This window comes from Xenia sp. Carnegie-2017, unplaced genomic scaffold, assembly GCF_021976095.1.
Source record: "Xenia sp. Carnegie-2017 unplaced genomic scaffold, XeniaSp_v1 HiC_scaffold_22, whole genome shotgun sequence".
Classification (NCBI taxonomy): Eukaryota; Metazoa; Cnidaria; class Anthozoa; order Malacalcyonacea; family Xeniidae; genus Xenia; species Xenia sp. Carnegie-2017.
In genome coordinates this window covers 17,038,190-17,109,260 of record NW_025813485.1, presented here as the reverse complement: position 1 = coordinate 17,109,260, position 71,071 = coordinate 17,038,190, and the positions used below count along the sequence as shown (strand labels likewise).

At 34.5% G+C, this 71,071-nt stretch overlaps 8 protein-coding genes, 3 long non-coding RNA genes and 1 pseudogene across 11 annotated transcripts in view; 10 read left to right on the top strand and 2 right to left on the bottom strand.

The window, feature by feature from the left end:
• Positions 1–11,595: 11,595 nt before the first annotated feature.
• Positions 11,596–13,282, top strand: LOC124447358 (neural cell adhesion molecule 1-like). The gene is made up of 4 exons (XM_046998271.1): positions 11,596–11,621; positions 12,004–12,330; positions 12,416–12,721; positions 12,958–13,282. Exons 2-4 carry the CDS (start codon positions 12,078–12,080, stop codon positions 13,272–13,274), a joined length of 876 nt encoding a protein of 291 aa, XP_046854227.1. The 5' UTR covers positions 11,596–11,621; positions 12,004–12,077; the 3' UTR covers positions 13,275–13,282.
• Positions 13,283–20,815: 7,533 nt separating this feature from the next.
• On the top strand, positions 20,816–21,637 carry LOC124445236. The gene is made up of 2 exons (XM_046995941.1): positions 20,816–20,852; positions 21,264–21,637. Exons 1-2 carry the CDS (start codon positions 20,816–20,818, stop codon positions 21,635–21,637), a joined length of 411 nt encoding a protein of 136 aa, XP_046851897.1.
• Positions 21,638–23,019: 1,382 nt separating this feature from the next.
• LOC124445235 (hemicentin-2-like) lies at positions 23,020–24,042 on the top strand. The gene is made up of 2 exons (XM_046995940.1): positions 23,020–23,444; positions 23,828–24,042. Exons 1-2 carry the CDS (start codon positions 23,087–23,089, stop codon positions 24,040–24,042), a joined length of 573 nt encoding a protein of 190 aa, XP_046851896.1. The 5' UTR covers positions 23,020–23,086.
• A 272-nt stretch (positions 24,043–24,314) lies between these two features.
• On the top strand, positions 24,315–26,488 carry LOC124447365. Its single transcript, XR_006948703.1, has 3 exons — positions 24,315–24,325; positions 25,858–26,008; positions 26,222–26,488. It is a non-coding gene; the product is annotated as an uncharacterized LOC124447365 (long non-coding RNA).
• A 2,363-nt stretch (positions 26,489–28,851) lies between these two features.
• On the top strand, positions 28,852–29,558 carry LOC124447366. The gene is made up of 2 exons (XR_006948704.1): positions 28,852–29,046; positions 29,454–29,558. It is a non-coding gene; the product is annotated as an uncharacterized LOC124447366 (long non-coding RNA).
• Positions 29,559–30,001: 443 nt separating this feature from the next.
• LOC124447355 lies at positions 30,002–39,173 on the top strand (annotated as a pseudogene).
• A 1,434-nt stretch (positions 39,174–40,607) lies between these two features.
• Positions 40,608–41,357, top strand: LOC124447374. The gene is made up of 3 exons (XR_006948712.1): positions 40,608–40,639; positions 41,204–41,259; positions 41,328–41,357. It is a non-coding gene; the product is annotated as an uncharacterized LOC124447374 (long non-coding RNA).
• A 3,153-nt stretch (positions 41,358–44,510) lies between these two features.
• LOC124445234 lies at positions 44,511–48,202 on the top strand. The gene is made up of 4 exons (XM_046995939.1): positions 44,511–45,061; positions 45,137–45,370; positions 47,169–47,617; positions 47,767–48,202. Exons 1-4 carry the CDS (start codon positions 45,053–45,055, stop codon positions 48,200–48,202), a joined length of 1,128 nt encoding a protein of 375 aa, XP_046851895.1. The 5' UTR covers positions 44,511–45,052.
• Positions 48,203–54,749: 6,547 nt separating this feature from the next.
• LOC124447356 (alkylated DNA repair protein alkB homolog 8-like) lies at positions 54,750–58,727 on the top strand. Its single transcript, XM_046998269.1, has 5 exons — positions 54,750–55,945; positions 56,404–56,658; positions 56,843–57,138; positions 57,575–58,238; positions 58,334–58,727. Exons 2-5 carry the CDS (start codon positions 56,490–56,492, stop codon positions 58,390–58,392), a joined length of 1,188 nt encoding a protein of 395 aa, XP_046854225.1. The 5' UTR covers positions 54,750–55,945; positions 56,404–56,489; the 3' UTR covers positions 58,393–58,727.
• Positions 58,728–59,528: 801 nt separating this feature from the next.
• LOC124446057 (kelch-like protein 8) lies at positions 59,529–62,136 on the top strand. Its single transcript, XM_046996850.1, has 3 exons — positions 59,529–60,738; positions 60,809–61,008; positions 61,136–62,136. Exons 1-3 carry the CDS (start codon positions 59,555–59,557, stop codon positions 61,495–61,497), a joined length of 1,746 nt encoding a protein of 581 aa, XP_046852806.1. The 5' UTR covers positions 59,529–59,554; the 3' UTR covers positions 61,498–62,136.
• Positions 61,809–65,940, bottom strand: LOC124446056. The gene is made up of 2 exons (XM_046996849.1): positions 65,835–65,940; positions 61,809–65,334 (listed from the first exon to the last, which is right to left on the bottom strand). The coding sequence occupies exon 2, from the start codon at positions 65,045–65,047 to the stop codon at positions 62,963–62,965; it is 2,085 nt and encodes a 694-aa protein (XP_046852805.1). The 5' UTR covers positions 65,048–65,334; positions 65,835–65,940; the 3' UTR covers positions 61,809–62,962.
• Positions 65,941–65,955: 15 nt separating this feature from the next.
• The window catches only part of LOC124446058, a 7,300-nt gene continuing 2,184 nt past the window's right edge, over positions 65,956–71,071 (bottom strand). The window contains exon 5 of the mRNA XM_046996851.1: positions 65,956–66,373. Within this exon, the coding sequence (XP_046852807.1) occupies positions 66,090–66,373 (284 nt within the window). The 3' untranslated portion in view covers positions 65,956–66,089. The remainder of the gene's footprint in view (positions 66,374–71,071) is intronic.

Sequence of the window (71,071 nt, the reverse complement as noted above, 5' to 3'; positions counted from 1 at the left end):
TTTGAAAAATCAATGTATTATAAACATATTTTTGTTTTTATGTTTTCCTTATTTTTCTACTAAATGGAATAATCCCCAACGTAAAACTTGTACATACCTTGTTTGCAGAACTAGATTTGATAATATACTTATATGTCGTATGTTATTTCGTAAAAATCCGTATTTCTTGCACGTCTTTCAACGCTCCATTCTGTGACGATAGAAATGAAGACACTACTTGTTGTTGATTTTCTTTATCAATTTTATGAAGCAGCATTTTAAAAATATTTATTCATGATTTTTGTAATTTTGAACATCGGGAGTATTTGCGTTGATTTTAACCTTGGTTATCTATACATAACCACATGAAGGAAACACTTTGACAAAATACTAAAACAACAAAGATAAACTGAAACCATGTATAATTGAACAACAATGTATATATGGTAATTTTCAGCATTGCTACTTACAATTCAGTATTAAAAAATCAATGTATTGTATAGTTAATATATTGATAAGTTTTTGCTGTCACTACTTGGTGTTTCACGCCATAGGGCGATCTTCAGGAAACTGACAGATAATTTATTATTTACTGTATATGCAATTGGTTATTAGGTACTAGATTACATAACGGCATGCACTACAATAAAGCATGTCTGGATTACCATTCTTTAAACTTATATATATGTACTTTAGAAAGATAAAAGTTTATCCGGATAAGTTATTTTATTAATGGTGGATTTAGGTGATTGAATGACGTGAAATATGTTGTTGTGGGTTTGGGTGTATTGTGAATAGGATTGTGATAATATATATTATTACCGTGAGTTGCTGTGGTTTGAGTGTCGTTAGTAGATTTTTTGTCGTTTTTCTTTAGCTGTGAATATATACGATAGGTATGTCAATATGTTTGTTCATTGTGTCGTTGTCTTTACTGTACCAAGCGTCTTTAAATTTGCGTGCGTGTTTTGTCTGTGCGCGTCCGAGTACTTTAATTTCTGTCCAATCCTATGCGTCGTTATTTGCAAACGTGTGTTCTGTCGTTAATGAGTTTGGATCTCGTCGTTTTATGGCGTTTTTGTGTTCTGTGAGTCTTGTTTCGATTTTCTTCGATTTTTGTCCTATATGTATTGTTTTGAGCAATCTTTAAATGGCATCATGTAGATTGCGTCCGTTGTATCATGAATTGTTGTTGTTTTGTCTTTATGTTTGGCAAAATATGATTTGTCTTTGTGTTGGTTTGTTTGCGACGTTTATATTGAATGGTCGAAGAAGTCATGCAGTCTTTTTTGATGTTCCGTTTATGTATGCATGGATGTGATTGTTTTTACTGTTTCATCGGGTTATTCGTTACTTTTGTTGGTTTGGGTTTTGTTTTGTGTTTTGTTTATAATTTTGTTTATAAATTTTCTATTGTAATTGTTTTTATAAATGTGGAGTATAAGTAATTGCGTTCTGTTTTCTTAGCCTTTTCGGTGTTACAATAAGTGTTGATTCTGATGAAAAGGTGTTCGTATGCAGCATATTTTGTGTTGTGTTGGGTGATTGATGTTGAAATCAAATATTTGGTCTGTGTGGGTCGTTTTGCGGCACAATATGTGTGTTTAGTGTGCTGTTCTAGTCAGTAGGATACAGAGAAAAGTAAGTTGTTTTCATGTCTTCATCTTTAGTAAAGGTTATGTTTATTATTGTATTGTTTAAGGTTTGTAGGATTTGTTCAGTTTTGTCTTTCTTGACAATGGCAAAGATGTCGTCGACACATCTTTTCCTCAGTCTGATGTCTGTGTTGTTGGTGACTGATTGTGATTCGAGTTGTTGCATTATAATTTCTGCGGTGAAGGTGGATAGTGGTGACACAATTTGTGTGCCTGAAATTTGTCTATGGTATGAGTTCTGTAAGGAGAATTCAGTGAAGAGGCAAAGACTGAGTAAGTCTAAGATGTCATTTTTGTCAAGTTGTGTCGTGGCTTGCCAAGATTTGTCGTTTGTAAATAGTTCGTTTTTAATACTTTGGCTGTGTCTACTAGTATGGATGTGAAGAGTAATGTCACGTCGTAAGATATCATAACTGTGTCTGTGTCTGGTTGTAGTTTAACGGTGTCAATGTTGACGAGGAAGGTGGTGGCGTTTTGATGGTGTGAGGCGAACTTTTGACTAGAGAATAAAGAATGTTACATAGATATTTTGATAGTTCATATTTAGGTGATCCTGGAAGAGGTACGATTTGTTGTATATAATTTAGCTATTTCTTTGTTTTCTATTAATAATATAGGAATAATCCGTAAAAATTTGTAGATATACCTTGTTTGCATGGCTAGAGTTGATAATGCACTGATATTTCATATGCCTATAAAGTAAAAATCCATATTTCTAGCACGTCTTTCAACGCTGCATTCTGGTACGATAGAAATAAAGACAGTGCATGTTGTTGATTTTCTTTAACAATTTTATGGAGCAGTAGTTTGAAACTATTTACATATGATTTTTCAATCATTGAACATCATAAATATTAGCGTTGATTTGTTTCGTTGTTATTTATATATAACACGCTTACGAAATATTTTAACAAATTGCTAGTTCAGAATATACCCCCAAATATCGCATTTAAATTGCCTATAGTAAAATTTGTATTTAGGTTAAAAAAGTATATAAAGTAGACTTCTATATAATCTTTTCTTCAAAATACTTGTAAAAGTTACCAAGACAGTCCACATAACATTTAAAAAAAGCAATTTTAACATTCATAATCTACAATTCGACATATTTTTAATAGTAAAGTTACCGTGGGTTTTACAAATATATTAAGTATATAGAACGATCTTCACTCTTGCTGGAAGAAATTTTTGTCATTAAGTTGTTTAGTGAAATTCTTGATAAATTTAGTGAACATTAAAGATTTTTGTGTGTCGACGACTTCTGAGACTGGAAATGTTTTTACACAATTTCGAGTTTTTTTGCTGAACTTTCAGCAAACGTAGCCAAATTACAAACAAGAATTGCTGATTGATTAAAAACGTGAAATAATTTGTGTATTTATAAGTTTGATGCTTTTATCATTTAAACCAGGGGTCTCCAAACTACGGCCCGCGGCCCAGATGCGGCCCGATGGGCCTCTCAATCCGGCCCGCAGAGACACTTAAGAAAGCCAATTTCACCACTCACATTGAGAAAACTGAACAGACTAATTGTGATTTTGTTATGATATTACACTTTGTTGAAATTTAACCTTTAAATTTTGAATAAATATTTTCTTAACTAATGAAGCTTGTGTTATGTACTTCGTTTTATTAAAATATTCGCTCTTTGACCAGCGGTATACGATTCGTCGGCCCTCAACATGCTGGATGAAAGTCATGTGGCCCTCTGGCTGTAAAGTTTGGAGACCCTGATTTAAACCTTACGTGAAACATAATGTTAAATGGACTGCGTAAAATTTTGTGTAAATTTACGCAATTAATTGCGTAAATCATCTCATTTAACTAAAATTTTGAGTTCTGTCAACTTAAAACTACGGTAAAATCTTAACTTACTTTTTTGAATTGAAAATATACAAATTTCTTTGAGTAAACAATTTGCTCATTTTTGTGTAAATTGTTATACACAAAATCATGTAGAGCAGAGCGTTAAAGTGAAGAGTTGCGCAATTTAGACAAGTTTTACAATGTTTTGTAATAAGTGTAATCAAATTAATTTTTAAGTTGACTCATAAAATATATGTTATTTACCGGAAGGGATGTCTGCACGGAAAATATATTTTCACGAGTTCTTAAAATCCAGTAATCCACATATAATCGATGCATGTTATCTTTACTTTGACTAGCGCCGCATATGCTGCATGACGCTGTCAGCTAGTTAGTATTACGACTATTAATATATGCTTGGTCTTGTAGTATACATGTCTTATTGATCAATGTAATTTTCTACACAATAAACGACTATCTCTTTATACCTATTTATAAGTGTGTTTTAATAGAAATTTTACTCTAAAACCTGTGTTGCTGTAAATGCATTGTCTGTTTCTATATTTTTTGCCTACAATTTTGTGTTATACATTTTCCCAAAAGTGTGTAATTCATCCTTTCACTCAAAATATTAAATTTACCAATAGTTTTATGTCGTCTATACACTAGCGTTTGTGTCACTGTGAATACACATTTTACTGAAATTTTTGTGTACAATTTACACAACATTTTTTGCAGTTAAAACCCATTATCTGTGTGTGTTTTTATTCCATACAAATGCATTTCAGACTTTTCCTATATTCTATAACAACTAATATGGCTGTTTAACTTTCGATTTCTTTTCGTTCAGTCAAAAGATGTGATTTTCAAAGGGACTGGGAACTACTGAATGTCCATGGCACAACGTAGAAGGTGACGATGACTTTGACTGGAAACTTCGTACATCATACTCATCATTTTATGACCCACCACGCTATGATGCTACAGGCTTCAGTATTGGTAAGATGGCAACGTTTATAGTGAATAAGTGTTGTATGTACAACTGCTTGAATAAAAAAGAAAATGATGAAGAGTATCTAGGATTTTGTCTTTAAATGACAACTCGGATTTTAAATGTCAAACAGTAAGTTACTTCTTAATAAAATCTAACGTCATAAATATATTGCTGGATCTAAAATAGATACTTACTTAAAATTAAAATCAGATGTAGTTTCATTCAGCTAAAAGACACAAAAATAGATGATAATTTTATAGCTATTATGGTTTTTTAAAAAATTTTGTTTATTGAATTTGTTAAACCACGATAATTTTATATTTCTTTATATATAAAGTCCGCATATATCTTACAATTCTTCATGTGTTGTAGGACGATATTTTTATTCTTTATATATATAGTCTACATATATCTTACATTTCTTCATTGTTGTAGGACGATATCTTCGTTTGGGATCAGTTATTTCAGGCAAAGCTTGGTTGGTTGGAAACTATCGCAACGACTCTCTCGTGTGTTTTTCATTTTCGTATTATATGCAGTCATTATATACATTAAATATCTACCAAGAATATTTTCACAATGGATACAATCTTTACTGTGGTCATTAAGTGGTGATCAAGGAACTAAGTGGAAAAAGGCCAAGTCACAGTTAATTTTACAATGGGTCTATCTAGGTAGGCAACTTACACATATTTATACAACTTAAAATTAAACTTTGGCAATTTGTCCAAGCCGCTTACTTTTCTTCATAGTTAATCGTTGAAGCTGTTTTGGTGTATCACACAACTTTGTAGCTATCGACAATCTTGCTTTTGCTCCAGGAAGCTGTGACACAATACCAAAGGTGGCCATTCCTAGCAATGCTTTTGGTAAGTATTTGTTTTCTTGGAATGTGAAGTGTTTTGCTTGATCAATTTTTGCTTTTATGTTTTTGAAAATTTTCTAAACTTTTCATTTGGTTCATAGTTAACTTACATAATGGAACAAAAACATTGAATACAATAAATAAATCAACTGTAGAATTTTAATTGTCAGTCAACGTTTTATTTTCATTAATCGTCTTTATAGATTGTTCAATTGGTTCATTCTTTTCCTTTTAAAAGTAAGAAATGTGAAAATGTCCCATCTATACATATCAACCATATCCAAAACAAACTCGTTGTCTTTCCTGTAATGAGGTAAAGGTACCATCAATGTTGGTGCAGTGAGTGAACGAGAATGTATAAAGGTAAAATTTCGTTTTAGAAAATTCCGTGATAATGCATTTGCTCGTTTTTATCACCACCTTCCATTTTTCTTTTGGAATAATCCTAACGTAAAAACTTGTACAACTTGTTTGCAGAACTCAAATGATAATATACTTATATGTCGTATGTTATTTCGTAAAATGCCTTTTTTGCACGTCTTTCAACGCTCCATTCTGTGACGATAGAAATGAAGACACTACTTGTTGTTGACTTTATCAATTTTATGAAGCAGCATTTTAAAAATATTTATTCATGATTTTGTAATTTTGAACATCGGGAGTATTTGCGTTGATTTTAACCTTGGTTATCTATACATAACCACATGAAGGAAACACTTTGACAAAATACTAAAACAACAAGATAAACTGAAACCATAATTGAACAACAATGTATATATGGTAATTTTCAGCATTGCTACTTGATTCAGTATTAAAAATCAATGTATTGTATACCTTAGTCGTAGAAGGGTGGCCTGTTTGTTGTTAGCTTCACCTCGCTGCACTGCCCCGAGAACTTCAGATCAAAGAGGTTCTGCTCGTTCACGATGATGCGGAGCTGGCTTAAGTTGGCGTGATTATAGCCAATTGTTACTGGACGGCGACGGCATATGGATTAAGTCCTGGTGCGTCTTCGAGCCTCGAGTCGGAAGAAGAGAATCATCTTCCTGGGAATTGGGGCATTGTGTAGGAGCGCGAGTGCCAACGTCATCGTTCAACGACTTCTGAACTACCCTGGGGCACCAGGTGTGGAAATACAGCTCTTAGCGATCGAGACCTGGTCTCTGTAGTCTTTTTTCGATAAGTGGGTAGATAAAGTTGAGCTCCAGCAGTTTTATACGTATTCTGCTGATAGCGTCTGCGTTATCCGCACCGCCCCCTTTGTTAGAAATGATCATGTAGCGACTAAGATCGCCTTGTAGATCGTCGCATCTTCACTGTGTGCCCGGAGGCAGCCAACTATCCCACTGGAGAAGAGGGGAGGAATGGACGAAACTTATACGGAAAGTTCCCGCTGAGGACACGGACAATATTTTCGCACCGTACTCGAGAGGAGAGCTCGTTGAAGAGAGCTGGACACCAGGCGCCTTTGAGGGTATTATCGGCATTGTCATGGCCGGCTCCGCCTGCTGTGTTTGTTGCAAAGGCATAGCCAACGCGACGGTCTACTCCATTGGAGGTCTGCAAGGGAAGAGCTTTCAAAGCCTTCTGGGATCCAGCCTGTAAGCCGAATAAGTCACTATCTGCGTATTGCAACCCCGATCGAGCTCTCCATAAGACTCAGGATGCTGAACCGGCTGCATATTAGCCCCGACGCCACTCTGCGTGACCTCTTGCTGGTTGAGCTCCACACGGATGTTTTTACCAAACTAAAGGCTGGGCTCGTGGGAGTGATCCAATTGGGATAATTGCCCATGTTTGGGTGGTTGGCGATTGCCTTTACCTCGTACCGCATCTTGACGAAGAAATCCGGATTCCGAAAGCGCCATAAAGTTGTTTGCCGAGCTGATGTCTATCCCAGTCTAGAGACTTGGATTGTCCAGATAGGAATGACCCTAGCTCTCCCTCAAGCAGGGACACCTATTTTCGGTCCTCTCCTCTCGATGGCATCCAGGACTACCTTCACAGGTGACAGCAGACCGCGGAAGGCTCGTGATTTGGGATGTGTCAAGAGTCGTCGCCATGGTTCACCTTTCGGTAAATGCGTCAGTGGCTTGTTCTCCAATTGGATGGAAGGAGGTTGTCATCGTTTAAACATGGAAGCAGCAACAAGCGTAGTCCTATCCACGGTGAATAACTCGCCGGCGGTCAGCCGCGCCCTTCGAGCCAACTTTATGATGCGGGTTAGGACCTGAACACTGCGGGAAAGGCGATTTCGTCGAGTGCCCAGTTTGAGCTCCATTATCTGAATGTCGGGCATGAAAGCAACAAGCTGTACGTTGTTATTGGTGACAGCGAGACCGTGCTCAGCATCCTAACGGGGACATACACAGAGGTCGGGCACCTCATCGAAGTTATAAAGCAGGCTCTGGCCAACGCCGAATGATTTGGTATAGTCTTCAGCTACGCGAGCTCAGAGCCGAGTTCAGGTCAGGGTGCCGGCTGGTAAAACCTTGAAGATGAAAAAGATAACCCATCCCTCATCCTCGGTTTAGCGAGATGCGGCAGGTAAATCGTGGGATGCCGCAGGTGGCTCCTTCGGAATCGTGAAAACCCTTCCTATGCAGTAGACATGAGCGCGGGTCGGCAGTCCTGATCTACCCCGCTGTGGAGTATGAGGACAACTCTGCCGAGTCCTCAAGACCTTCTCGTGCAGAAACTCGACGGCATTAACAATTATGTGTTTGCTAAACCCGACTTGCGGCGTCTACGCCCCTACCAACAAGTTAATGAGGTGTCCTTTTGGTTGAAATTCAACACTAAAGAGTACATTTCAAAGGGTATCCGATCTTTCTGGATCTGAGAACCGTTTATATGGATTAATTCTAATCAGAGATTTAATGTGCCAAAAAGATGATATGAACAACGTATCAAGCTAATGATGGGTCTTGCGAGCTTTGGGTTGCCTGCCATGGTGTTGCTGCAGCAGCTCGCCACGATCTCAGGGTCAAGGTCTGCGAATAAGAGGTTTTCCACATCTGGAGTTCGGCGATATTGCCGATGTGTCTCGCTGTAGGGATGGAGAGAGCAATGTCTCGGGAAGTGTTTGTCGACATGGAAAAAGAACTACCGTGATGCGGTGCGGGACAAAAGGCGGCATTGCTCATTGCGGTGGCTGCCCACTACTGTAGAAGCGCTCCAACACCTCGAGAATGTTTACAGGCGCATCATCGAGAACTGATTAATGCCAAGCAGCACCCTTGTGACTTTTAGACTTCGCTGTGCTTCTTGTTACTATGCTAGCATATAATTATGATAGCATATAATTATGCTGGCATAATTATGGTATAAGGAAGATGGATTACCGCTCTTGAAGCGTTGACATCGAACGCCTCCTGAAGGCTGAGCGAGCCCGAGGACGGTTCGTTGGTCTGTACTATGACAGCCTACCACACATCTCACGATGGGCAATTTGCATCAGCAACACGGACAACATCTACCTCCATGATCCGGTCGAAGGGGCACCACTGGCTAATGTTTGTTGTACTGGAACGCATGTGCTTGTCTTCGATAGCTTTGATGTAGGCCGCTGAAAATATCTGCTCAGCTGCGCAGATATATTTTCAGGAGGCCTTCCCGAGCGGGTCATGGTTACGAATACGTTTGCAGTGCAAAGTCGAGCAACGGCTGTCTGCGGGCGCCATGCTGTCCTGGCTGTTTATAGAAGAGGGTTCTGTAGAGGACTTTAAAAGATTGAAGGGGATGTTCGGCGAAGACACTCTAGCTAATGATCAGAAGGTGTCGATCTAGTGCCTCTGACAACTGGTGGTGGTCCTGACGATTTTGAAGCTAATGAAGCCTACGACACGTAGTGCCAAAGCCGTCGTCCCGACAAGGCATGGTCGCGTTTCACGGACGGAAACGTTGAGGAACGTCTCGCAGAGGTCTACTACAGTCCTGCAGGTACTGGCGCGGCCGTGCTGCTATCCCAAAGCTGGCTAAAGAGGCTGGCGTCAGCGATGATGTGGCTCATGAATGGCTAACAAAACAGGCCATCTGGCAGATCTACCTGCCCGCACCAGCGTAAAGTGCTATCCCCGACCTAAGTTTGACATCAGCACCCCCGAATGAGGTCCACCAGGCCGATCTTTGTATCTGCTCACGATCGAGTCGAAAGACGCACATTCAAATACGTATTGACGGTCGTCGACGTAGCAAGTCGGTATAAGGAGGCCCAGGCAATCACAGACAAGACAGCGACCCAGGTTGGGAAGGCGTTAGACATTTATGCCTCGTGGGCCCTTCGACGAACTCGAAATTCTAAGCATATGCACCTTTCCAAGGCAAACACATTTTGTCATAACTCAACAAATAAAAGTAAAGTAAATTTAACATCACTTCTTTGACACAGACTTTGTTTTAGAGATAGAGTTAAATGTACTATTTTGTGTTCTTTAAAGTTTATGTTAGATATACTTGCTTTTATGGTAAAAATATCTTGATTTGACATGTTTTTGTAAACGTTTTTATAAAATAAATAATGGTTTTCTTTGAATTATTCTTCTATTTAAACAAATTTGTGTGTCTAAATTATTTTGATCCAAATTTCAGTATTGCTATCTTTTTTCCTTGGTAAAAATATAATTTACGATTTATCCAGAAGATGTGACCAGTAGAGTTACTGAAGGCTCAAACTTTGAATTTCGTTGTGAGTAAAGGATCAACAAAAATTAAATGGTTCAGACGACGAAGACTAAATGGTACAGAATTTGAGGATACGTTCCTGAAAATCTTATTACTGTTAGAACAACTCCTCAAAAGTGTTGAAGTGTATCGCATTCCAAGAGTGTCTATAAACGATGCGGTGTTTACAGATGTGGAGTTGATGGAAAAAATAACAGGATAATTTCATCCAAAATACGCATTTTAGAAGTCATAGGTAGGCTCATTTTGTATCAAGAAAATCATGCAAATTTACAATGCCAAAAATTGAGTCTTTAATGTTCATTGGATGATTAAATTACGTTGGAATTTTGTATTTATTGTAAGATATGATTGCATAATCATGAAGTTATACAACCAGCTCTCCTTTGTATTGAGCATAATTATAGTTATTTGCGCTTCGATTAGTTTATCTGACAGCAAAATTATCGCCCATCATGACTATGTTTAGGACGAGAATTATCTTGCCAAGAGGCACTTGGACAAAATGACAAAGCTAAAAGCAATTGGAACACATAATTGTGTTAAATTATGGCATATGTTGTTAAAGCTAATAATAAAGTTTTGCAAAAGGTCAAAGCGTACGGAAACGCTAGGCATCCAAATCTCGGATAATTTTACGTTTCTCCTTTTGTAACTTTACTTCAGTGTTGCCATACTTTATTCCTTCAGTGTTGCCATATGAAATTTTAAAATATTCAGGTTCGCTTACGTCAAAATTCACAAAATGGCAAAGTTCATATTACATTTACATTTAATTTTTAATATCGGAAGTTAACGGGAAACCTTGGAATAACTCGGGATCTCACAATACTACGAACTTTGTCCACGATCTGGCAAACTGTATTCTTTCATCAATTATTCAAGTTGCATTAGTACTCAATTTATGCATAGTGAAAAATTCAAAATATTCTGCAATGTGAAAGTTAAACGTTTGTTTGCGCAAAGCCGAATTTTATAAAAGTTTGTAAGTTAGAACAACATCTCATTTTTGAATAGCAATGACTATTTATCTGTGCCATTGTGCGCAAGCAATTCTAAATTGCTTCTCGTAAACAAAATTTTCACACCAAATATGATTATTATATTTTTGATATTTTTACTGTCAGATGAACCAGATGAAGTCCAACTACCTATTTCCATCAAACGTTTTTTCAAGTCAACGTGCGTTAATATCTACTTATTTAAAAGATTTTAAAGTTTATGTTAAATTGTTGTCTTGCGTATTATTTTCATGTAGAATGTTGATGCTTGATCCTTAAATAACTAAAATTTGTTTGTTTTATTTAGAAAGAAGAGCTGCCAAATTTAAATCTGTGAAGAATTTTTTCATTTTAATGAAACTAAGAAAGCTGAGATAACGCTTTTGTTGAGGAATTTCCATTTCCAAATATCACTTGTTATAAGGATGGCAAAGAAATTATATGTTGTATTGGAAAGAAAATGAAAGTTTTCGAAATTTTAACTTTCGACCTGCGAACAGGATCAGTATGGATTAAACGGTGTCCCTCAGTTGGTTATTGAATCAATCTCTTTGTGAAAGATGATGGAAACTACACATGCTGCCACTACTAACAATCCACCTGGGAGGACGTTGTTTCATTTTACGTCAATGTTGGAGGTATACCTAGATTTTTCATTTATGTACTCAACAATGGCCCAAACATTTTGTTGCTTGGTTGCTTGGCAACGGCTAAGGCTTTTTCGTAAAATTACATGATTTGGAGCTCCCAAATGTACGAACTTTAACTTTCTTAAATTTGAAACAAATGATGTTAACAAGTTGCAACTTTCTTGACCCAAAATATTTTATTTAATTTCGGGAATAAAGCATTTTTATTGCAAAGTTGCTAGTAGATTTGCTTTTTAAATTTCTCACTTTGATCGTAAGGGAGTTTGATGTTGAAATTGTACTTTACATTTGTTCGTACAACTCGCCATTGTTAATGACACTGTGTCATCCAGACTGAAATTATTCATTTGATATTCTGATGGTTTTACAGTGCCACCACCCATCAGCACAGGAAATAGTAAATATTTCACAGCACGACACAACACTGAAGGCAAGATTAAATGCATGATAAGATGGTCTAATCCAAGACCCAATATAACTTGGTATCAACAAATCGTTATCAACAGTAGTGAACCTGTTTCGAATAACTGGACCCTTTCACTGTATAAGTCGTCGTTTAAAAAAGGAAAAAACAAAGGACAATATAAAAGTATTTTGAAGATACCGTGGTCTGAGGATGAAGGCTCAATGTTGTTCAGATGTGTTGCTCAAAACATTCATGGAAATGACAGTAGAATGTTTATGTTTATCCGATATGGTAAGATTTTTTTTTTATTTGTATGGTAAATATTGTTTATTAATATTAAATTGATTGTGAAATGTTTCGTTTTTTTTTGCTGTAGGAGATAACTTTGATCTTTTTAAAGTTTTTCCTTCTGGGGAAGTAATTTTAAATGAAAACGAGGACTTTATGGCAATTTGCAGAGTAGATGTTTTGATTCGTGATAATATTGCGTTTTACAAAGAAAATCCTCGTCGTGAAGTGATAAATAATGAAAGAACAGACGTCACCATAAGTAGAAATCCTCAATATCGTAACGTTACAATGAAAATAAGAAATATCAACATCAATGATTCTGGAACTTACAGATGTAGTGAAAAAAATGCTCTCAGTAATGAATATGTTGCTGTAACGTTGAATGTACGAGGTTAGTTGCTTTGAAATTTTTTATCATCAAAAGCATAAAGAAAAGTTTGTAAAAAATTTCCCACATTCTTGCTGTGTAACACAAGGAACAAACTTTTATCTTTCACAAACTATCTAAACTATTTTCAAACATTGAGTTGAAATTGAAGTTTTAAAACTTGCATTTTATTTGTAAACTATTTAGCTAATTATATGAAATTTTGTAAAGTCTTTTTTTCTGGTTATTTTATTGTATAGAATTTCATCCTCCTATCATTTATGGCATGAAAGATTCCACAATGGATCTGTTTAAAGATGACAACATCGAGTTGATTTGTAATGTGTCAGGTAATCCTCAGCCCAAGGTTATATGGTCAAGAAACGGTGAAGAAATTAATGGTGAAACAATAACAAATTGCAACAGTCAAGTTCCTAACTATTACTTCAAGAATGATGGAACAACTCTTATTATTTGTGGCGTTGATATTTCACAATCGGGAAATTACACATGCTTTGCAGAAAATCAGTTAGGAAACGTCACAGCAACTGTTTATCTTAATGTTACTGGTAATTAGACTTTGCATTTATTGAAGATAAAATTTTATAGTTGATTAAGGTTCACGTGAAAATGTTGTAAGAATTGTTCTGGAATTTCTGTTTTGTTAAACTATATATCATTCAACTTTTAACTTTTATCGGTGGCAAACATTATTATTTATTACAGCTTTATAAATTTGTATGTGCTCACTTACTAGAAAAACAATAACTTTCTAAAGAAATAAATAATGATAGTGATCTAAAATGTAGCCACATTACATGGACTACAACTTTCTGCCAAAAAAAAGAACTTTTTTCGTTGTGCAGCAAGTGGTAATCTTATAACTTGGGTACAATGGATTTTTATTGACAGTTTAGAAAAAAGAAGGGGTTAGTTATTATTCTTATAAGGCATGGAGCCCTTTTTCGTTCTAAAGACTGTAAAGAAATATGAATTTGTTGTTGTCACTTGAACATCGACCTCAAGGTTAGCACACGTTTTCATTTCGCTTATAAAAAGTATTGAAAATCATCGTTTTTTAAGAGCTTTATATATTGTCGCGAAAAAAAATTGGACGAAATAAATTTTATAGTTTCGGTAATTTCAACCCAGATATGCCGAAAAGGCGAAAGTTATAACAGAAATTAATCTTTGTATAAATGAAATTCCCAGCGTGATCAACTTTCAAATAAGAGAAAAAATTTAATACTAGTATGTCCATTTGAACGACAAACAAATTTTGAAATCTTCAAAACACTAAAGCAATCAATACTGCCTGTATACGTACTTGCATTTTATAATTTCTTTTGATACTGTCGTGGTAATTGAAAATGTTACCTCCAGCTTGTTTAAAGTTGATTATAAATTTGAGATCAGTTGCACCACAACTTTTCATTCACGATTGTCTTTGCATGTGACCAGTGAGTGACCATGAATTTATGAATGGCTAATTGACTAGTTTTATGGTCCTAACTTCTATTTCCTTCTCCTCAGAAATTCTCATTTACGAACGATAAACATTTATTTTAAATGATTTTTCATGGAGAAGTTCAGTATGATAAGAGGCGTAGGAGGCAAAGTTGGGGAGACGCTTTTCTTGCAAAAGTGGGCACTGAGTTGTAAAAAGAGCACTTTTTATGTTAAATTTTAAAGTTGGGGGTAGAACGCTCCACCTGTGCCCTCCCCTTCTTATGCGACTGAATATAAGTAGGATCGAGCTTATATGCTTCTGCAAAATAACGATGTTTGCGGAATGTAATGACCTCGAAAAATTATTAAATTAGACAAGAAAACTTTATGTTTTATGCTATGACCTGATATAATAATTGACAAAGTTTATGATTCTATCGTCTTTTCTTGTCTTTACTACATAAATTAAAACTAACAATGTAATGTCCAGATACGTGGATGTTTTTGTATTTTAATTTAAGTGTAAGGTGTGAATGGTTAGAAAGAACTATTTTACAGATTCAAGATTTATAAAATCAGTCAAAACTCATGTCTCGCTTTTTTTAACTTTGATTAAAGTTCACAGCACACTTCCCCCAACTTTTCTAAATAGATCGTGAAGGTCATTGCCATTAGCAACCTATTCCTTGAAGGGATGATGCGACGTAAGTGTCAGAGAGTGAACTCATGAAGATTGTCAGGAATCAAAATTTCTTGTATATGAATATAACCATTCGAAAAAATCCTGATAGATGTTTAGAGAGTAATAAAAGATATGCTACCTAAAAATATTTGTTCTTTGCCGTGTTGGACATACTTGCATCTTACAAAAGTTGTTGACAAAGCGAAAATTCAAGTGCAAATTTATACGAACCTAGACCGGATGCAAAACCACTGAATGCAAACCATTCAGACCGGATGTAACATATGTAGTATTTTTATATTTCTCAAGCGAAGTATAAAAAGGCTTTAAGCTGACTAGTTAATTTTCTTCATGCTGTCCCTTATTAAAAGACACGGCGGGACTTTATAAAAAAATCAATAACAAACATCAATTTTTGATATTTTCCCACTATATAATAGATGATACTGTATGCATAAACGAGCATGATCTACAGCAAAAATTCAATGATGAAGATGATTCATCATCAAAAATCTTTACTCCCAAATTTTATATCGATTTCCAAGAACAATTTCCTAATCCACTTTTGTGTGCAAAACCAATAAATTCTAAAAAAGAGGCTACGCTCGTAAGAGAGATACAAGGAGATGTATGGATTGACGTATATAATTCTGCGTTTGCGGTTTGTATTTAAAGTTTTCATCCATCAACAAGTGTGGACCGTAAGTTCTTACGGTAGCAATTACCATAGATCAGTATTTCAATGTTATGATGCCACTGAGATAAATAATTAAAATTTTCATTTAGTATATTATATTTCTTGATTATATCACTATCTTTGAAGATTAAAACGATTATGTTGTCAGGATTAAAATATCTTCAAAATTTTATGAGCTTTGTTCAGATGAACAAGAACTCAAGAAGATCAGGCTAGGAAGGGCCAAAACTTGAACGTTAATTTGGGAGGTGAATATTTATATGTATTGGGGAATATGAAATTCGGGCTGTGCTGAATATATGAATATTCACCCCAATTAACGTTCTAGTTTCACTCTGGGCTAGGGTACTGCATTGAGAAACAGCTGTAAATATTAATATCCCGTCTGCTTGGAAGTGCCTAGCATCACAACATGCATAATATGTGTATTTATGAATGCCAGAGCTGTCTTATGCCATGATATTTTGTTACGTCTTGTTAATTCATCATTATATGCAGTCCACCTGTCATCATATGCAGCTCATTCCTCCTTATATGAAAGTATTTTTGTTATATGCGTTCCATTTGTCATTATATGTAATGCACTTTTCATTATACCTTAACTTATTTTCTGGTTATTTCGTTATGGTTATTTCGTTATGTAGTAATTTCGTTATGTGGTAATTTGTTATGTGGTAATTTCGTTATGTGGTAATTTCGTTATGTTATTTCTATGTGGTAATTTCGTTATGTGGTTATTTCGTTATGTGGTAATTGTTATGTGGTAATTCTGTTATGTGGTAATTTCGTTATGTGGTAATTGTTATGTGGTAATTTCGTTATGTGGTAATTTCGTTATGTGGTAATTTCGTTATGTGGTAATTTCGTTATGTGGTTATTTCGTTATGTGGTAACTTCTGTTATGTGGTTATTTCTGTTATGTGGTAATTTCGTTATGTGGTAATTTCGTTATGTGGTATTTGTTATGTGGTAATTCCGGTATGTGGTAATTTCGTTATGTGGTAATTCTGTTATGTGGTTATTTCGTTATGTGGTTATTTCGTTATGTGGTACGTCATGTGGTAATTTCGTTATGTATATCTCATCATGTGGTCACTTTTTTTCTTCGTTATGTGATATTTAACATGAAGTACCATATTAAATGAAGATATGGTCTTAGCACTTTGCTGGACAATTTAAGCAATCATCTCAGGAACCTGAAAAATTCAGGTGACTAACGGGATTCGAAACCCATGGCCTCATTAAACATTCATACGAAGTACCTTCGATTAACTGAAACACAGGCTCAAATTAACATTTGTAATTTGTATTAAACGATTTGTTCAACACGTTGAATAGTCAAATAGTCAATAGTATAATAGTATTTGCGTTAATAGCCCTGCTCTAACCAATTAGAGTTGAGAATTTTTTCATGTATATTATAAATAATGAAATACATGATATATCCTTTGTATAATACGCAATACGGAATAGGAATAAAAATAGCGCCAATCGGTGACATGCAAAGAGTTTTGGAAAGCTTGGATTTAGCTCTCATACTCAACTTGATAGAAGAACGCGTTACTCCAGATATTGTTTGCAGACTTTCATTGCACGATTTAGGCAACTCGTCTTATCTAATCCTAGTGAAATAATGTCTTTGAGAATCGAGTGCACGAAGTATGGAATGCACAGCCATAAAAAAAGAAGTCCAAATGAGACTACCCATGCCATATTTTGAAATAATGAGAGAGCTATTGGAGAGTTTTTAGAAGAAGATTTCTTGATAAGAGAAATTGCAACAATGTTATCTGTGTCTGAAAGCACAATATATCGTCGAAAGAGAGTTTACGGTCTTAGCAACAGCAAACAGCACGAAGACGAATACGCTCTCTATTGTAGTTATGCCAAGTCGGATTAACTCTGCATCGGTCATTGCTAAACTACGTCGGGCTCATAACTTTCTCCATTAAATCTCTCAAACAAACTCAAGAGACCTGCCTTTCTAATATTTTATCCATTATATCTGGCAAAATGACGCACGACGCAAATAATATTGCTTATTGATATTTGACTATTCAACGTGTTGAACAAATCGTTTGTTACAAATTACAAATGGTTTAATTTGAGCCTGTGTTTCAGTTAATCGAAGGAACTTCATGTTAGATATCACATAACGAAGAAATAAATATGACCAAATAATGAACCATAAAGAAATTACCACAACGAAATTACCGCATAACGAAAATTACCACATAACGAAATTACCACATAACGAAATAACCACAAAACGAAATAACCACATAACGAAATTACCACATAACGAAATTACCACATAACGAAATAACCACATAACGAAATTACCACACAAATGAAATAACCACAAAACGAAATAACCATTATAACGAAATTACCACATAACGAAATAACCACATAATAAGTTAAGGTATATGAAAGTGCATTACATATAATGACAAATGGACCGCATATAACAAAAATATCAATGTATATAATGAGGAATGGACCGCATATAATGACAGATGGACTGCATATAACGAATGTATCAATGCATATAATGACGAATGGACCGAAAATAATGATGAATTAACAAGACGTAACAAAATATCATGGCATAAGACAGCTCTGGCACCATATGTATTGACCACATCCGGATCGGATGCAACTGCACAGTATCCACCTATTTGTTTATGCAAAACACGCATGATCAATTTTGACATTTGATTCAGCAACTATTATTATATTATGCTATCATTACTTAACAATTTCAGTTTCAACTTTGTGTTGTATGTTTGGTATTTTTGAGACAGGTTATGAACTCGATTTTGGCCTTTTTAACTTTCATTGACCTTTGAAAAACAAATTGGCTATTTAAATTTAGTCTCTTGTCACTTCTAATGTTTGGCAATTTTCCAATGCTTTGCATGTGTACTTGAAAAACCTTTTGTTTCAAAAGTCACGGTCGAAAGCGGTTTACTTGAGAAAATTCACTAACACTAGAAGACTGACTGCGTTAGGTTGTAAAGGTTATTTTCATATCATATTGAATTTGGGGTGTTTGTCAATCATGGTGTTTGTTTGCTCGAAACCAAGAAGTTATGGAGTAGTTTTCTTCCTCATGTCCATATTCGTCAGAGTGTTCTCGCAATCTCCACCAAACGGTAAGTTTTCTTCATTCATACACATTTTAGATTTTACACATTTATATAATACATTAAAAGTCGAATTTGCGTAAGGTGCTGAAAGTTTCCTTGCTATAAATAACACTTTTAAGAATAACTAGTGATGAGGGAATGATTTTGCTCTTGATTTCAATGAACTGTATACATGCATGTAATTGGAAGGCTACCCAGCCTACGCGTATCAATCTTACACATGGGCTTAGCTTTAAATTTTCAGTGCAATAGCAGTAATGATGTAAATGTGAAAGCTTAATTGAAAATATTCTGAAATGCCTTACATATGAACATGCGATTGACTTATCTAATTAATGTTTACCAATTTTCTTTCATTTCTTTGTTAGACAAAATGAAATATTTTAACTTCAGCTAGTGATTTCATTCGTATTGTTAAGGTATTTGCATACTGGTAAATGAATTGGGCTTATGCATAAAATAACATTCCAATTTACCTTCTGCATAATAAACAACAATGATGGCTAAATGTTGAAAAGGTCTATAAATATGATCGATTATTTAATATTTTTTTCATATAATTCTTCCTGGTTATGTGACTAGTGTAATTTTTTTCAAAAAACAATTCAAAGAATACAAAAAAACCTTTTTTGTAAAAAACTAACGCACCAATAATCAGTGATAAATGTACAAGGCACTTGGCAAATCATTACAAATTAATGGCTTGTAGCTACTTAGCAATTGCATCTGCAGAGTTTTGCCAAGGGAATTGCTCACAAACAGCAATTTATATTACGACGAATATAAATAAAACAGAGTGGAACACGTCGTTTTTGTGCGTAGTCACACATATGTTAAGTTATGAGTATAGTAATTATTTGGTGGTTTCCGCTCTGTGTATGTTGAACACTGCAGATATTTATGAAATAAACGTGCAGAATAATGATTAATGCCATTTAAAATGCTGAGGATGACAGTGTTGTTTTTCAATTGTTGAATTAACAATTTTTGTGTTGAAATTATTTCATCACGATAAAGGAGATGTTTATGTATTTTTATTTAATAAATACAAATATCGTTGTGTTTGCATGTATATTCTGCTCTGGATTTTACTGACAATAGTCAAGACGTTTTTTATAAAGTTTTTCATTTGCGTCGATTGTGCATGTTTTATGTAGGTTAAATATCATTTGAACAGTGTCCCAAGCCAGGTTACACACCTATTTTTGAGAAGCAAGGCCAGTCTGGAATGGGCCAAACAGAGCCTTCAGCCTTGACTGGTTTTGTGGTAACACTGCAATCACATCCATCAAAATTACCTCTGTTACTAGACAGTGAACTGTATTTTATTATATACTGTACAAAATCAGAGGTTTGATTGTAGGTTTAAAATAAAATTGTTCCTGTTTGTGATATGCTAATATCTTGCTAAGAATGACTTTGAAAATTACCAGTTATGGCACAGCTATGTTGAAAAAGCTCCATTGTATGAAGATGCTGAACCCTGTAATTTATATAGTTGAACTTGACTATCCTTCTCACCATTATCACGTCGCTCACGTAATGAACTGTGATGAGTTCACTTACAGTTTTACTGCGCTCACTTGAATACATAAGTATTCAGGTTAGGTGAAAGAAAAACAAAATTATCTGACAGTCCGAACAAGCAACCAAAAGTCTGAACCGAAGCAATCGGATCGAAGAAAAGAAATCGTGTGAACGGGCGTAAACTTATTTTACATTGGGCTGTCACACTCATCTTGAAAATTTTCTTTCAACCTGGCAAGGCTCTAACATAAATAACCTCTAACATAAATAATCTAAGATCTCAATCTGCTTTTAAGACTGCGTGTATAAAATATCGGAATTTGGAAAGGTTTTCACTTATTAAATGGTGAACATTTTCTTAATTTTTTTTCTGATTTGAGTTTTAATGGTTGTTATCTAATGATTTTATGTTTTTGAAGTTTTTTCTAAGGAAACTGGAACTCAACAAATCTTTAAGTGTGATGTGCTTGACTGGCAACAGCACTGTGAAATTTACTCGTAACAAAGGAAATAATTCCTAGCGACAGAATCAAAGTCAACGGAACATTTCTCATCATGTCTGATTTAAAAGTGTTGGATGGTGGGCAATATTCATGTATTTTGATGGTAAAATGACAATTAATTTGGGTTATCTTATCGTCCGACCAGGTATTTGTATTATTTGAAATGACTATACCTTTTTAGTAGTTCTGTCACATTTACTATAGTGTAGATATAAATTGAATTGCTCGAAAATTCTAAACATATGCTTCTCCAAGGCAAACATTACATTTTGTCTTAATTCCTCAAATAAAAGTAAAGTAAATTTAACATCACTTCTTTGACACAGACTTTGTTTGCTTTATAAAGATAGAGTAAATGTACTATTTTGTGTTCTTTTAAAGTTTATGATAGATATATCTGCTTTATGGTAGAATATCTTGATTTGGCATGTTTTGTCCAATGTTTGTGTAAAATAATTGTATTTTCTTTGAATTATTCTACTATTTAATCAAATTTGGTGTGTCTAAATTATTTTTTGATTCCAATTTCAGCAATTGTTATCTTTTCCTTTTGCAGTAAAAAAGTATAAATTTACGATTTATCCAGAAGATGTGACCAGTAAAGTTACTGAAGGTTCAAACTTTGAATTTCGTTGTGAGTATGAAAAAGGATCAACAAAAATTAAATGGTACAGACGACGAAGACTAAATGGTACAGAAGTTGAGGATTATGTTCCTGAAAATCTTATTACTGTTAGAACAACTCCTCAAAAAAGTGTTGAAGTGTATCACATTCCAAGAGTGTCTATAAACGATACAGGTGTTTACAGATGTGAAGTTGATGGAAAAAATAACAGGAAAATTTTATCCAAACTACGCATTCTAGAAGTCATAGTAGGTTCAATTTTGTATCAAGAAAATTCATGCAAATTCTATAATGCCAAAAATTGAGTCCTAATGTTCATTGGATGATTAGAATTACGTTGGATTTATGTATACTAGTAAGATAATGATTGCATTAATCATGAAGTTATAACATTAAATAGAATTGCAGTTTTTCCTTTTGATAAATATAAGCTCTACTTTGTATTGAGCACTATAGTTTTATTGTTAATCTGAACAAAATTTTACCATCATGAATGTTTAGACGAGAATTACAAGAGGCACTTTTGAAATATTTTGCGCGCGAAAATGACAAAGCAAAGCAATTGGAACACATATTGTAAATTATGGCATATGTTGTTAAAGCTAATAATAAAGTTTGCAAAATGTGTCAAAGGTACGCAAATGCTTGGCATCAATCATCAGAGATGGGCGATTACCGATTACTTGGTATCGATGCCGCCCGATACCGAGCTAATGAAGTAGTCGATACTGCGTTGTTTCGAAAAAGGACTTCGATTACTTTTAAAATTTCAATTATGTAAGTTTGTCTTCTTTTCATTAGATTGACAAACATGTTGTTGTTTTCTGTTTTATTATTTTAATATTTTATTCACTTTTACTAATCAATACATTGAGATCTGCTTCAAAATAATAACATGTAACCAATTTTCAATTCGAATTTATACAGCTTTGAAAATTATCGTTACTAATAATGTTATGACAGTTTGTAATTTAAGACAAAAAAATAAAATTTCGTCGTATTGTTGAAGTATATAAGGCCACACTTTGCAATTCCATTATCAGATCTTTATCAAGTGACTCAGACGTTTATTTTCGAAATTGGAGAAAGGAATCGCTTTAGTAATCGATACCGATACCTCGAAAAGTAATCGGTATCGTATTGAATCGATACGATGTAGCCCATCACTACCAATCATCAAATTACCTTATTCCTTCAGTGTTGCCATATGAAATTTTATTCCTTCTTAGTGTTTACAAAATAGTTCATATTACATTTCCTAATTTTAATATCGGAAGTTGACGAAACCTTGGAATAACTTATTTTCCATAGTACAAACTTTGTTGAACCTTCAACTGTATTTCTCATCAATTATTCAGTTTGCATTTGTAATTAATTTATGCATAGTGAAAAATTGAAATATTCTGCAATTGCTAAACGTTTGCTTGCGCACCTGCCAAATTTTATAAAAGTTTGTAAGTTAGAACAACATCTCATTTTTGAATAGCAATGACTATTTATCTGTGCCATTTTCGAGCAAGCAATTTCTAAATTGCTTCTCGTAAACAAAATTTTCACACCAAATATGATTATTATATTTTGATATTTTTACTGTCAGATGAACCAGATGAAGTCCAACTACCTATTTCCATCAAATTTTTCAAGTCAATGGGTTAATATCTACTTATTTAAAGATTTTAAAGTTTATATTAAATTGTTGTCTTGCGTGTTATTGTAATGTAGAATGTGGATGCTTGGATCTTTAACAAACTAAAATGTGTTTGTTTTATTTAGAAAGAAGAGCTGCCAAATTTACGTCTGTGAAGAATTTTTTTCATTTTATTGAAGCTGATAAAGCTGAGATAACGCTTTATGTTGAGGAATTTCCATTTCCAAATATCACTTGCTATAAAGATAACAAAGAAATTATATTTTGTATTGGAAAGAAAATGAAAGGATCTCCAAGTTTTAACTTATTGGCCTGCGAACAGGATCAATATGGATTAAACGGTGTCCCTCAGTTGATTATTCAATCAATCTCTTTTGTGAGAGATGATGGAAACTACACATGTGTTGCCACTACCAACAATCCCCCTGGGAAGGATGTTGTTTCATTTTACGTCAATGTTGAAGGTATACCTAGATTTTTTCATTTATGTACTCAACAATGGCCCAAGCATTTTTGTTACTTGGTTGCTTGGCAATGGCAAAGCATTTTTATAAAATTACATGATTTGTAATTCCAAAGTGTACGAACTTTAACTTTCTTAAATTTGAAACAAATGCTGCGAGTTAAACAACTTTCTCAGCTCCAAAATATTTTATTTAATTTTGGGAATAAGGCATTTTTATTGCAAAGTTGCTAATAGATTTGCTTTTTTAAATTTATTTCTTTGATCGTAAGAGAGTTTGATGTTGAAATAGTACTATACATTTGTTCGTACAACTCGTCATTGTTAATGACACTGTGTCATCCAGACTGAAATGATTCATTTGATATTCTTATGGTTTTACAGTGCCACCATCCATCAGCACAGGAAATAGTGAATATTTCACAGCACGACACAACACTGAAGGCGAGATTAAATGCATGATAAGATGGTCTAATCCAAGACCAAATATAACTTGGTATCTACAGATTGTTATCAACAGTAGCGAACCTGTCTCGAATAACTGGACCCTTTCACTGTATAAGTCTTCGTTTAAAAAAGGAAAACAAAGGACAATATGAGTGTTTTTAAAGATACCAGCGACTGCTAAACAAGCTTCAATGTTGTTCAGATGTTTTGCTCAAAACATTCATGGAAATGACAGTAGAATGTTTAGGTTTATGCGATATGGTAAGATTTTCTTCTTGTTTACATGGTAAATATTGTTTATTATATTACATTGATTGATGGTGAAATGTTTCGTTTTTTTGCTGTAGGAGATAACTTTGATCCGTTTAAAGTTTTTCCTTCTGGGAAGTAATTTTAAATGAAAACGAGGACTTTATGGCAATTTGCAGAGTAGATGTTTTTATTCGTGTAATATTGCGTTTTACAAAGAAAATCCTCGTCGTGAAGTGATAAATAATGAAAGAACAAACATCACCATAAGTAGAAATCCTCAATATCGTAATGTTACAATGAAAATACGAAATATCAACATCAATGATTCTGGAACTTACAGATGTAGTGAAAAATGCTCACTAATGAACGTACTGTTGTAACATTGAATGTACGAGGTTGGTTGCGTTGAAATTTTTTATTACCCAAAACATAAAGAAAAGTTTGTAAAAAATTTCCAAATTCTTATGTAACACAAGGAGCAAACTTTTTATCTTTTCACAAACTATCTAAAGTATTTTTTCAAACATTGAGTTGAAATTGAAGTTTTAAAACTTGCATTTTATTTGTAAAACTATTTAGCTAATTATATGAAATTTTGTAAAGTTTTTTTTTCTGGTTATTTTATTGTATAGAATTTCATCCTCCAATAATTTATGGCATGAAAGATTCCACAATGAATCAGTTTAAAGATGACAACATCGAGCTGATTTGTAATGTGTCAGGTAATCCTCAGCCCAAGGTTATATGGTCAAGAAATGGTGAAGAAATTAATGGTGAAACAAAAAATTGCAACAGTCAAGTTCCTAAATATTACTTCAAGAATGATGGAACAACTCTTATTATTTGTGGCGTTGATATTTCACAATCGGGAAATTACACGTGCTTTGCAGAAAATCAGTTAGGAAACGTCACAGCAACTGTTTTTCTTAATGTTACTGGTAAGTAGACTTTGCAAAGATAGATTTATTGAAGATAAAATTTTATAGTTTAATTAAGGTTCACATGGGAGTGTTCTAAGAATTGTTCTGCAATATTTGTTTTGCTAAACTATATATCATTCAACTTTCAACTTTCATTGGTGGTATACCCGACTATTTATTCCTGCTATGTAAATTTGTATGTGCTCACTTACTAGAAAAACAATAACTTTCTAAAGAAATAAATAATGATAGTGATCTGAAATGTAGCCACATTACATGGACTACAACTTTCTGCCGAAAAAAAGAAAATTTTTCATTGTGTAGCAAGTGGTAATCTTATACCTTGGGTACAATGGATTTTTATTGACAGTTTAGAAAAAAGAAGGGGGTAATTATTATTCTTATAAGGCACGGAACCCTTTTCGTTCTAAAGACTGTAAAGAAATATGAATTTGTTGTTGTCACTTGAACATCGACCTCAAGGTTAGCACGCGTTTTCATTTCGCTTATAAAATGTATTGAAAATCATCGTTTTTTAAAAGCTTTATATATATTGTCGCGAAAAAAAATGGACGAAATGAAATTCATAGTTTCGGTAATTTCAACCCAGATATGCCGAAAAGGCGAAAGTTATAACAGAAATTAATCTTTATATAAATGAAATTCCCAGCGTCATCAACTTTCAAATAAGAGAAACGAAATTTAATACTAGTATGTCCAATGTTAAACCTTTTTCTAAATGATTTTGTCTTTGTTCTTAATTTTCAGATCATCGCCAACCAGATTCACCAGAAGTGGTGACTTATCAACAGGAAGCATTGTAGGATTAGTTATTGGTGCGATCGTTCTTCTGTTCATTGTTGGTGCTGTCATCTTCTTCTTAAACGGAAAACAAAAACGAAAGCAACACAAGAATCAATATATTCTACCTCCAGAAAATTATTCAGTGAGTTGTAGATAGTTTTCATTTTTAACTGTAGTTAAGAGTTTTTGATGCTTCAAGAAATGCTATTTGAATAGAGTTGAATTGAAGAAATGTGAGTAAGCATTACACAAAGAGGAATGACATTTGATACAACCAGGATTCTATTAAGGCCTTTTAAAAAACCATACTTTTAACAAGATTTTTGACATGATTTTTTTGTCTTTTTGTTTATAGAGCGACCAGAAACATTTGCCAATGAAAACAGTGGCTGATTGAATGAAACGATTATTGGGAAAGTTGTTGCACTGATTGCTTTTGCATATGTTCATTTGAACGACAAAACTAATTTTGAAATGGCTTCAAAACACTAAAGCAATCGATACTCGCCTGTATACGTACTTGCAATACATTTTATACTTTCTTTTGATACTGTCGTGGTAATTGAAAAATTTTACCTCCAGTGTATTTAAAGTTGATTATAAATTTGGAGATCAGTTGCAATTCAACTTTTCATTCACGATTATCTTTGTATGTGACCAGTGAGTGACCACGAATTTATGAATGGCTATGACTAGTTTTATGGTCCTAACTTCTATTTCCTTCTCCTATTCTCAGAGACTCATTTACGAACGATAAACATTTATTTTAAATGATTTTTCATGGAGATGTTCAGTATGAGCAGAGGCGTAGGAGGCAAGTAAAAGTTGGGGAGACGCTTTTCTTGCAAAAATGGGCACTTGAGTTGTAAAAAGAGCAATATGCTACCCAAAATCCAATGTTTGTTCTTTGCCGTGTTGCGACGTACTTGCATCTTACAAAAGTTGTTGACAAAGCGAAAATTCAAGTGCAAATTTATACAAACCTTGTATTGACCGGATGCAAACCATTCAGACCGGATGTGACATAATGTAGTATCCACCCCAAAATACATAACTATTTATGACTTTCAGACTTCACTCTTTATGAATTCAGATTGACAATGATCAACGACACATGTAGTATGTCATATTGTACTTCAGTGTGTGCATGGTCCTCGTGTACATAAAATACGTTTCTTGTGTACAACTTGCAGTTTTGGAGCTTCTGGATGTTTTACTAATGTATTTATGGATTAAAACATTGTTTATATACAAGTCACGATCTATTAAATTGATTTAGTTAGATTGATCAATTGTATTAACGGCTGGTGCTGTTCTTGAAATTTCCTCATATTATCGCATTGGATTGTTTGTCAATAATGGTGTTTGTTTGCTCAAAATCAAGATGTTATGGAGTAATTTTCTTTCTAATAATCTCCATAATCGTTGGAGTATTCTCGCAAACTCTACCAAACAGTAAGTTTTCTTTGATTCATGCTTCTTATTTTAGACTTCTAGATAAAATAGCAAACGCCGAATATGCCAAAGAAAAATATTCTTTCCATGAATAACGCTATTTGTCGCGGTTTAACACAAGTGTCTGTTTTAAACGTATTTCTTAACATTGCACAACGTTATTTGTGTATTTTTGAAGCTCAGTCTTGGCTATAAAACCGTTCTTAAATTATAAACGTAAACGATATGGGAGGACTCGCTTTTCTTTAATTGCCATTCATTTTAAAACTTTTAGACCATTCGTTCATTCAATTTTAGAACCCTAATGCCTTGATTTGATTTGCCATTGACTATACGCCTCTGAACTACACACTGGAAGACTAAAACATTCAACATTCATCTTGAGTGTCCTCACTGATGTATCATGTCAACACAATGTATCACTTGCAAAACATCCATAGTTTATATGTCATTCTCATTGTCAACTCAATATATTTGAGTTCAGTTTTGAATACTTAGTGACATATCATTGAATGATGTAATTAGGAAATTCAAATTGCTTAATTCTAAGTATGAACTCAAGTTATCCTGTGTGTACTGTTTATCTGTGTTCTTTTTAGCAAGTGATTGTACAAGTTGTTGTGCTATTTTTCCCCCTACTCTTCTCTTTTGAACAGGCTTTGTTGTTAAAGAATGTGTGTCAACCACAATTGCACGCTTCTGTTTATGTTTACAACGTTAATTTTTGAGCCATTGGTACACTGAATCCAGTTAGATGGTATAATGTCATCTAATTTAGCTGAAAAATTCAGCAAAAAAATATTATTTAAAATTTTGACTGTAATTATGAAGTGCTGAGTTGGTACAAACTTCGAAACGGACACAGATACTAGTAAATTTCACTTTGCAGAACATATTTACATTAAAATGCTTAGAAAATACAGTTATTGTATGTAAAACTCAATGCTGTTATTTTTTAATGGCAATTTACTAGTTTTCTAGTTGTAAATTATAGTCATAGGACTATAGCTACGCTTTTCATTCAAAATTTGAAGAAAATAAGCAGCAAATTATCTGTTTGTTGTGCAATTCTATTTAACTCTTTTGTCTTATCCTCTCCTGGTATAATTCAATATGAACGTAATCGTGTTGTTCAACTTCTGTTTGGCCTTCCACACTTAGGAAACAATGCCATTTCAACTCAAAACTTTTAAAATTACTTAAAATTTATTTTAAAGTTGTCAGTTGGTCAAAGTTCCATGGACAACAAATAATAATAATGCCACACCAAGCCACCATGCTGATCAACATCTTGGTGACACACATTCTCTAATGTAATATTGATAGTTACTGCGAAAAGCATACATATCTGCCAAAGATTATGCGCCTAAACTACACAAAAGCGTTTTGAAATGTTTACGTGATCACCCTAATGCTTTATATTTTCTTCATATTTTCTTCATTTGAGTTTTATTTGTTGTTATCTATTTATTTTATGTTTTGAAGTTGTCACAAAAGAAACTGAAACTCAACAAATCTTTAATGGTGTAACCTTGACTGGCAACAGCACTGTGAAATTTTTTCGTAACAATGTGGAAATAATTCCTAGCGACAGAATCAAAGTCAACGGAACATTTCTCATCATGTCCGATTTAAAAGTGTTGGATGGTGGGCGATATTCATGTATTTTTGATCAAAATGGTAAAGAGATGACTATTAAATTGGGTGTTCTTATCATCCGACGAGGTATGTGTATTATTTGAAATGGCTATACCTTTTTTAGTAGTTCTGTCACATTTACTATAGTGTAGATATAATTGAATGTTCGAAAATTCTAAACATATGCACCTTCTCCAAGGCAAACATTATTTTGTCTTAATTCCTCAAAAGTAAAGTAACATTTAACATCACTTTGACACAGACTGTTTGCTTTATAAAGATAAAGTTAAATGTACTATTTTGTGTTCTTTTAAATGAATTAGATAGATATATCTGTTTTATGGTAGAATATCTTGATTTGACATGTTTTTGTCCAATATTTGTGTGAAAATAATGCTATTTTCTTTGAATTATTCTACTATTTAAACAAATTTGGTGTCTCTAAATTATTTTTTGATTCCAATTTCAGCAATTGTTATCTTTTCTTTTTGCAGCAAGAAAATATGAATTTATGATTTATCCAAAAGATGTGACCAGTAGAGTTACTGAAGGTTCAAACTTTGAATTTCGTTGTGAGTATGGAAAAGGATCAACAAAAATTAAATGGTTCAGGCGTTTTAAGACTAAATGTTACAATAGTTGAGGATCATGTTCCTGAAAGTCTTATTACTGTTAGAACAACTACTCAAAAAGTGTTGAAGTGTATCACATTCCAAGTGTCTATAAAACGTGTTTACAGATGTGAAGTTGATGGAAAAATAACAGGATAATTTCATCCAAATACGCATTTTAGAAGTCATAGGTAGGTTCAATTTTGTATCAAGCAAAATCATGCAAATTCTACAATGCCATAAAAATTAAGTCCTTAATATTCATTGGATGATTAGAATTACGTTGGAATTTTGGATTTATTTATATACTGGTAACATTAATCATGAAGTTATAACATTAAATAGAATTGCAGTTTTTCCTTTTGATAAAAATCAGCTCTACTATGTATTGAGCACTATTTTATTCATGATTAACGATAATACTTGAACAGGAAAACGTCGCTATAGTAATCAGCGCCCAAGATCTGCAAAAACTTTTGGTGGAAATAGGTATTTGTACTTTGATTGGATCATCTGAGAGCAAAATTGTCGCTTATGATGACTATGTTTAGGACGAGACTTATGTTGCCAAGAGGCACTTATGAAATATTTTGCACGCAAAATGACAAAGCTAAAGCAATTGGAACACATAATTGTGTTAAAGCATGGCATATGTTGTTAAAGCTAATAATAAAGTTTTGAAAATGGGTCAAAGCGTACGCAAACGCCAGGCAATCAAATCTCGGATAATTTTACGATTCTCCTTTATTACCTTGCATTTCAGTGCAGTGAACTCCATATATATATATATCTGAATGATAACGACAATACATTTTATAGAAAAGAAGCCAAAGTCCTAGTCTCTTGCGCGGTTTTGTACGTCAGTTCCAGTCCGTCAAAGTCGAATATTCACGCGGTTTGTACGCCAGTTTCATTCCCCTGAGTGCCAAACATACAGGCCAATATAAATTTGAATACAAATTGCGAAAGCATAAACATATAAACAACATCACGACAAACAACACACGAGGCCAACTCCTCGCAAAAGTTTATTTTTTACAGCTGAAACTTTACTACAGTGAGTTCGTTGTAACTTACAACTTGTAACGAGGAAAAGCCAAATGAAAATTACTCTGTATGCTAAAAAGACAATACAATAAGGAAATATGACGAGAAAATATTCAAGCATAAACTTTTCTTTCGTCCGAAGGTAAATTTTCAAACGGTGACAGACAGTTTGTCTTTTGTCATTTCAGTGGATTAAAGATCTGTTTTTCCGAAGAAAAAGAAACTTGAATATCCAGTTTCATAAAAACATATTGAGTTATAACTCGCATTTTATTCTTTTACAGAGCGATTGTATTTTTCATCGATTTTTATTGTGCTTGAAATACTACATGGTTGTCATCTCGATATCAATTGAATATCCTTAAAGATTTCTTTGTAAATTTAGAATGTAGATTTGTCTCTGAGAAGCACTGATTGTTGATCGATTTCGACACCTTTAGTGGTAGTCATCTCTTTGATTCATTTGACTCGAAGATGACTACTGCTAAGGTTGTCGAAAAGTCAGTCAACAACAACAAAACAGTCCTTCTCAGGACTATACCAACGGGACGATCTACATTTACAAACATAACGATACTCCCAAGTTCAAACCATTTACCTTAAAGACTTTGATATGTTTTAAAGGAAACCGCAGCGTAAAAGCAGATCGACCAAATTCACCTCACCCTGCTTCGATTTATCACTTTGATTCACTTTCCGTGAACCTTTCTTCCAAAAATTTCTTTTCGTTATTTTTACGCTTGATCAAGATCCGAACTCTACCATTACCAAGGGACAAATGATTAAAATGATTAAAAGGAACACGAGAGACTAGAGCCTGACGTGTGATGACGAATGAGACGACAAATATTTTTGGCTTCAATTTTTGGCTTCGGTTATCATTCCAGTTATTCAAATGTCGAGTTCACTGCTTCAGTGTTACATACTTATTCCTTCAGTGTTGCCATATGAAATTTTAAAATATCAGGTTTGCTTACGTCAAAAGTTCACACAAAATGAGAAAAAGTTCATATACATTTAATTTTAATATCGGAAGTTGACGGGAAACCTGGAATAACTCGGGATCCACACTACGAACTTTGTTCACAATCTGGCAAACTGTATTCTTTCATCAATTATTCAAGTTTGCATTTGTACTCTAATTTATGCATAGTGAAAATTCAAATATTCTGCAATGTGAAAGCTAAAAGTTTGCTTGCATAACAGCCGAATTTTATAAAAGTTTGTAAGTTAGAACAACATCTCGTTTTTGAATAGCAATGACTATTTATCTGTGCCATTGTCGTGCGCAAGCAATTTCTAGTGCTTCGTAAACAAAATTTTCACAACCAAATATGATTATTATATTTTGATATTTTTACTGTCAAATGAACCAGATGAAGTCCAACTACCTATTTCCATCAAACGTTTTTCGTCAACGTGCGTTAATATCTACTTATTTAAAAGATTTTAAAGTTTATGTTAAATTGTCTTGCGTGTTATTTTCATGTAGAATGTGGATGCTTGGATTGTATTTAAAACAAACTTTAACGAAGTAAAATTTGTTTGTTTTGTTTAGAAAGAAGATGCCAAATAAATTCTGTGATAAATTTTTTCACTTTAATGAAGCTGATAAAGCTGAGATAACGCTTTTTGTTGAGGAATATCCATTTCCAAATATCACTTGTTATAAGGATGGCAAAGAAATTATATTTTGTATTGGAAAGAAAATGAAAGATACTCTAAATTTTAATTCATTGGCTGCGAACAGGATCAATATGGCTTAAACGGTGTCCCTCAGTTGATTATTGAATCAATCTCTTTGTGAGAGATGATGGAAACTACATGTGTTGCCACTACCAACAATCCTCCTGGGAGGGACGTTGTTTCATTTGTCAATGTTGGAGGTATACCTAGATTTTTCATTTATGTACTCAACAATGGCCCATTTTATTTAGTGATGAAACGTTTATTGCTCGATTGACAAAGTTTACACCTGACTTTCAAACAGGTTTTTCAAATGAAAATTTCGTTATTTCAAAATATCTGATGCTCATTAATCTTTTTGAATCAAAACGTTAGAAAACAAGGGAATCATATGGTATCGTAAGATTACTAATTTTTGAGTGAGATTTACCATGAAAGAAAGGCGTCTAAAGTATGTCTGACCCACTGCGGTAATGTTGACGTTTTAATTGGTATGCATCGTACATATCTGGATTGTACATGTGCACATATGGATAGTCTGGAAACATATCACCACACAATGAAGTTGATTATAATTAGCATCGCTCAGATTGTATTATACATATACATGTTTACGTTATTGCAGTATTTCATTGAATCCATGTTACATATATCATGCGTTTTATTTCATTGTCACCGAAAACATTAGAAATGCATTTAAGACTCGCAGGAAAAAGACATTTTGCTTTCTTATTGTGCTTCACATTTTACTCGCCAGCACTGTGAGCAGAATAAAAGAACAGCGCTTCACGTTTCGTATTATTTGACCAAACGAATTATCATTCATGTTTGCGAGTTCTTGCAGCTAGTATCTGTATGACATCTTGAGCAATTTAGTAGTAACTATTTTCATTAAAACGGAGGGTCAAGATTATACCCAAAAACGAAGCGATTTTTGTCTTTGTCACAAATTACATTACAGTCCAGACATAAAGATCAATAGGGATCTACTTTTTTGAGTATAGCACAGTGTTATGGCGATTTCAACGTTTTATTTCCTCAAACTTATTCAGTAGATGCTTGTACGCCATCGCATTTTCACATTGTGAAGGCGTATGAACTTTAAAACTCTCTCAAATTTCAAAGAAATTTACAGAGCGTGCTTGATCCGTTTTGGTACTTAAATATTTTATTATTTTCATGCTTAGAAAAATTGCTGGCATTTTGCTTTGCTTAGATTTGTCCTCTCTCATCTTTCAACTTCATAAATAATTTGCACAGCAATCTTTTCAATTTGAATAATAAGTATATTTTGAACAATGTAATGCACTTTGTATAGCTGTTGTAATTGAAATTGAAATAATTTATTTAAAATTTCAATGGTTTTGCAGTGCCACCGTCCATCAGCAGAGGAAATAGTGAATATTTCACAGCACGACACAACACTGAAGGCGAGATTAAATGCATGATAAGATGGTCTAATCCAAGACCAAATATAACTTGGTATCAACAAATCGTTAGCAACAGTAGTGAACCTGTTTCAAATAACTGGATCCCTTCACAGTATAAGTCTTCGTTTAAAAAAGGAAAAAACAAAGGACAATATGACAGCATTTTGAAGATACCGTGGTCTGAGGATAAAGCCTCAATGTTGTTCAGATGTGTTGCTCAAAACATTCATGGAAATGACAGTAGAATTTTTAGGTTTCTGCGATTTGGTAAGATTTTCTTTTTGTTTACATGATAAATGTTTTTTATTTATTATAACATTGGTGAAACGTTTCGTTTTTTTTGCTGTAGGAGATAACTTTGATCCGTTTAAAGTCTTTCCTTCTGGGGAAGTAATGTTAAATGAAAACGAGGACTTTATGGCAATTTGCAGAGTAGATGTTTTGATTCGTAGTAATATTGCGTTTTACAAAGAAAATCCTCGCCGTGAAGTGATAAATAATGAAAGAACAAACATCACCATAAGTAGAAATCCTCAATATCGTAATGTTACAATGAAAATACGAAATATCAACATCAATGATTCTGGAACTTACAGATGTAGTGAAAAAAATGCTCTCACTAATGAATATGCTGCTGTAACGTTGAATGTACGAGGTTGGTTGCTTTGAAATTTTTTATCACCAAAAGCATTAAAAAAAGTTTGTAAAAAAAATTGCGAATTTTCGCTGTTTAACATAAGGAACAAACTTTTATCTTAGCATGAACTATCTAAACGTGTGAAATTTTGATATTATTTTTCTTTGACTTTGAAAGGTTATTCATTAACCACTTATGTATCTCTTTTGCATAGGTTTTCTTTGATTGCGATATAAATACAGTATGACAGTTGACCTTTAAAACGTCTTCAAAACGAAAGTAAAACTTAATTTTTGTAAAACATTGAGTTGAAATTAAAATTTTAACGAACGATTATCCAACGATTATATATAAATTATACTTTGTGGTTAAAACGTTCACAATAAGTACGACTAGCTCTTCCTTACGTAGGTTTGATAGAAAATGTCGATGTGTTTGGCTACCTACAGTAAATGTTTGTTTGCGAATCACATCCATACTGTTTGCAATTCGAACAAATTTTTTGTTTTACTATTCTACAGGAATATATCCTCCTGTAATTTATCAGATGAAAGATTCTACAGTGAATAAGGATAAAGATAAAGACGCAGAGTTGATTTGTAATGTGTCAGGTAATCCTCCACCCGAAGTAACATGGTCAAGAAATGAAGAAATTGGTCGTGTTATAATCACAAATTGTAAAACCCAAGTTCCTAACTATTACTTGAATGATGGAACAACTCTTATTATTTGTGGCGTTGATATTTCACATTCGAAACTACACATGCTTTGCAAAACCAGTTAGGAAACGTCACAGCAACTGTTTATCTTAATGTTACTGGTAGGTTGACAATGTTTACACTGTTAGATTTTCTAAATGATAAAGTTTATTGTGTTGCAAATGAAAGTATATACGTCCTTCAACAAAATAATTTAAGGTTCATATGAAAATGTTGTAAGAATAGTTGTGCAATTTTTATTTAGGTAAACCAAAGATCGACGAACCATCAACTTTAATAGATGAAAGTCTTCCAATGAAAAGGAAAGGTTTAGTTGTGTAGCAAGCGGTAATCCTATACCTTGGGTACAATGGATTTCTATCGATAGTGATGTGAAGCTCACAGCTATAGCAAAGAAGGAAATAGTTATGACAGTTGAAAAAATGAATAAATCTTACATCGGAAATTATTCTTGTAAGGCATGGAACTCTTTGGTATTACAGAGAAGCGTTTGTTGTCACTAAGACTTCAAGGTAGGTGCTAGTTTTCATTTGGCTTATATAAAGTTTTTCAAAATTCATTGCCGTGTGGATGGTTGGAGTGTTTTTAAGACTTTAATATTTCTGTCAGACCTACAAAATTTGAAGAAATAAATTTAGTATTTAGATCATTTCAACCCAGATATGAGAAAGTCATAATAATAATTAATTCATATAGAAATATAATTACGAGCGTGGTTAAACTTTAAAATAAGAAACGGCATTTAATATAGTTAAGAGGATGCATTGTTAAAACTTATTTTTCAAAATGATTTTGTATTTGTTCTTAATTTTTTAGATCGTCGCCAACCAGATATATTTGCCAGAAGTGGTGGTGACCTATCAACAGGAAGCATTGTAGGATTAGTTATTGGTGTGATCGTTCTTCATCATTGGTGCTGTCATCTTAGTTTTATACAGAAAAGAAAAACAAAAACTATTGTTCTACAAGCATCAATATTTTCTACGAACAGGAAATTATTCAGTGAGTTGCTACTAGTTTTTATTTTAGCTATGTAGTCTTGTTACACGAAACTTTTAACTCTTGCAAAAAATCAACTGCAATACAATTACTTCAATAACATATGGTTTCCAATCGCTCAATAAAAATTCCTGAAGATTTAGCTTTCATCTTCTTTCATCAGTTTAGTCTAAACTGTGTCTAAAACTGCAACGTATTTTCTTTTCAGATCGACCCCATAACGCTTAATGAGCAAAGTATGAATTTACCGTACGACTCTGATTGGGAATTTCCTTTGAAAGACTGTTATGGGTGATCGTCTTGGTGCAGGAGCCTTGGAGAAGTTTACAAAGCTGAAGCAATGGGAATTTTAGCTTTAAATCCCGCGATAAGAGCAGTATTGCTAATAAGAGAAGATCGAGAATTGACGTTCTTTGAGAGCAAGTCAAAGACCTAAAAGAAAGCCTTAGAACCTAATTTGACCAATGCCGTTGTTGCTGTAAAACTGTTAAAGGTAAAACTTTCTTTTAAGGAAACTTACATATCATTTTACAAATCTTGAGTTTTGTTGTTCTTTTGAAAAACTTTGTTATTCCTGTAGCTCATGCAACAGAAAGCGAAATACGTGATTTAGCAGAGGAACTGAAACTAATGATTCACATTGGTGAAAATAAAAATATCGTTAATTTACTCGGCGCTTGTACCACAGGACGGCAACTTTATGTAATCTTAGAATTTTGTCCTCATGGAAATTTGCTGACATTTTAAGATCCAAAGATCTTTCTATGAAAGTACCTGGGAAAAGAAAATCTATGATCCAGAGAAAGAGTTTACTTTAATTGATATTGTTGGTGCTGCTTTTCAAATTGCCAAAGGAATGGAGTTTCTTGCTTCACGAAAGGTAAAATCGTAGCCTCTTCTCCTCTTATGGTGGGTTATGAGGCGGATGCAGGAAATGAGGTAGGGGGGAGGGGGCAAGGGTGGAAAACGCTTGTAGTAAAATGATTACGATTCGACGAAAGTTCACTAGCCTGTTCAAAATGTTTAAACTCCAATAAATGCATCATAATATTTGTGATTTGTGAAATGTGAAGCTAGTGTTTATTCCGATTTTTTATTCTTACGTTATTTTCAGTTAATACATCGTGATCTTGCTGCCCGTAATATTCTTGTTGCTGAAGAATACGTCATGAAAATATCAGATTTTGGTCTGGCACGAGATATATATAAAAGCGATGTTTATGTAAAGACATCCAGTGGTATGTTACCTGTAAAATGGATGGCTGTAGAATCTTTATTTGATCGCATATATACTCATCAAAGTGATGTGTAAGTTATAAATATGTTATTTTGACATGCAAGTTTTCTCAACTTTATTCATAGAATGTTTTTATTCCATTTATTCTTAACGTATGTTAATTGACACATTTGTTTACTAACTTTAGTTGGTCGTTTGGTGTTTTATTGTGGGAAATGATGACTCTTGGAGGTACGCCTTATCCTGATCTACCAGCTGAACAATTGCTGGAATTTTTAAACCAAGGAAAACGCATGCCACAGCCCACTAAATGTCCGTTGGAAATCTATACAATCATGAGATTGTTGGCAGGATGAACCTTTGGAGAGGCCGACATTTTCAAGGCTAGTTGAGCATTTTGGAAGAATACTTGAGCGACGTACAGAAAAGGTATGGGGTCAACGTTGACTTCTTGAGCATCATTTGGCGTTGTTATTTAACTGTTCGATTTCATTATTTTTGTTTGAGAGTAAAAATATTAATGCTTTAGAAACACATGAAATACGATTAGACTTTTTTAAACAGTGCTAGATTCTTAAACTTGTTACTCATTTTTTTGTGTACAAAGTTGCCTTTTACTGTTATTATGTGTAGAGCGATTATTATGAAAAGGAATTTGTCAGACTACAATAACTTTTTTGGGGTTGCTGGTATTAAGGTGATCTATTAATGACTTTAGTCCTCATTTAATGATGTAAACTTGGTTACTTCGATAAATGAATGTCCCCAGCAAACTAAGCTTGCGCATTTAATTTTTTTGATAATTTGTGACTAAGTGAGCTCGAAAGCAATCCAAGGAAATCTGGTTGATTCCTGTGAGCTCCATTAAGTTTTGTTTGTTTCAACAAATACATTTCCAAATTTTTCACCTCAATGACCGTTATTGAGGCCTGGCGTCACCTCCCACCCCCCCTCATGCGTAAAATTAAAGTAGCCATTACACAACCCTAGTTTATTAATTTATTTACATTTGTTGTTGCTACGTGTTGTGCAATGATAATATTAATGACAACTTCATCACTTTCTCTTTCTTACGTGCATTTCTTCATCATTTTTAGACGAATCCATATTTACACGTTGAAGCAAGTGCTGATGAGATTGATGCGGCAAGGGGAGAAAGATGAATTATTGAAAAAAAAATCTGATTATTACTTACAACCATTGCTCATTTCCAATAAATTACATGGGTTAGTACTCTCTTTATGTACAGTTCTCTTACTATTTACAACGTAAGCATGTTTTTTATTGAAGAATATTTACTCTATAGTTAACTTTAACAATATATTATGTTCATTTTTAGCTATGACTCCAATGCACCATTACCCACCCCTCCCACAGATGCATACACGGCATCTACAGTTCCTTTACCTGAAGTTGCTGTTGAACCATCAACACCGAAATTAAATGATGCTGGTTCTTACGAAAGGCTAGCAGACGATGCTTTTCCTCCAAATGAAGCACCTTACTTGAATAGCCCAGTAGTATTACAAAATATGAATACGACAAATCACAATGACACGCAAGGTGTTGAAGAGTCTAAAAAGTTAGAATCTATTGTTTGAATTATTGCTTTCTATAATCTGCTGCGTGCAAAGTTTGGCAAACTGCTGTTTATAATTCTTAAAGCATGAATTAACAAAACATGTTTACTCATTTTGTGTACAGAAATTGACACAGCTAAACATTCAAGTATTTTCTTTTTAACAGATTTTTTTTAACGTAGCGATTAGTAATGATATTTAAATGGATATTTAGTCGTAGATGTAGATCTGGTGATCAATGACTCAAAGTAGCATGTGTTTATTGAAACGGTGTGATGATTCTCTTATGACAAATGTTAGTCAATAATGACAGCTACTTGATGATGTAAGTGTTACCAGCAAATAGCAACAAGTCCGTAGACATTTGACGGAAACGATAATTTTTAGAAGCATATAAATACTCGCATAGATACATGTTTCGACAACTTTAAGATGCAATCAATTTCAACAGTCCGATGGGGAAACTCTTCTGTCATCTGTTTGTGCTGAATCGTTTTCTCTGTTTTCCGTTGTCGAATGTTATAACAATAACAAATACTGCATCCATAAGCAGGGGCGGATCTAGAGTATGTCAAATCCGTCGCGCGACTGATGTTTGAAATTCAAAAATTACCTATTCATATTAATTAAAAATTCATTAATTATTCTTACTTTATTATCGCATTTACTTCGTGATAAAAATCCAGCTTTATTTATTATTGAAAACTAATGACTAATGCAAGGGAATATCTCCTTGGTAACCAGATCAGTTGAATTTTAATTGACCTGGAATAACCGACTGATAAGCGGGGTGGCTTGACTGATTCGACTTATAAAGGAGTCTATGAACGCCAGAAACGCTATTTTATTGGTCAATGGCCAGATCAGTGGACAGTCTGAATAATCTCGACCGATAATAGGGTGGCCGGACCTTATAAGGGAGTCCAATTGCTATCTTACAATTGGTTCATTTGAATTTTGTCTTACTGTGATTGGTTTGACCGATTTCGACTGATAGCCAACTGAACTAACATAGTCAAGCTCACTGTCTGAATTGAATGTTTGATGGTTTCATAGCAATTTTTATAACTACTGTGAAGGTACCACAGGATTCATCCTGACATTCATCCTTACATTCACCACAGGATTCACCACAACATTCAAAATTAGCATAAAGTGTGAAGTTGACACCACATTCATTTTAATGTTATTAAATAACATCAGTTTCAGAAACAAAATAGAAAACCGTATTTTTGCTACAAAAAGCAAAGATGCACACGTGTTTGGTGCCGTTGTAAAGACCAAGTTATTTAGACAAGGATTATACTATTTTTATTTTGGTCGAAAGTCTTGGAGCAAATCTGCAGCCTTTAAAGACTACTTCCGCTTTTGTCTCTTTACTTTAAATAATTGCGCGATGTTTACAATGCATAAATGTTGACATCTAAAAAGGCCTAATTTTCAAGAAATAAACACGCTGGAAAATACTTGTGTTTGGTAACATCCGAAAGTACGTTTTCTGAGGATTACAAATATGGTTTTATTATCTTGGTCCAAATTCGTGGAGCGAATGTACAGCCGTGCAAAGTCGACTGTGAAGGTACCACAGGATTCAAGATAGTACGGTTTTATACGGTAAACACGCTACAATTTACTTGTGTTTAGTATCGTCTTAAAGAGCGTGTTCTGAGGATTACAAATATGGTTTTATTATCTTGGTCCAAATTCGTGAAGCGGTTCTACAGCTTTGGAAAGGTGGAGCATTTTTGCGTTAATTAATAGGCAAGTTGTCATGCATTATTTCACTAACGTCTAAATATGCGGGTGTTGACTAGTTAACACGCTGCAATATACTCGTATTTGGTATCAGATTAAAGATCTTGCTATGAGGATTACAAATATGTCTTTATTATTGTGGCCGACATTCCAGGAGCGAATCTACAGCTTTGGAAAGGTAGAGCATTTTAGCGTTAATTAATATTCGCGGTACTTAACTGACATGTTTATATATATCTAATTTTGATGAAGTTAACACGCTACAATTTACTTGTGTTTAGTATCGTCTTAAAGATCTTGTTCTGAGGATTACAAATATGGTTTTATTATCTTGGTCCAAATTCGTGAAGCGGTTCTACAGCTTTGGAAAGGTAGAGCATTTTTGCGTTAATTAATAGGCAAGTTGTCATGTTGCATTATTTCACTAACGTCTAAATATGCCGGGTGTTGAACTAGTTAACACGCTGCAATATACTGTATTTGGTATCAGATTAAAGATCTTGCTATACAAATATGTCTTTATTATTGTGGCCGACATTCCAGGAGCGAATCTACAGCTTGAGAAATGTGGAGACGTTTTGCGTTAATTTATATTCGCGGTACTTAACTGACATGTTTATATATATCTAATTTTGAAGTTAACACGCTACAATTTACTTGTGTTTAGTATCGTCTTAAAGATCTTGTTCTGAGGATTACAAATATGGTTTTATTATCTTGGTCCAAATTCGTGAAGCGGTTCTACAGCTTTGGATAGGTAGAGCATTTTTGCGTTAATTAATATTCGCGGTACTTAACTGACATGTTTATATATATCTAATTTTCATGAAGTTAACACGCTACAATTTACTTGTGTTTAGTATCGTCTTAAAGATCTTGTTCTGAGGATTACAAATATGGTTTTATTATCTTGGTCCAAATTCGTGAAGCGGTTCTACAGCTTTGGAAAGGTAGAGCATTTTTGCGTTAATTAATAGGCAAGTTGTCATGTTGCATTATTTCACTAACGTCTAAATATGCCGGGTGTTGAACTAGTTAACACGCTGCAATATACTCGTATTTGGTATCAGATTAAAGATCTTGCTATGAGGATTACAAATATGTCTTTATTATTGTACGACATTCCAGGAGCGAATCTACAGCTTGAGAAATGTGGAGACGTTTTGCGTTAATTAATATTCGCGGTACTTAACTGACATGTTTATATATATCTAATTTTCATGAAGTTAACACGCTACAATTTACTTGTGTTTAGTATCGTCTTAAAGATCTTGTTCTTAGGATTACAAATATGGTTTTATTATCTTGGTCCAAATTCGTGAAGCGGTTCTACAGCTTGGAAAGGTGGAGCATTTTGCGTTAATTAATAGGCAAGTTGTCATGTTGCATTATTTCACTAACGTCTAAATATGCCGGGTGTTGGACTAGTTAACACGCTGCAATATACTCGTATTTGGTATCAGATTAAAGATCTTGCTATGAGGATTACAAATATGGTTTTATTATTGTGGTCCAAATTCGTGAAGCGGTTCTACAGCTTTGGAAAGGTAGAGCATTTTGCGTTAATTAATATTCGCGGTACTTAACTGACATGTTTATATATATCTAATTTTGATGAAGTTAACACGCTACAATTTACTTGTGTTTAGTATCGTCTTAAAGATCTTGTTCTGAGGATTACAAATATGGTTTTATTATCTTGGTCCAAATTCGTGAAGCGGTTCTACAGCTTTGAAAGGTGGAGCATTTTGCGTTAATTAATAGGCAAGTTGTCATGTTGCATTATTTCACTAACGTCTAAATATGCCGGGTGTTGGACTAGTTAACACGCTGCAATATACTCGTATTTGGTATCAGATTAAAGATCTTGCTATGAGGATTACAAATATGGTTTTATTATTGTGGTCCAAATTCGTGAAGCGAATCTACAGCTTTGAAAGGTAGAGCATTTTGCGTTAATTAATATTCGCGGTACTTAACTGACATGTTTATATATATCTAATTTTGATGAAGTTAACACGCTACAATTTACTTGTGTTTAGTATCGTCTTAAAGATCTTGTTCTGAGGATTACAAATATGGTTTTATTATCTTGGTCCAAATTCGTGAAGCGGTTCTACAGCTTTGGAAAGGTAGAGCATTTTTGCGTTAATTAATAGGCAAGTTGTCATGTTGCATTATTTCACTAACGTCTAAATATGCCGGGTGTTGGACTAGTTAACACGCTGCAATATACTCGTATTTGGTATCAGATTAAAGATCTTGCTATGAGGATTACAAATATGTCTTTATTATTGTGGCCGACATTCCAGGAGCGAATCTACAGCTTGAGAAATGTGGAGACGTTTTGCGTTAATTAATATTCGCGGTACTTAACTGACATGTTTATATATATCTAATTTTGATGAAGTTAACACGCTACAATTTACTTGTGTTTAGTATCGTCTTAAAGATCTTGTTCTGAGGATTACAAATATGGTTTTATTATCTTGGTCCAAATTCGTGAAGCGGTTCTACAGCTTTGGAAAGGTAGAGCATTTTGCGTTAATTAATAGGCAAGTTGTCATGTTGCATTATTTCACTAACGTCTAAATATGCCGGGTGTTGAACTAGTTAACACGCTGCAATATACTCGTATTTGGTATCAGATTAAAGATCTTGCTATGAGGATTACAAATATGTCTTTATTATTGTGGCCGACATTCCAGGAGCGAATCTACAGCTTGAGAAATGTGGAGACGTTTTGCGTTAATTAATATTCGCGGTACTTAACTGACATGTTTATATATATCTAATTTTCATGAAGTTAACACGCTACAATTTACTTGTGTTTAGTATCGTCTTAAAGATCTTGTTCTGAGGATTACAAATATGGTTTTATTATCTTGGTCCAAATTCGTGAAGCGGTTCTACAGCTTTGGAAAGGTAGAGCATTTTAGCGTTAATTAATAGGCAAGTTGTCATGTTGCATTATTTCACTAACGTCTAAATATGCCGGGTGTTGAACTAGTTAACACGCTGCAATATACTCGTATTTGGTATCAGATTAAAGATCTTGCTATGAGGATTACAAATATGTCTTTATTATTGTGGCCGACATTCCAGGAGCGAATCTACAGCTTTGGAAAGGTAGAGCATTTTAGCGTTAATTAATATTCGCGGTACTTAACTGACATGTTTATATATATCTAATTTTGATGAAGTTAACACGCTACAATTTACTTGTGTTTAGTATCGTCTTAAAGATCTTGTTCTGAGGATTACAAATATGGTTTTATTATCTTGGTCCAAATTCGTGAAGCGGTTCTACAGCTTTGGAAAGGTAGAGCATTTTTGCGTTAATTAATAGGCAAGTTGTCATGTTGCATTATTTCAATAACGTCTAAATATGCCGGGTGTTGGACTAGTTAACACGCTGCGATATACTCGTATTTGGTATCAGATTAAAGATCTTGCTATGAGGATTACAAATATGGTTTTATTATTGTGGTCCAAATTCGTGAAGCGGTTCTACAGCTTTGGAAAGGTAGAGCATTTTTGCGTTAATTAATATTCGCGGTACTTAACTGACATGTTTATATATATCTAATTTTGATGAAGTTAACACGCTACAATTTACTTGTGTTTAGTATCGTCTTAAAGATCTTGTTCTGAGGATTACAAATATGGTTTTATTATCTTGTCCAAATTCGTGAAGCGGTTCTACAGCTTTGGATAGGTAGAGCATTTTTGCGTTAATTAATATTCGCGGTACTTAACTGACATGTTTATATATATCTAATTTTCATGAAGTTAACACGCTACAATTTACTTGTGTTTAGTATCGTCTTAAAGATCTTGTTCTGAGGATTACAAATATGGTTTTATTATCTTGGTCCAAATTCGTGAAGCGGTTCTACAGCTTATGAAATAGTTTTCTTTTTTGGTTTAATTAATTTGTGCGTTATTTAAATGAGATGTACTTATGTCTGATTTTGAAGTAGTGGTAAACACGCTGCAATCATTTTTCATTGGGTACCATTTTAAAGATGTGATTCTGAAGATTGGAAAGATGTTCTGATTATCGTGGCACAAGTTCGAGGAGAGAATCTACGGCTTATGAAAAGAACAACACTTTTGTGCTATGTAATTTGTTGCAATATAGAACATATGTGTCTTATTTATTTCGTCGAATTGTTGAGTTTATGCTAATTTATGCAAACGTCATTTTAAGAATTTCACGGTTTAAAACCTTTGTCGTATCCTGTGTTTGCGTCTTTCTTGACTGACCGTTGAATCGTTGATGTCAACGGTTTTCCTGTATTATCGAAGCAATCATTACTTTTGCGAGAAAAGTTAATTCAGGATTATATTTAAATCTTTTGTGCTCTTCTCGTTTTCGTGTAACGCTAAATGATGAAGGTACGTTATCGCTTCTTCTTGTCTTACGGTCGTTTATGTCCTTTATCATTCCCTGCATTTGTTTGTGCTTTTCAGCGCACTGTTGGTCGTCCATCGAAATACACGTTTGACGTGAATGCAATTGTTGCAGCTATGTCACATGTGTCTGGCGACCAAAACGATTCTTACAGAAAGTCAAATAGCTTCTGGGGAAAAATTTTAGTTGAACTTGGGATTAGAAACAAATTGCTTGCACGGAGAAACCTATATCTTCGCTGGCACGATAACCGGAATGGCATGCGATCTGCAATCGAGCATGGGCGATTAGAGGTACGCAAAGGATATTTAATTTCATGTATTGATCATTCGTTTGACAGTAAACGGTTTATGAATTTTGGGCGGTTTGAAAATTATCTTAAACTTTCTGATTGGTTGTTTGTGTAAAGATTACGAATTAATTATTTTTCAAAACGTAATGACCGTTTGAATATTTGTGATATCTTCTGCGCATGCGCTGATTGATAACCGATGTTTGTGCTTGAGAATTATTCAAAGCGAAAGCAAGCCCAAAAATTTTCTGCGAACTTAAATTAAAATGCAATTTGTCATTTGAGTTATTAAGATTGTTGTATTTTTGCTGTATTTGATACGTCGCTCGCTCAGTGCATTGCGATGGAAAATTTATAGCATTTTGTACTTCGTGATGTTATCCGTACAACAAAGACCTTGTATAATTCATCGATATATAGTTGCATTATATGAAGCGTTAATCCTCACTTAAAGACGAAATAAAAGTTACATCGTCGAAAATATCGCTAACCTATTTATGTAAAACGCAAAAGTTACAAGCGTTTTGAATTATCGGTTGGGTGGAATATGTACAGTTCAGAAAATTGTTTTAAAAGAGTTTTTGAGGATAAAGTATTCACAGCAAAAATGGTTTTCGATGCACGATCTTTTGGACTTCACTTTTCTCAATAAGCACAGTCACGTGACATGCAATGTAATGAAGGGCGTCTTGTAAATGCAGAATAGTTTAGATAGTTATCGGACCCACATGTGTGCATCGCTTAACTTTGTTTTTAAGGCTATTGCACTATTTTTTAAGGGATTAGCTCCATAAAAATTTGCGTGTATCCATACCATAGGCAACATATGCCTCACTTGCACTAAATTATGTAATAATTCAATTTTTAATTAAGGTATTTAAGTGGCTATATGCAAATAAATACATTGATAATGTACACTCTATCGGGAATGATTTATGCAAAAAGTTTTGATTTGGGTAATGCATTTCCATAAATCTGGGACTGACGGCAATCGTATTTTTCAACTTCATTTTTAATCTGAAATGTCTAAATGTCCAAGAAACGTTGTTTTTTGGCATATTATTTACATATTTGGCTATTTATGTCCAATCAATTTTAGTCAATTCATCTTTTGAGCGTAACGTCAGTGAACATTGATTATGGAGACATTGTATTGTAGCACATTTATCAACTGCGTTAACTATTTCTTTTCTTTGTTCTTCTTGGCGGCGCTTCCAGCATTCCTGTTGGGGGTATGGTGGGGGGAGGAGGGGAAGGTCATTAGGAACCTCACACCTTTTTTGTAGCATGTGACAGGGATTTGAAAACGCGTAATCTTGGAAGTCTCACATTCTGTATAGATAGGACGCATGCTTATGGCCTTTAAAATAAAAGAGAATATTTACGTCGAATAGATGTCGCATATCCTTGCTGTAATGTGAGGAGGGCGGTGGCAGGTGAAACTTGAGTCTACAAATATAAGGTTCATGCAAGTTAAAATCGGTTGCTCATGTGTTCAGAGAATATTCTAACCATTTTAGGTGCCCAAATATAAATCTTTATATAAATTTTTTGATTTTTTAGATCTTTAGACATAACGTAATGGTTGAATTGTAAATATTTCAATATTGTTGTAATCATTAATATCGCCTTTTTTTATTTTAAGCATATTTAATTATTAATATCTTGAAATAGTTTATTACAGTATTAATAATGATGGTACTATTTGCTTTGTTCTAATCCAGACCATACTTCAAATTAAATCAGTGTTTCCTCTGATGCACTCAATTTAATATAATACACTTGTTTGCATTTTTTAGTTATCAAATGCTGAAGATCTGTTAGCTAGCCATGACAATAAATATAATGATAATGCGCATCACCCGTCGTCGGGTCGCGAGTTTTTGCCATTTTTAGAGTCCCGACCATTTAACACTCATAGTGGTGAATGCGCAGGAAACGACCATTATGATTTTGGCCAATCAGCGACTGACAGTGATGAGGCTAGCGAGGAATTCGACATGGTCACTACCCAGAAGCATTTAACTGGAGATATTCATTACACTAAAGAAAGTGAACATGGAGATGCATCTTCCATTAAACAAGATTCAAAAAAAGAAGTTTCAAGCAGACACACCAACAATGTGGTCAAAACCTTAGCACAATCCAATAAAGAAAACAAATGCATAAAACGTAGAAGATGCATACCGAAAGCCCATACTCCAGAAAGGAACAACCAAAACTATGGTGTCTCTGTCAAAAAGAAGATGTTGGAATCTATATTTTGTGCGATGAAAAGAAAGAAGGTTGTCTGGAGTTTTATCATCCAGAATGCGTTGGTTTACCTCATCTTAAAACAAAGAAACAACTCGAAAAATACAGTAATTGTATAGACGGCAAATCTTATATCTGTCCTAGTTGTGCTAGCAAAAAATCCCGCAATAAATACCGTCCACAAGAACTGCTGTCACTTTCAGACAAAGAAACTGATGACAATGATCCAATGCACGTTTTTGGCACAAATGATATTCACGAGGAGGGTGTCCTGGAGTCACATGGAGAAATGGAAGACGTGGTCGATAACAGAGAATGTAATGTACTTTTACATCCTTCTTCACCGTGCATTGATGAAAAAGATGAAAACATATGTATTTCAGATCGTGTATCTTACAGCATGGAAAGTAGTCCGTCGATTGAGAAAGTCATTTATCACTCTGACGAATTTCAAAAATGTCATTCCTATGATTATAAGGAAGAGGAAAAAGTACAACTGACTGACTTCTCAAGCAAGTGGCGCGATGATTGTAATGATAAAAAAGTATCATCTCCCTCAGCATTTTTTGCAAAACTTTGACCGTTAAGCGAAACTCCAGAAATCAATAAATGTACACAGAGTAGACGTCCACCGTCATCATTCTTAAATTTTTTTCATAAAGGTAGTAAGAAAAAGAGAGCTTCTAAAAATCGCCCTAACGCGTTTTTAACGAAAGAGGCAGCTAAATTATGGCTAGATATGTCGGCAGAGGACAAGTTCCGCTTCAAGGATACAAGTATGTTGACGAAAAACAAACAAAGTAAAGACAGCGAGCGTACGAAATCCAGCAAATCCATTGGTACGTCGCACAAGATGCACGTGTCTTTGCTAAGAAAAAATTAACAAGAGGTTTAATCAATAAGGGTAACGATTGCTGGTTGAACAGTCTTCTGCAATGTTTGCATGCATTAAAAGTTGAATACCCCGAAACAACGACAAAATGTAATCCAACTGTAGTGAAAGTACTGAATAAAACCTTGCGAATATTAAAAAACACGAATGACAAACCTTTGTATCCACAACAGCTGCACGACATTTTTAATAAGTATTTTGGTTATGCGAGTGGCCAACAACACGATATTCACGAGAGTTTTATAGTTTTGCATGAACATTGTGACGCAGGCTCCTTTAGAGGAACGTACAACATAGAAAATTTGTGATGTATGTGGAAAAACTCGGTTGCATGATGAGGAAACCTTCATGACGCTTTTTGCTTCCGTTGACAATGGCAACAAAACCTTAACAGAAAAAATCGAAGAGAGTTTAATCGATTCTGTATTTACACACTGTAGCACATGCAGTGTGAGGACGAATCACGTTCGCATAGGTGAACTCAAAACACTGCCTAAAATTTTATGCCTTGGTTTCAAAAGATTTGTTTCAAATGGATCAGAAGTTACGAAGAGTTGTCAGAGAGTTCCACTGCCATTAAAATTAACATTGCAGAATGATGGTGCATCGGCCACTTATCAATTATCCTCATGTGCATTGCATTACGGCTCAGGTATTGACGTTGGCCATTACACAGCTGTAATATTCAAAGATGGAAGAGTTTATGAGGTCGACGATACATTCGTCTCTGATATATCACAAAAGTGGAAGCAAACGTCGAAAACAAGCCAGAGGAAATAAGTGAGTTTAAACTAATGACACACTTGTTCGCACAAATTATATGTTGATTTTATTACTTTATTATTTCAGAATGTAACACATGCAATGACGTGGGGCACGCCCCCGAAGATTGCCCTAGCAAACCGCGTCGAGGGACGCGGGTGCCAGGAGAGGCGGACGGCGGCGTCCCCAATGGCGAGGTCGCGGAATTTCGCGTGGAAGGGCGTGGAAGAGGGCGTGGCCAAGTTGTTATCAATATATTTACAAGGTAGAACGATTTTCATTAAACATATATCAAACAAAAAGATTAAAAGTTACTTCATCAATTAAGTAGTGAAGCTTTTAAACTGTATTAGCACAGAATAAAAAGAAAACATTCTGATTCTGACTCTATTCGATCAATCAAAACAAAACTTATTTCAAAACAATGCAAAAATAAATATGATTTTCTTTTGTTATCTCACATTGTTCTTACCATCTTTGCAGGGACTAAGGAGGTTAGAAAGTCTTAACCAAGAGGAAAAAAAAGTTCAAAAATAAAAATTGAAAAGTATCTTTCCTGTGTCCAATCATTATTTACTTTCATTATCATTAAATTCGCCCGGATGGAGAGCAAATTCAGGTCCCCGTTGTATTGCGACCTTGTTTCGTGAAGCACTAAAAAAGTATACACGAAGAAGCCCAAACCATTGTGCCATCTGACATCCAGTTTTTGTTTGGCTCGTTAAGGAAATTAAGTTCTTAAGGAAATTTATTAACTAAAACGTTGAAAAATGTTTTTTACGAGCTGTTATTGTAATTACATGTTGTTTATAAGCTATATGATATGTCCATTCAAAGAAACAACAAACAAAACATTTTTCTTCCTATTGTAATCCTCGGAACAAGATCTCTAAGCTGATACCAAACACGAGTTTATCACAGCGTGTTAACTAGTTCAAAATCCTGCATGCCTATTAATTAACGCAAAAATGCTCCACCTTTCCAAAGCTGTAGAACCGCTTCACGAATTTGGACCAAGATAATAAAACCATATTTGTAATCCTCAGAACAAGATCTTTAAGACGATACTAAACACAAGTAAATTGTAGCGTGTTAACATCAAAATTAGATATATATAAACATGTCAGTTAAGTACCGCGAATATTTAACGCAAAACGTCTCCACATTTCTCAAGCTGTAGATTCGCTCCTGGAATGTTCACAATAATAAAGACATATTTGTAATCCTCATAGCAAGATCTTTAATCTGATACCAAATACGAGTATATTGCAGCGTGTTAACTAGTTCAACACCCGGCATATTTAGACGTTAGTGAAATAATGCAACATGACAACTTGCCTATTAATTAACGCAAAATGCTCCACCTTCCAAAGCTGTAGAACCGCTTCACGAATTTGGACCAAGATAATAAAACCATATTTGTAATCCTCAGAACAAGATCTTTAAGACGATACTAAACACAAGTAAATTGTAGCGTGTTAACTTCATGAAAATTAGATATATATAAACATGTCAGTTAAGTACCGCGAATATAAATTAACGCAAAACGTCTCCACATTTCTCAAGCTGTAGATTCGCTCCTGGAATGTCGGCCACAATAATAAAGACATATTTGTAATCCTCATAGCAAGATCTTTAATCTGATACCAAATACGAGTATATTGCAGCGTGTTAACTAGTTCAACACCCGGCATATTTAGACGTTAGTGAAATAATGCAACATGACAACTTGCCTATTAATTAACGCAAAAATGCTCCACCTTTCCAAAGCTGTAGAACCGCTTCACGAATTTGGACCAAGATAATAAAACCATATTTGTAATCCTCAGAACAAGATCTTTAAGACGATACTAAACACAAGTAAATTGTAGCGTGTTAACTTCATGAAAATTAGATATATATAAACATGTCAGTTAAGTACCGCGAATATTAAGTAACGCAAAACGTCTCCACATTTCTCAAGCTGTAGATTCGCTCCTGGAATGTCGGCCACAATAATAAAGACATATTTGTAATCCTCATAGCAAGATCTTTAATCTGATACCAAATACGAGTATATTGCAGCGTGTTAACTAGTTCAACACCCGGCATATTTAGACGTTAGTGAAATAATGCAACATGACAACTTGCCTATTAATTAACGCAAAAATGCTCCACCTTTCCAAAGCTGTAGAACCGCTTCACGAATTTGGACCAAGATAATAAAACCATATTTGTAATCCTCAGAACAAGATCTTTAAGACGATACTAAACACAAGTAAATTGTAGCGTGTTAACTTCATGAAAATTAGATATATATAAACATGTCAGTTAAGTACCGCGAATATTAATTAACGCAAAACGTCTCCACATTTCTCAAGCTGTAGATTCGCTCCTGGAATGTTGGCCACAATAATAAAGACATATTTGTAATCCTCATAGCAAGATCTTTAATCTGATACCAAATACGAGTATATTGCAGCGTGTTAACTAGTCCAACACCCGGCATATTTAGACGTTAGTGAAATAATGCAACATGACAACTTGCCTATTAATTAACGCAAAATGCTCTACCTTTCCAAAGCTGTAGAACCGCTTCACGAATTTGGACCAAGATAATAAAACCATATTTGTAATCCTCAGCACGCTCTTTAAGACGATACTAAACACAAGTAAATTGTAGCGTGTTAACTTCATGAAAATTAGATATATATAAACATGTCAGTTAAGTACCGCGAATATTAATTAACGCAAAACGTCTCCACATTTCTCAAGCTGTAGATTCGCTCCTGGAATGTCGGCCACAATAATAAAGACATATTTGTAATCCTCATAGCAAGATCTTTAATCTGATACCAAATACGAGTATATTGCAGCGTGTTAACTAGTTCAACACCCGGCATATTTAGACGTTAGTGAAATAATGCAACATGACAACTTGCCTATTAATTAACGCAAAAATGCTCTACCTTTCCAAAGCTGTAGAACCGCTTCACGAATTTGGACCAAGATAATAAAACCATATTTGTAATCCTCAGAACACGATCTTTAAGACGATACTAAACACAAGTAAATTGTAGCGTGTTTACCGTATAAAAACCGTACTATCTTGAATCCTGTGGTACCTTCACAGTCGACTTTGCACGGCTGTAGATTCGCTCCACGAATTTGGACCAAGATAATAAAACCATATTTGTAATCCTCAGAAAACGTACTTTCGGATGTTACCAAACACAAGTATTTTCCAGCGTGTTTATTTCTTGAAAATTAGGCCTTTTTAGATGTCAACATTTATGCATTGTAAACATCGCGCAATTATTTAACGTAAAGAGACAAAAGCGGAAGTAGTCTTTAAAAGGCTGTAGATTTGCTCCAAGACTTTCGACCAAAATAAAAATAGTATAATCCTTGTCCAAATAACTTGGTCTTTACAACGGCACCAAACACGTGTGCATGTTTTGCTTTTTTGTAGCAAAAAATACGGTTTTTTTCTATTTTGTTTCTGAAACTGATGTTATTTAATAACATTAAAATGAATGTGGTGTCAACTTCACACTTTATGCTAATTTTGAATGTTGTGGTGAATCCTGTGGTGAATGTAAGGATGAATGTCAGGATGAATCCTGTGGTACCTTCACAGTAGTATTTTTATAAGCATGATAGAAACTAAACTACAATCAGATGGAATTTATGGAAATCTTTTACAAATTCATATGTTGACATGAATGCTGCTTTCCAAACTTGGAGTTTTTTCAAGAGGGTGAAAAATTTATGGATGAATTGTAAATGCTTGGCAAAGACGATCTCGCGAGCGACATTTCAGTCATTGATGTTCAAAAGCAAGCCAACATTGTTTTGAGTTTTATCAGCAGAAATTTACATCGAAAATCGTAAGTAAAGGACAAGTGAAGTGTATGCATGAATGCAATATATCAAAGTCAATTTATGCGAGTGTGTGATGCGATTTATGTTAATATGGCGTATGGTAAGCAGATTGATGCTTCTAAAATTGTTGTTGCCGAAGGACTTTTAGCTATGATTTCTTTAATGCTTGGGGAATCGTGGCCGTTATATGGCAGCGAAATCCTACATTTCTGCAAATATATTTCAATGGACAAAAAATCTGTAGCCATAAGGTGCCATACTATTATTTACTTTATCATAAACAAATGTTTGGGGCTTTTCAGTTTATGATCATTGATCATTCAATCATTGGACAGTTATACTACATATTGTTTAAGATTTGAGAAAACTAACATTGATTACATGAGAAGCTGTTTACTATAACCTGTGATTTTGAGTCTTATGATCCATGAAGCTTTTTTATTTTGACAATTTGACTGGAATGGTATTAAACCTGAGTATTTCACATACATGAAATGTTGTCCCATGTCACATATTGTCCCCTTTTCTAACTGAAAACCTCATGTAGAGATGTAAAGATGTGTTAATCTACAGCTCATACCAGATTGTTTGCCATAAATTCCAAAGGGCTATTGATGTATGAATAGCATTTTCTATAAAGTAAAAAATGTCTTCCAATGTATGCAGATAAACCTTGAAATTTGGCAAAACAGCAAAGTATTTTTCATGATCACTAGGTAATTTTTCTGATGATCAGTATAATTTCTAAACTAAATTATTTCAGATTTACATTTAAACGAGCTTTGATCATATGAAAAGATATTTATCATAACCAGTAAGCATGACACATGAACCAATTTTAACATTCATGTAATTATATAATTAAAGACATGTTGGTTACATTCTGTTTGTATTTGCAAATACAATGCTACTAGTGATTGCTATATAGCACACCTTGCATATACTTACAGAAGATAATAGTCTAGTGAAATGCCTAAGAAACATTCATGGCATTAAGCTGTCCTTAACTGCAATTTTCACTTTGATAATTTTCTTAATCTTTGACAGAAAAAATTTTGAGTTTTTCTCAAAAGTGAATTTGCTGGCTCTGATGTGGAGATGGGTAAAGGGTTACAATAAACTTGCATGGTTTGAAGTCTGAGCTTTTCTATATTTATGAGCTGTCACTTGTAGTACCAAATTTCTAACTTAACTTATTACATAGAGGTTTGAATGGGGGTCTCTAGGGGGGTCTATGCCTGACAACTTGGTAGAAATTTTTAAAGACTATATCTGTTTTTGAATAGCATTATTGTAAAATAAATTTTACGTTCCTAGACATGCTAATGAGCCATATATTTGGCATGATAATGAGCCTAAATATTTGGCAAAACATTCAAGTATTGTTCACTTCATTTTTTTGAAAAACGTAAGCAAAATGTGTTGTTTTACCGAAAACGATGCCCACAAAATACATCTTGTATTGCTCTAAAACGCTGAAAATGGCATTTTAGAGGTTCTGAAATTCAAAATTTCTCAGGGGAGAATGCCTCAGACCCCCCGCGGCGCGGAGTGCCTCCGACGTTTTATGACTGATGTTTGAAAAATCCTAGATCCGCCCCTGTCCATAAGCATCTTCTACGTTGTGCTGGCATAAAATTTTATAAATTGCCTTGAAAACTTTCATTCGGCAATTTGTATGTCATTTACTCATCATTTTATCCTATCATATTTGCTCACGTTTTCATTCGTCACTGAAAATGACTTCTTCATTTCAATACGAACACATGTATGCTTTTAAAAAAGTCTCGTTTTCTTCAAATGTTTTGTAAACGTTGTTTGTATCCATTTCAAAATGAACAGTTGCAACATTAATTATAATATGTTGCTTCCAAATTGAATATATAATTTTTGTATGCATGGTTTGTGTAAGCTAAATAATACGAAATTACGAAAAAACTTTTCATGATAATTGTATATTTATACGATAACCGATAATGTTTTGTTTTCTTTATAACACAGAACAGAATATATTATGTGTTCTGTGCTGTTTCTTGTGAGGACATTTATAAACACATGACAGTAAATAAATTTTTATTGCAAACTGTGCCCCGAGCAGTGTATTTGGTGTATTAAACAGCCGAAGTTTTTTTCTTCCTAAAATGTTTTGACCATCCTATAACGAAAGTCTCGTGCGGGTTTTTGCGTAAAAAGTTTACAATCAGCCATGATTTAGAGATTTTCAAGAGTTATGTAATTGTTTATAGTGATATAGAAACTTTATTGCGTGAAACATGCATGTAAAATTTGGTATTGATGAAAATGTGTTCAAAAATCAGCAAAGTTAGCGTTGCCCCCAGCTCTCCCCCCCGACCCTCCCAGATCATCGTGCAGTTACTGTATTTATAAGTATTCAAATATTTTTTTAATGAGAAACATTGTAATAAATCTCTATTAATCATTACATCACTTGTGAATATTGTTATCCACTGCATTCGCGACAATCGTCGTATTTTTACTTTCTCGTTGCATTTTAATTACGTTTGGTTGTAAAGTAGTGTTGAACTGTGTACCTGTACACTGTACGCTGTCTTGTTCCTGACAAATGTGCATAATTCAACGTAGAACAAAAGGTACAAAACGGGAAATTACGCACATAACAACAGCGTGGCTTTGTGTGATTAGAAGACGAGATATGTGTACAAATATCAGTAGCATTTGAACTAGAGTTAATACAGCTCAAGAACTTGGCAAAACTATAGCTCGGTCACCAGACTGCGTACGGTTAAAACTTGTCTAATCTTTGTTTCCTTGATCATTATGGAAGTATGTAATGTGTTGTTTAAATATTAGCTACAAGGAGTCCTCCATTATTGCTTTTCGTTCTAGTATTCAAATTAATAACGCGCATACATATTCAATCACTGAAGAAAACATTTGATTATTTCGTATAGATTTAAAGTAAATGGATGTTAGCACGAGCTTATACTGCTTTTGTCTCAATACTTTAAGACGTGAATAAGATAATTTGGATGTTTAAAATGTCTTTGAATATTCGAGCTTGATGCAAATGATTAAAGTCCTAGTGCTACAAAATATGGTAATCTTTGGAAATTTATATATTCGGATTTGGTAGTATAATCGTGTTAGCGTTGAAATTTTTGATAGAAAATATGTAGTGGGTGCGTGGAAATGACTTCTACACGCTTTCTTTCATTGTGAACTCGTTGCCAAAAATGAATGTATAAAAGTATTCACTAAATCCTTATTTTATATTATTTTAGAACAAGTCTAGATAAGACGTGAATGTTATAAGTGACATAGCCTACACTTAAACTGGAGATTTGTGAATACCTTATGCAAAAGCAAAATGAATCAAAAGACATGGGAAGAGAGAGCCAAAAAACTTGAGCAAAAATATGTTCACAGTGTTTATTCAAGACAGGCACTAAGTTACGATAACTTGTGTGATAGTCCATGGCCGCAAATTGTAAATTTCTTGTTTAGTTTACAATCAGGAAGTTTTGTTGCTGATATAGGTATGAAAAAGCTATAGCAATATATGTGTTTTTGCTTTTAGATAGCCTATTAATTGCCATTATCTGTTTTGTTCCTGATAGGCCTCAATCGATCTTTGTACTTTTTTCCTTGTTTTATTGATGATAAGCCGATTGTTTTCACGTTTTCTCCCTTTAGTGGTTGAAGCTTTGTGATTGAATTTAGGTTGTGGTAACGGCAAATACCTTACATTACGTAATGATGTCATCATTCATGGGGCAGATATATGTTTTGAGTTATCTCAGCTGGCTTATAAACGTCATAGAAATATAGTAGTTGCTAATAATTTAAAACTACCATTCATTACTTCATCAATGGATGCCGTTATATCGGTAGCTGTACTTCATCATTTTGCTTCTATACAAAGAAGGCGTTGTGCTCTGAGAGAGCTCGTTCGCTTACTTAAGCCTGGTGGTCAAATTCTATTATACGTAATTGCTTGGGAACAAAAACATCGAAAGGTTAGTATGTGTGGATTTGCTGTATCTAAATAACAGGATTCAGTTTCAGAAAAAATTTCTATGAATGAAAGTTAAAAGATTTTTCTTGCAAAGCTACTTCATAGTTGTATTAAATGTGCATAAAAACAGATGGTGGATTAATCCTTCAGTCTTTAACATAACCATGTATATAAACACTTATAAGGAATATACAGTAGCTCCACTTCTTGTGCAATTGGCTGCTGTATACTAGATTACTAGTACTGGCTGCCGTTAGCCATTCATTATTCCTATTGGTCAAAAAAAGCAATTGACTGGCTACCACTATGTTAATCACGTGCGCAAGAAGTTATGTGCGACACAACAAAAATTTAATGGAGTGGCTCTACTGTATATTCAATATGCTGTAGTATAACTAAAACAAGGCAATAACATGTATTTCGTGTATTTCTTGTAGTTTGACTCCCAAGATGTTCTTATTCCTTGGACACTTGAAGCTGGCAAGAATCATAGCATCATTAATGTCAGTGAGAACTGCAAAACTAAAGAAACTAATATTATTCAGTCCCATAATTTACTTACAAGCAAATTTAACGGGACAGCTGCTGGTCACACGAGAAAGAAACTAAGAATGAAAGAAGACGAAACCTCAGAGTTTAAAGAAAAACATCTTTGTACATCTCTTTTTGATGCTTTTGAATTGTTTACGAGCGAAACAAAAATAAAACTTCAAAGTTTTGCAAACAGCCGGAAGAATGTCCGCGATGTTGTACGAACAAATAGTGAGTTCAATTTGAACTACAATGATAACGTTCCTGGTACATCTGCACAAGCTAACGAAGTCTTGCTTGCTACACCAAATATGAAGCAAAACTTTCAGAAAAAAGAAATTCCAAATTTTTTTTCTAAAGATGGTAAGAATGTATTGGATCTAAAAAGTCAGAATTCTTCTCTCCATACTGACCGCTTTCAAAGATTTTACCACGTTTTTGTAAAACATGAACTAGCAGAGCTTGTGAGAGAGGTTTCTGGATTGAAAATAATAGAGCAGTTTTACGACCATGGAAATTGGGTTGTCAAAGCAGCAAAGATGCCAGATGTGGCTGACAGTAAAGACATTGGTTAGTGTTTATTTGAAAGTTCATTGGCTAGTGTTCATTTGAAAGTCATTGGCTAGTGTTTATTTGAAAGTTCATTGGCTAGTGTTCGTTTGTAGGTTCATTGGCTAGTGTTCATTTGAAAGTTCTTATACTGCTCAAAGTGGATGGTTCATAATAATTGTGTGCTTGACAACTCCTTCAGACATGATTACAGCGGGTGATAAAACAACCTCTCAGTACCAAAGCCAGAACGTTTTTTACACATGGAATCAATGCAAATATTTGACTTCATTCACTAGAAATCAATTTTCTGCAGAAATGCATACAAAACATGAAATGCTGTAATGTTGAACATGAAGTCAAACACCGGAGAATGCCATAGTTACGGCTCAGATATTTCTGACGTATGATATTTCACAGATGACTTTGAACAACACTGTTCTTGTAACTCAGAAGTAACAATAATAAATCATTCAACAACAATAAACGCTAAACCTTCGCCTTCTCAAACAAGTTCTTTGACGCATCAATTGGCGAACATCCTTTTCTTTACGTCATGACCATTTGTACTCTTCTTTGGGAAGTGTGTATATTCAATCAATGATACTCTTCTGCCTTCAGTAAAATCTCATGTCTACAGTAACCATAGACTTCGTTGATAAATAAGTAGTATTCTGATTTTCCATGTCTACAGTAATGATAGACTTCGTTGATATATAAGTAGTATTTGTTTGCTGTTTGAACGTGAAGTGAAGAGAAAACATTTTTTAGTGAACTTTGCAATGCTACTGCTTTGTCACTTCTAATATTACAAAAAATTGGAATATTATATTCTTTTGAGCTACATCATTATTTCCACTGTAATGAACCGAATCATTTTATTATGCGCTCACCATTCTGGAGTAGCCAATCCTGCAAATTTTTGTAGGCTTTAGTATTGTTTTATAATCTATAGCAAATTGCTTTAGTTAACTTTAGTCCATGTATTTTTAATGTTTTCTGATCGAGGTGGACTCGGTGGGTGGACTGCATCACTTCAAGATTCATTTTAAAGTTTTAGGAGTTCTTGGCATTAATAAGACATTGTTTTCTATACATTGTGTTACTGGACTAGCATGCTAAAAGTGTTTCCCCTGAAGTGTTGTACTAGTTTCTCTCTTAGTTCACCATTAACCTGCAATGTGAGGAAAAAAACACTGAAAAACTACGAGAAAAAACCCGGAAAAATGCTTTAAATCTCATCCACCCCTCCCCTCCCCCCCGCCAAAACTTTTCGTAACATGCGCAGTTATTGTGTTGTTTTGAATGCGCTCTGACGTTCTCATACTTATATCAAAATGGAAGGAAAACTTTGCCAAGAAAAGTACGAATTTATCTCATTAAATGAGTGCGTTGACGCTTTTGAGAAGATGAAAGAAGGTTTTAATTCGGGAGAATTATGTGACATAACTCTTATTGTTGGTGATAAAAAGATCCATGCTCACAAAGTAGTTTTGAGTTCAGTAAGTCCCTATTTTAAAGCAATGTTTACCTGTGGTATGTCTGAGGCTAATAAAGATGTAGTCACGATTAAAGATGTCGATGAAGAAATATTTCACCTACTTATTGAATACATATACACCCATCGAGTGCTAATTCAACTTGATAACGTTCAAAGTTTGTTGCAGTGCGCAAATATTTTGCAACTTGATAGTGTTGTCACTGCATGTTGTAATTTCATCTATAGTCATCTTAATATTTCCAACTGTTTAAGTGTTCGCAATTTTTTGGAGGCCAACGGTTGTTCTAAAGTAGTTTGCAAAGTCGATGCATTTATAGAGCTTCATTATGTTGAGATAATAAAATCGCCTGAATTTCTTGACATAAGTTTCAGTCATTTTAAGCAATTACTTTCCGGCAGTAATTTGAATGTACCAAATGAGGAGGTTGTTTTCAAAAGTGTCATCAAATGGATCCATCACTCTAGTACTGAGCGGCACAATCATATTGGTTCATTGATGACATATGTTCGTCTGCCAATGCTTCCAGTTTTATCATTAATTTCCATGGTTGAAAAGGAAGCATTGATTTCAAAAGTTATTGCATGCCGGGATCTTATTGATGAAGCAAAGAATTTTCATTTATGTCCGGACAAAGTTCCATCATCTGCTAGAATATTTCCTCGAAAGTCTTATTCAGGCATGTTGTTTTCTATTGGTGGTCGAGGTAAGGGAGGTGATCCATTTAGCAAAATGGAGATTTTCAATTGGTTGGAGAACCATTGGATATCCGGCCCCAGAATGCTGATGCCTCGACGACATGTTGCTGCTGCTGAAATTAATGGAGTCATATATGCTATTGGCGGGCACAATGGAAGCGAGCATTTAAATACTGTGGAAAGTTTCGATCCCAAAGTAGGCTCATGGGTGCTACGTAAGTCTATGTCTATTTGTCGTCGTGGAATGTCTGTTGGAATTTTGAATAACATGTTGTATGCTATTGGTGGTCTTGATGAATCAACATGTTACAATCGTGTTGAAAGGTTTGTGAAATTGGTTTTGATAATATCTTAATGTGTGGAGTTACATTAGCATGGTTTTCTGATTCCAAAGATATGACCCTGTGCTTGATGAATGGTTAGAAATGGCCCCGATGAAACTCCAACGAGGTGGTGTAGGTGCTATTGCTTTTGATGGATTTCTTTATGCTGTTGGTGGTAATAATGGTAGTTGTTCCCTGTCTTCAGTGGAGAAGTATGACCCACATCGTAATTTATGGTGTGATGTACCTTCCATGAAACAAGAAAGGGCTGGTAGAGTTATATTTTTTCTCATTTTGATATTTCTTGTTTATTGAATTTCTGTCTATATTGTAAGATGGTTTTTAGACCAAATAATATGTTTATGGCAAATTTCTCTTTTGTTTAACCATTTATAAAGGTCTTGGAGTGGCTGTCCTAAGTAATTATTTGTATGCTGTTGGCGGCTTTGATGATTCACTTCCTTTGCAATCTGTGGAAAGGTATGATATTCAAACAGACACATGGAGTATCATATCCACTATGAACTCTTGTCGAGGTGGTGTTGGAGTTTGTACTATGGGAAAAATGATTTGGGCTGTTGGTGGTCATGATGGGATGAACTATTTAAATTCTGTTGAATACTATGACATTTCAACTGGAACATGGAGTTTAGTTAGTTCCATGGAGGTTGGTCGTGCTGGTGCTGGTGTAGTGACATGTCATTGCGACATTGACAAGTTTGGTAAAACACATGTTATGGCTGAAACTGCAGTCGTATGATTATAAATTTACTCGCAAACCATTTGAGTGATAACTTGATCATGGCATTATAAGAGGAAATCTACTTTAAACATTATTTAAGATGCTTCATTGTAAATGATAATGACGTTGATATCAATTCGAAATATTACTTGTAAATTTTATCTTGTCTTATTAATGTAACTTGTATCTTGAGTTGACGAGATGATGTTTTTGGAAATATGTTTTATCTTATATTTCTGTAAATTCTCGGCTGGAAAAGATCCTAGCATTATTTGCTAGACTTTCGCGGAAACAATCTTTTGAGAAAAGATAAATGTTCCTAAAATTCCCAAAAACTTTTAAAAAGTGGTTATAATTTTTGTTCAATGTTCTTCGCGTTTGTGTTATCGTTTCATTTAAGTTAATTTACTTTATTATTTTTTCAATTTGCGTAGTCTAAAATGTAAGATATAGTGTTTAGTAACCAGCCAGGTTTATCGTCAGCTTATTGTGTTATAGCCAACATGTGAATTTTTTGTAGTTGTTATTTACAAAAATTGGCGGACGATAAAGAGAGTGCAAAGCTCGACAAAAAAGTGTTGGCTGGTTACGTTACTGCGGCTGTAAATATTGTCTAGTCTAATATATAAAATTAATAAAAATTCTTTATCTGTGTGATTCTATTCTTGATGTGATTTTGTAGCTACTTGCGCAATTACTCATTTAAAAATCCAAAACACTTGAGCAAGTCATTACATAAAGAAAAGCGAATACACAAGATGAAAAGTTCTTTCCAGTAATCGATAAACTCCATAGCGTGGGGTTGAACATCGAAGAGGGTTGTTTTGATCAGTTCTATTATGGCTGACCTTTCTGACGACATTGTAATGAATATATTACCAATGAAACCGTCTGCAAACGGACGGAGAAATGGAATAAAATTTCCCAGAACTCTGCATGGGTTTACTTGAAACTGTTCAAGCAACTGTGATGAATTCTGCGGGAAAAAAATTGATATGATTGGTGCACCTAATTGCAACACTTGATTCGTTAGATCTCGTTCTGTTGTGTATAAAATATACTGCAATTCTCTGGTCAGCGAATCACACCAAATTTGAAGAAGTGGAGCCATAGTGAACGTATCAATAAAACGTGGAGCTGCATGCGGTCGATTATCCATCGAGCGCCAGACTAGATGATCTTGTCTTCCACGAAGATGAAACCGGTCGAGTGAAAAACTTTCTGCCAAAACATCTTTTTGCTCGATTTGATCAAAGAAACCACGAAAGTCGGCAAAAGTAGCAAGACCTTCTGAAATGCAAGACCACATTTCGTCTTTGCTGTTTCTTGCATGTAAGCACTCAGCCTCGGCAAATTTAAAAACTCCTCGAAACGCTTGAATATACGATCTTGCTTTTTCTGCATTTATTTTTCCCACATGATGCTTGTCGCTACAATGTTCTATCGCTTTTGGTATCAAACGGGAAGAAGCCAAGCGAAAGATTCATATTGCATCATTTATTTGTTCCTTGTTACGGTATAAAATACCCAAAGTGATTGCAGCAACAATAATGCTTTGCGAAAGAATTGATGCCCAGATCTCATTTCCTTTAGGACAACGAAATCGCAAAAAGAGTTCAATGATTTTTTCAAATTGTTGTATGACCCTTTCCTCGTTCTGCATGCCATTTATCAGTAAGATGTAGGCGTGATAGAGTATGCGCATAAAGTCACCATTTCCCGTGTAATGTCTTGCATTTAACATTGCCTTCTCAAGACAGGGATCATCATAGCTGCCAAGCATAACACGACAACTGCCGATCATGAATAAAGCTGAATTCTCAAAAAGACTGTTTACGACGCCACCTTTAGACTGCATGACTGACTCATAAAGCACTTGGGCTGCGAGAAATTTGACCAAAGCCTCGTTGTATGATCTTTGACGGTAATCCAATAAACCCGCGATAAACATCTGATATGAGCATGTAGTCACCTGCGTGACGGAATCTAGATCATGAACTGTGGATTCACTTGCTTCTTTGGCAGTGTTCAAAAATGTTCTTACTTGCTCAACGTCGTCTTGATGGAAAGATGCCATGGCCGCTATCAAGCAAGATAAAATCTTCCATTGTGAGTTATTGCCGTCGTTTATAGAGTTAAGGATGATTCTTGTGTACCGAGAAGAGTAATCAGGATTGAGACAGGATAAATAAGCCAAACATACCCTCTGCAACTCTTCACTTTGCGAATCATTGTATGCTTGAACAAACCTATCACTCATTACGTTAAAGTAGCGATATGAAGTGAAGGCAAGAGCAATGGCAGAGTTAAAATGTGAATATTCATAAAATTTTACATTAAAACTTGATTTTAACGGTTGTTGTACTGTTTGGTCGCGAAGGTTGAGCATAAACATTTTTACCGCTTTCTGAAATGGGAGAACTGTATAGAAAAAACGAATGCACAAGTCTCGAACTACGTCCAGATTGATGTCGACAGACTGATCAAAGAAGGAAAAGATTTCGTCTTGTCGTCCACATCGTAAGTAAGCCATTAAACGCAACTCGTTAACAATGCTTACCACAACGAAGAGATTATGATGAACATCATTTGAAATGATATCGTCATCTCTTAGTCGATCCAAAATGCTCCATGGTGTCTTGTTAACAACGCTTTTGTGCTGAAACTTACCAATGTTGCTGATAAGCATTCCAACCGATCGGTAAAGTTTCTTTTTAATTGAGGAAATCATACCAAAATCCCTGGATGTCAGTGAATAATGAAACTGCTCAAATGCATTCTTAAGACATTTAAAGGCGGAGGATTTTCTTGGATTCAGAGTCTCATTGTCAACAGAGATATCAGATTTGGATTGAACACTGTCACTGAACATGTCGACAAGCTCTTTTTTGCCGTAGAGAAAATAAATGTTGCTTAACACAGAAGATAGGTGATAGTTGTTTTCCAAGTTTGCACCTTGATCATGTTTCAGTGAGTTAATATATAGATCAGCGAGTTCTTTTGGCGTCTTGATGAGATCTTTATTTTTCCCCCTACCCTGAACAATTGAACCAAGAGGAGTCTTACAAGCTTGACTCATGCGACCATCCAAGGAAAATCCTCTCATTTCATCATCGTAAAACCCTTTGCCTTTTGGAAATGGCCATTCAACTGCATCGACCTTTTCTAGGTGGTTATCACAGGATTGTGATGAACATTTGAATTTAGACAAGGTACTTGTCAAGGCATTGTTTTCATCATTCAAGGATGGAATGCACATTGTCGGCAAAATTGTTTCTTGTAGATTGATCACTTTATAGGTAAAATATTCTAATAATTTGACAAAATATTGTTTAACTGGAGCATTGCTCGTGCCCTCATCTACCAATAAAGCAAACTCCAAATCACTATATGGCGTCACTTCACATCTAGCAAACGATCCAAATGCAATAAAGGCAAAGCCTATTTCACCAGGGGGCTCTCCAATGACTTTCACACATTCGTCTATCAACGAATTGAAACAATCTCGCACAAACTCACGAATCTCGGCAAAAAGCTCTCTTATTTCTTCAGCTCGCTTAACCTCCATTTGAGTATCTCTGTCGTGAAGAGGTGATGTAAATATAGCATAGGTTTTTTGAATAGTGTTCAATTTCTCTCGACAGTCATTGCGGAAGTCGTATAGAAGCTTCTTATGGTCTTCGACTCTGTCAACATCGTATTTAAAATCATTGCCTTTCTCGTCTGCCCGGTCACAAAGTGAAATAATGTCATCTTCAATTTGAAGAAGTTTTTTTTTCACTTCTTTCCTTTTGTTTTCATCATTGTTTCGAAGGAGACTTGCGTTATAAAGTGCTGTCGCTACAACATACTGATCTAAACGAGAGAACAACGATATTGAATCGTCGACGACACATCCTCGATTGTAGTAAACATCGCCGAGTTTTTTCAATGCTATTGCCTCTTTGTCTCTGTTTTGATCGTCGTAAGCTATTTTCAAAGCTTTTACAATTTCTAACTCACGATGCCAACTTGAACAGGAATGTCGTTCACACTTATTTAGTGCATTTTCAAACGAGAGAGCAACAGACAACGCCATGCTGTAGCGTAAATGAAAACAAACAACTCGGACAAATTTTCTCCGCCTTATACAGAAGAAATCAATGTTTGAGAATAGTAACTAAAGCATAATTTCCTGCAATTCCGATCCCGAGAACACATGCTGTCTCATTTTTACAATGTTTATGCTTGTGTTGGGATTTTTCCAAGTAAAATATGCTTACAAAGCTTTTATTGTGATAAGTAGTACTATTCTTGGCTAGATTCTTGGAATCTTTATTGGTGTCAGCGATAGTCAAAAATACGTTTTTACATACTAAATATTTTGTCCCCTTCACTGTTCTTTTTTCTTGTCTTTCTCCAATATTGAGTTCAAGAATCAGTATGGTCTTTCATTTCAATATTAAATAATGTAGATTATATGTTAATTTTGACACATATTTATTCCCCGCAACGTATGTATTAGCCTTTTGCAATACTTGGAATTACATGTCTTTAAAAGAGCACTTGCTGACATTGAGATATTTATTTCGTACACATTTGCTATTCACCATTTATGCTGCAATATCCGACTAAGTACATTTTAAACAATACTTAATGTTGTGTGACATTATCCGAGTTATTTTTCCCGTACTTGTGTTAATTAAAGTAAACTTGTATCTACGACTTCTAGTCCTCGGACAATGATTACAAGTGCACCAAGGAACAATCATAATTTCTTGTTCTTCTCTGACTTTTTCATGTTCACGAACATCTCTAGTTTTACGTAATACTTCGGTAATGTTTTTTTCGATCCAAATTCGTTTTCTACAGGAGTACAAACATGGCTGTGGGTTCTTGCTAGCCTTCCATAAACCTGTTATAAATTGAGCAGTTAGAAAATGCGGATTTTTGTCTATTCAAAACATGCATCACACACGTATTTTGCAAAGAAGTGTCATATGCTCAAATCTCCCGGCAATTAAAATACATACACAAAGAGACTAAAGAAGCTTAACAACAATTAAAATTGTTCAATTCTATTTCCAGCTTAGTTGCCTGTACACTGTTCTGTGAAATACATGTTGTGAATGTTGTGAAAGTCATTGTGTTATCATGATTTTAAAAACAAATGCATTCTTAAGACATTTAAAGGCGGAGGATTTTCTTGGGTTCAGAGTCTCATTGTCATCAGAGATATCAGATTTGGATTGAACACTGTCACTGAACATGTCGACAAGTTCTTTTTTGCCATAGAGAAAATAAATGTTGCTTAACACAGAAGATAGGTGATAGTTGTTTTCCAATATTACTTGTAAATTTTATCTTGTCTTATTAATGTAACTTGTATCTTGAGTTGACGAGATGATGTTTTTGGAAATATGTTTTATCTTATATTTCTGTAAATTCTCGGCTGGAAAAGATCCTAGCATTATTTGCTACACTTTCGCGGAAACAATCTTTTGAGAAAATATAAATGTCCCTAAAATTCCCAAAAACTTTTAAAAAGTGGTTATAAGTTTTGTTCAATGTTCTTCGCATTTGTGTTATCGTTTCATTTAAGTTAATTTACTTTATTATTTTTTTCAATTTGTGTAGTCTAAAATGTAAGACATACTGTTTAGTAACCAGCCAGCTTTATCTCTAGCTTATTATGGTATAGTCATTATGTGAATTTTTCTGTAGTTGTTATTTACAAAAATTGGCGGACGATAAAGAGAGTGCAAAGCACGACAAAAACGTGTTGGCTGGTTACGTTACTGCGGCTGTAAATATTGTCTAGTCTAATATATAAAATTAATAAAAATTCTTTATCTGTGTGATTCTATTCTTGATGTGATTTTGTAGCTACTTGCGCAATTACTCATTTAAAAATCCAAAACACTTGAGCAAGTCATTACATAAAGAAAAGCGAATACACAAGATGAAAAGTTCTTTCCAGTAATCGATAAACTCCGTAGCGTGAGGTTGAACATCGAAGAGGGTTGTTTTGATCAGTTCTATTATGGCTGACCTTTCTGACGACATTGTAATGAATATATTACCAATGAAACCGTCTGCAAACGGACGGAGAAATGGAATAAAATTTCCCAGAACTCTGCATGGGTTTACTTGAAACTGTTCAAGCAACTGTGATGAATTCTGTGAGGAAAAAATTGATATGATTGGTGCACCTAATTGCAACACTTGATTCGTTAGATCTCGTTCTGTTGTGTATAAAATATACTGCAATTCTCTGGTCAGCGAATCACACCAAATTTGAAGAAGTGGAGCCATAGTCAACGTATCAGTAAAACGTGGAGCTGCATGCGGTCGATTATCCATTGAGCGCCAGACTAGATGATCTTGTCTTCCACGAAGATGAAACCGGTCGAGTGAAAAACTTTCTGCCAAAACATCTTTTTGCTCGATTTCATCAAAGAAACCACGAAAGTCGGCAAAAGTAGCAAGACCTTCTGAAATGCAAGACCACATTTCGTCTTTGCTGTTTCTTGCATGTAAGCACTCAGCCTCGGCAAATTTAAAAACTCCTCGAAACGCTTGAATATACGATCTTGTTTTTTCTGCATTTATTTTTCCAACATGATGCTTGTCGCTACAATGTTCTATCGCTTTTGGTATCAAACGGGAAGAAGCCAAGCGAAATATTCGTATTGCATCATTTATTTGTTCCTTGTTACGGTATAAAATACCCAAAGCGATTGCAGCAACAATAATGCTTTGCGAAAGAATTGATGCCCATATCTCATTTCCTTTAGGGCAACGAAATCGCAAAAAGAGTTCAATGATTTTTTCAAATTGTTGTATGACCCTTTCCTCGTTCTGCATGCCATTTATCAGTAAGATGTAGGCGTGATAGAGTATGCGCATAAAGTCACCATTTCCCGTGTAATGTCTTGCATTTAACATTGCCTTCTCAAGACAGGGATCATCATAGCTGCCAAGCATCACAAAGCAACTGCCGATCATGAATAAAGCTGAATTCTCAAAAAGACTGTTTACGACGTCACCTTTAGACGGCATGACTAACTTATAAAGCACTTGGGCTGCGAGAAATTTGACCAAAGCCTCGTTGTATGATCTTTGACGGTAATCCAATAAACCCGCGATAAACATCTGATATGAGCATGTAGTCTTCTGCGTGACGGAATCTGGATCATGAACAGTGGATTCACTTGCTTCTTTGGCAGTGTTCAAAAATATTCTTACTTGCTCAACGTCGTCTTGATGGAAAGATGCCATGGCCGCTATCAAGCAAGATAAAATCTTCCATTGTGAGTTATTGCCGTCGTTTATAGAGTTAAGGATGATTCTTGTGTACCGAGAAGAGTAATCAGGATTGAGACAGGATAAATAAGCCAAACATACCCTCTGCAACTCTTCACTTTGCGAATCATTGTATGCTTAAACAAACCTATCACTCATTTCATCAAAGTAGTGATGTGAAGTGAAAGCAAGAGCAATGGCAGAGTTAAAATGTGAATATTCATAAAATTTTACATTAAAACTTGATTTTAACGGTTGTTGTACTGTTTGGTCGCGAAGGTTGAGCATAAACATTTTTACCGCCTTCTGAAATGGGAGAACTGTATAGAAAAAACGAATGCACAAGTCTCGAACTACGTCCAGATTGATGTCGACAGACTGATCAAAGAAGGAAAAGATTTCGTCTTGTCGTCCACATCGTAAGTAAGCCATTAAACGCAACTCGTTAACAATGCTTACCACAACGAAGAGATTATGATGAACATCATTTGAAATGATATCGTCATCTCTTAGTCGATCCAAAATGCTCCATGGTGTCTTGTTAACAACGCTTTTGTGCTGAAACTTACCAATGTTGCTGATAAGCATTCCAACCGATCGGTAAAGTTTCTTTTTAATTGAGAGAATCATACCAAAATCCCTGGATGTCAGTGAATAATGAAACTGTTCAAATGCATTCTTAAGACATTCAGAGGCGGAGGATTTTCTTGGGTTCAGAGTCTTATTGTCAACAGAGATATCAGATTTGGATTGAACACTGTCACTGAACATGTCGACAAGTTCTTTTTTGCCATAGAGAAAATAAGTGTTGCTTAACACAGAAGATAGGTGATAGTTGTTTTCCAAGTTTGCACCTTGATCATCTTTCAGTGATTTAATATATAGATCAGCGAGTTCTTTTGGCGTCTTGATGAGATCTTTATTTTTCCCCCTACCCTGAACAATTGAACCAAGAGGAGTCTTACAAGCTTGACTCATGCGACCATCCAAGGAAAATCCTCTCATTTCATCATCGTAAAACCCTTTGCCTTTTGGAAATGGCCATTCAACTGCATCGACCTTTTCTAGGTGGTTATCACAGGATTGTGATGAACATTTGAATTTAGACAAGGTACTTGTCAAAGCATTGTTTTAATCATTCAAGGATGGAATGCACATTGTCGGCAAAATTGTTTGTTGTAGATTGATCACTTTATAGGTAAAATATTCTAATAATTTGACAAAATATTGTTTAACTGGAGCATTGTTCGTGCCCTCATCAACCAATAAAGCAAACTCCAAATCACTATATGGCGTCACTTCACATCTAGCAAACGATCCAAATGCAATAAAGGCAAAGCCTATTTCACCAGGGGGCTCTCCAATGACTTTCACACATTCTTCTATCAACGAATTGAAACAATCTCGCACAAACTCACGAATCTCAGCAAAAAGCTCTCTTATTTCTTCAGCTCGCTTAACCTCCATTTGAGTATCTCTGTCGTGAAGAGGTGATGTAAATATAGCATAGGTTTCTTGAATAGTGTTCAATTTCTCTCGACAGTCATTGCGGAAGTCGTTTAGAAGCTTCTTATGGTCTTCGACTCTGTCAACATCGTATTTAAAATCATTGCCTTTATCGTCTGCCCGGTCACAAAGTGAAATAATGTCATCTTCAATTTGAAGAAGTTTTTTTTTCACTTCTTTCTTTTTGTTTTCATCATTGTTTCGAAGGAGACTTGCGTTATAAAGTGCTGTTGCTACAACATACTGATCTAAACGAGAGAACAACGACATTGAATCGTCGACGACACATCCTCGATTGTAGTAAACATCGCTGAGTTTTTTCAATGCTATTGCCTCTTTGTCTCTGTTTTGATCGTCGTAAGCTATTTTCAAAGCTTTTACAATTTCTAACTCACGATGCCAACTTGAACAGGAATGTCGTTCACACTTATTTAGTGCATTTTCAAACGAGAGAGCAACAGACAACGCCATGCTGTAGCGTAAATGAAAACAAACAACTCGGACAAATTTTCTCCGCCTTATACAGAAGAAATCAATGTTTGAGTATAGTAACTAAAGCATAATTTCCTGCAATTCCGATTCCGAGAACACATGCTGTTTCATTTTTACAATGTTAATGCTTGTGTTGGGAATTTTTCCAAGTAAAATATGCTTACAAAGCTTTTATTGCGATAAGTAGTACTATTCTTGGCTAGATTCTTGGAATCTTTATTGGTGTCAGCGATAGTCAAAGATACGTTTTTACATACTAAATATTTTGTCCCCTTCACTATTCTTTTTTCTTGTCTTTCTCCAATATTGA

Excerpts from the sequence above, each read along its gene's own strand:
- LOC124447358 (XM_046998271.1), top strand. The coding sequence starts at position 12,078 with ATGATAAGATGGTCTAATCCAAGACCCAATATAACTTGGTATCAACAA. Across the intron at positions 12,331-12,415 it reads GTTTATGTTTATCCGATATG|GAGATAACTTTGATCTTTTT; the intron begins GTAAGATTTTTT and ends TTTTTGCTGTAG. Across the intron at positions 12,722-12,957 it reads TGTAACGTTGAATGTACGAG|AATTTCATCCTCCTATCATT; the intron begins GTTAGTTGCTTT and ends TTTATTGTATAG.
- LOC124445236 (XM_046995941.1), top strand. The coding sequence starts at position 20,816 with ATGACAATTAATTTGGGTTATCTTATCGTCCGACCAG. Across the intron at positions 20,853-21,263 it reads TTATCTTATCGTCCGACCAG|TAAAAAAGTATAAATTTACG; the intron begins GTATTTGTATTA and ends TTCCTTTTGCAG.
- LOC124445235 (XM_046995940.1), top strand. The coding sequence starts at position 23,087 with ATGTGTTTGTTTTATTTAGAAAGAAGAGCTGCCAAATTTACGTCTGTG. Across the intron at positions 23,445-23,827 it reads ATTTTACGTCAATGTTGAAG|TGCCACCATCCATCAGCACA; the intron begins GTATACCTAGAT and ends ATGGTTTTACAG.
- LOC124445234 (XM_046995939.1), top strand. Across the intron at positions 45,371-47,168 it reads TCGAGCATGGGCGATTAGAG|TTATCAAATGCTGAAGATCT; the intron begins GTACGCAAAGGA and ends TGCATTTTTTAG. Across the intron at positions 47,618-47,766 it reads GTCTCTGTCAAAAAGAAGAT|TTGTGCTAGCAAAAAATCCC; the intron begins GTTGGAATCTAT and ends TATCTGTCCTAG.
- LOC124447356 (XM_046998269.1), top strand. The coding sequence starts at position 56,490 with ATGAATCAAAAGACATGGGAAGAGAGAGCCAAAAAACTTGAGCAAAAA. Across the intron at positions 56,659-56,842 it reads AAGTTTTGTTGCTGATATAG|GTTGTGGTAACGGCAAATAC; the intron begins GTATGAAAAAGC and ends GATTGAATTTAG. Across the intron at positions 58,239-58,333 it reads GGCTGACAGTAAAGACATTG|GTTCATTGGCTAGTGTTCAT; the intron begins GTTAGTGTTTAT and ends GTTCGTTTGTAG.
- LOC124446057 (XM_046996850.1), top strand. The coding sequence starts at position 59,555 with ATGGAAGGAAAACTTTGCCAAGAAAAGTACGAATTTATCTCATTAAAT. Across the intron at positions 60,739-60,808 it reads TGTTACAATCGTGTTGAAAG|ATATGACCCTGTGCTTGATG; the intron begins GTTTGTGAAATT and ends CTGATTCCAAAG. Across the intron at positions 61,009-61,135 it reads CATGAAACAAGAAAGGGCTG|GTCTTGGAGTGGCTGTCCTA; the intron begins GTAGAGTTATAT and ends CCATTTATAAAG.
- LOC124446056 (XM_046996849.1), bottom strand. The coding sequence starts at position 65,047 with ATGGAGGTTAAGCGAGCTGAAGAAATAAGAGAGCTTTTTGCCGAGATT.